Genomic DNA, 72089 nt, shown 5'->3' with positions numbered 1-72089 from the left:
AGCTTTGTATTCACCTTAAACACTGTTTCAGGGCAAGAGATTGTGTTTTAGACTAAAAGGGAATGCATTATAAGAAGAATCTTTACTTTGAAACTCTGTTCTTTACCTTTTTCACACTATGAAACAGCTTTGTATTCACCTTAAACACTGTTTCAGGGCAAGAGATTGTGTTTTAGACTAAAAGGGAATGCATTATAAGAAGAATCTTTACATAGAAAGTCTGTTCTTTACCTTTTTCACACTACGAAACAGCTTTGTATTCACCTTAAACACTGTTTCAGGGCAAGAGATTGTGTTTTAGACTAAAAGGGAATGCATTATAAGAAGAATCTTTACTTTGAAACTCTGTTTTTTACCTTTTTCACACTACGAAACAGCTTTGTATTCACCTTAAACACTGTTTCAGGGCAAGAGATTGTGTTTTTAGACTAAAAGGGAATGCATTATAAGAAGAATCTTTACTTTGAAACTCTGTTCTTTACCTTTTTCACACTATGAAACAGCTTTGTATTCACCTTAAACACTGTTTCAGGGCAAGAGATTGTGTTTTAGACTAAAAGGGAATGCATTGTAAGAAGAATCTTTACTTTGAAACTGTTCTTTAACTTTTTCACACTATGAAACAGCTTTGTGTTCACCTTAAACACTGTTTCAGGGCAAGAGATTGTGTTTTAGACTAAAAGGGAATGCATTATAAGAAGAATCTTTACTTTGAAACTCTGTTCTTTACCTTTTTCACACTACGAAACAGCTTTGTATTCACCTTAAACACTGTTTCAGGGCAAGAGATTTTGTTTTAGACTAAAAGGGAATGCATTATAAGAAGAATCTTTACTTTGAAACTCTGTTTTTTACCTTTTTCACACTACGAAACAGCTTTGTATTCACCTTAAACACTGTTTCAGGGCAAGAGATTGTGTTTTAGACTAAAAGGGAATGCATTATAAGAAGAATCTTTACTTTGAAACTCTGTTCTTTACCTTTTTCACACTATGAAACAGCTTTGTATTCACCTTAAACACTGTTTCAGGGCAAGAGATTGTGTTTTAGACTAAAAGGGAATGCATTATAAGAAGAATCTTTACTTTGAAACTCTGTTCTTTACCTTTTTCACACTATGAAACAGCTTTGTATTCACCTTAAACACTGTTTCAGGGCAAGAGATTGTGTTTTAGACTAAAAGGGAATGCATTATAAGAAGAATCTTTACATAGAAAGTCTGTTCTTTACCTTTTTCACACTACGAAACAGCTTTGTATTCAACTTAAACACTGTGTCAGGGCAAGAGATTGTGTTTTAGACTAAAAGGGAATGCATTATAAGAAGAATCTTTACTTTGAAACTCTGTTCTTTACCTTTTTCACACTATGAAACAGCTTTGTATTCAACTTAAACACTGTGTCAGGGCAAGAGATTGTGTTTTAGACTAAAAGGGAATGCATTATAAGAAGAATCTTTACTTTGAAACTCTGTTCTTTACCTTTTTCACACTATGAAACAGCTTTGTATTCACCTTAAACACTGTTTCAGGGCAAGAGATTGTGTTTTAGACTAAAAGGGAATGCATTATAAGAAGAATCTTTACATAGAAAGTCTGTTCTTTACCTTTTTCACACTACGAAACAGCTTTGTATTCACCTTAAACACTGTTTCAGAGCAAGGCATCTTGTTTTTAAACAAATTGAATAACTTACAATGTGTTAAGAAAACACATTTAAAGTGAAAAGAGTTTATACAGGGTAGAAACAAGGTGTTTGTAATATGACAATTTAAAGTAATTGCAACTCTGTTTGAACGCGTCTCACCACAACGAAACAGGGTTTCTATGCATTGTAATCGGCTTATACAGCGTTTCAGAGCAAGCAATATTGTTTTTAACCAAACTGAACAACTTACAATATCCTAAAAAAACACATATTTCAAGTGAAAAGAGTTAATACAGGGGAGAAACAAGTTGTTTTAATATGGTTCTAATGTGACCCTTGAAAGTAATTGCAACTCTGTTTTTACACCTCTAACCACAAGGAGGCAACGTTTCCACGCATTATAAATGGCTTATACATAGTTTCAGAGCAAGAAATATTGTTTTTAACCAAACTGAACAACTTAACCATTTAAAGTAATTGCAACTCTGTTTGAACGCGTCTCACCACAACGAAACAGGGTTTCTCTGCATTGTAATCAGCTTATACAGCGTTTCAGAGCAAGACATCTTGTTTTTAACCAAATTGAATAGCTTAAACACTGTTTCAGGGCAAGAGATTGTGTTTTAGACTAAAAGGGAATGCATTATAAGAAGAATCTTTACTTTGAAACTCTGTTCTTTACCTTTTCACACTACGAAACCGCTTTGTATTCACCTTAAACACTGTTTCAGGGCAAGAGATTGTGTTTTAGACTAAAAGGGAATGCATTATAAGAAGAATCTTTACTTTGAAACTCTGTTTTTTACCTTTTTCACACTAAGAAACAGCTTTGTATTCACCTTAAACACTGTTTCAGGGCAAGAGATTGTGTTTTAGACTAAAAGGGAATGCATTATAAGAAGAATCTTTACTTTGAAACTCTGTTCTTTACCATTTTCACACTATGAAACAGCTTTGTATTCACCTTAAACACTGTTTCAGGGCAAGAGATTGTGTTTTAGACTAAAAGGGAATGCATTATAAGAAGAATCTTTACTTTGAAACTCTGTTCTTTACCTTTTTCACACTACGAAACAGCTTTGTATTCACCTTAAACACTGTTTCAGGGCAAGAGATTGTGTTTTAGACTAAAAGGGAATGCATTATAAGAAGAATCTTTACTTTGAAACTCTGTTTTTTACCTTTTTCACACTACGAAACAGCTTTGTATTCACCTTAAACACTGTTTCAGGGCAAGAGATTGTGTTTTTAGACTAAAAGGGAATGCATTATAAGAAGAATCTTTACTTTGAAACTCTGTTCTTTACCTTTTTCACACTATGAAACAGCTTTGTATTCACCTTAAACACTGTTTCAGGGCAAGAGATTGTGTTTTAGACTAAAAGGGAATGCATTGTAAGAAGAATCTTTACTTTGAAACTGTTCTTTACCTTTTTCACACTATGAAACAGCTTTGTATTCACCTTAAACACTGTTTCAGGGCAAGAGATTGTGTTTTAGACTAAAAGGGAATGCATTATAAGAAGAATCTTTACTTTGAAACTCTGTTCTTTACCTTTTTCACACTACGAAACAGCTTTGTATTCACCTTAAACACTGTTTCAGGGCAAGAGATTGTGTTTTAGACTAAAAGGGAATGCATTATAAGAAGAATCTTTACTTTGAAACTCTGTTTTTTACCTTTTTCACACTACGAAACAGCTTTGTATTCACCTTAAACACTGTTTCAGGGCAAGAGATTGTGTTTTAGACTAAAAGGGAATGCATTATAAGAAGAATCTTTACTTTGAAACTCTGTTCTTTACCTTTTTCACACTATGAAACAGCTTTATATTCACCTTAAACACTGTTTCAGGGCAAGAGATTGTGTTTTAGACTAAAAGGGAATGCATTATAAGAAGAATCTTTACTTTGAAACTCTGTTCTTTACCTTTTTCACACTACGAAACAGCTTTGTATTCACGTTAAACACTGTTTCAGGGCAAGAGATTGTGTTTTAGACTAAAAGAGAATGCATTATAAGAAGAATCTTTACTTTGAAACACTGTTTTTTACCTTTTTCACACTACGAAACAGCTTTGTATTCACCTTAAACACTGTTTCAGGGCAAGAGATTGTGTTTTTAGACTAAAAGGGAATGCATTATAAGAAGAATCTTTACTTTGAAACTCTGTTCTTTACCTTTTTCACACTATGAAACAGCTTTGTATTCACCTTAAACACTGTTTCAGGGCAAGAGATTGTGTTTTAGACTAAAAGGGAATGCATTGTAAGAAGAATCTTTACTTTGAAACTGTTCTTTACCTTTTTCACACTACGAAACAGCTTTGTATTCACCTTAAACACTGTTTCAGGGCAAGAGATTGTGTTTTAGACTAAAAGGGAATGCATTATAAGAAGAATCTTTACTTTGAAACTCTGTTCTTTACCTTTTTCAAACTACGAAACAGCTTTGTATTCACCTTAAACACTGTTTCAGGGCAAGAGATTGTGTTTTAGACTAAAAGGGAATGCATTATAAGAAGAATCTTTACTTTGAAACTCTGTTTTTTACCTTTTTCACACTACGAAACAGCTTTGTATTCACCTTAAACACTGTTTCAGGGCAAGAGATTGTGTTTTAGACTAAAAGGGAATGCATTATAAGAAGAATCTTTACTTTGAAACTCTGTTCTTTACCTTTTTCACACTATGAAACAGCTTTGTATTCACCTTAAACACTGTTTCAGGGCAAGAGATTGTGTTTTAGACTAAAAGGGAATGCATTGTAAGAAGAATCTTTACTTTGAAACTGTTCTTTACCTTTTTCACACTATGAAACAGCTTTGTATTCACCTTAAACACTGTTTCAGGGCAAGAGATTGTGTTTTAGACTAAAAGGGAATGCATTATAAGAAGAATCTTTACTTTGAAACTCTGTTCTTTACCTTTTTCACACTACGAAACAGCTTTGTATTCACCTTAAACACTGTTTCAGGGCAAGAGATTGTGTTTTAGACTAAAAGGGAATGCATTATAAGAAGAATCTTTACTTTGAAACTCTGTTTTTTACCTTTTTCACACTACGAAACAGCTTTGTATTCACCTTAAACACTGTTTCAGGGCAAGAGATTGTGTTTTAGACTAAAAGGGAATGCATTATAAGAAGAATCTTTACTTTGAAACTCTGTTCTTTACCTTTTTCACACTATGAAACAGCTTTGTATTCACCTTAAACACTGTTTCAGGGCAAGAGATTGTGTTTTAGACTAAAAGGGAATGCATTGTAAGAAGAATCTTTACTTTGAAACTGTTCTTTACCTTTTTCACACTACGAAACAGCTTTGTATTCACCTTAAACACTGTTTCAGGGCAAGAGATTGTGTTTTAGACTAAAAGGGAATGCATTATAAGAAGAATCTTTACTTTGAAACTCTGTTTTTTACCTTTTTCACACTACGAAACAGCTTTGTATTCACCTTAAACACTGTTTCAGGGCAAGAGATTGTGTTTTAGACTAAAAGGGAATGCATTATAAGAAGAATCTTTACTTTGAAACTCTGTTCTTTACCTTTTTCACACTATGAAACAGCTTTGTATTCACCTTAAACACTGTTTCAGGGCAAGAGATTGTGTTTTAGACTAAAAGGGAATGCATTATAAGAAGAATCTTTACTTTGAAACTCTGTTCTTTACCTTTTTCACACTATGAAACAGCTTTGTATTCACCTTAAACACTGTTTCAGGGCAAGAGATTGTGTTTTAGACTAAAAGGGAATGCATTGTAAGAAGAATCTTTACTTTGAAACTGTTCTTTACCTTTTTCACACTATGAAACAGCTTTGTGTTCACCTTAAACACTGTTTCAGGGCAAGAGATTGTGTTTTAGACTAAAAGGGAATGCATTATAAGAAGAATCTTTACTTTGAAACTCTGTTCTTTACCTTTTTCACACTACGAAACAGCTTTGTATTCACCTTAAACACTGTTTCAGGGCAAGAGATTGTGTTTTAGACTAAAAGGGAATGCATTATAAGAAGAATCTTTACTTTGAAACTCTGTTTTTTACCTTTTTCACACTACGAAACAGCTTTGTATTCACCTTAAACACTGTTTCAGGGCAAGAGATTGTGTTTTAGACTAAAAGGGAATGCATTATAAGAAGAATCTTTACTTTGAAACTCTGTTCTTTACCTTTTTCACACTATGAAACAGCTTTGTATTCACCTTAAACACTGTTTCAGGGCAAGAGATTGTGTTTTAGACTAAAAGGGAATGCATTATAAGAAGAATCTTTACTTTGAAACTCTGTTCTTTACCTTTTTCACACTATGAAACAGCTTTGTATTCACCTTAAACACTGTTTCAGGGCAAGAGATTGTGTTTTAGACTAAAAGGGAATGCATTATAAGAAGAATCTTTACATAGAAAGTCTGTTCTTTACCTTTTTCACACTACGAAACAGCTTTGTATTCAACTTAAACACTGTGTCAGGGCAAGAGATTGTGTTTTAGACTAAAAGGGAATGCATTATAAGAAGAATCTTTACTTTGAAACTCTGTTCTTTACCTTTTTCACACTATGAAACAGCTTTGTATTCAACTTAAACACTGTGTCAGGGCAAGAGATTGTGTTTTAGACTAAAAGGGAATGCATTATAAGAAGAATCTTTACTTTGAAACTCTGTTCTTTACCTTTTTCACACTATGAAACAGCTTTGTATTCACCTTAAACACTGTTTCAGGGCAAGAGATTGTGTTTTAGACTAAAAGGGAATGCATTATAAGAAGAATCTTTACATAGAAAGTCTGTTCTTTACCTTTTTCACACTACGAAACAGCTTTGTATTCACCTTAAACACTGTTTCAGAGCAAGGCATCTTGTTTTTAAACAAATTGAATAACTTACAATGTGTTAAGAAAACACATTTAAAGTGAAAAGAGTTTATACAGGGTAGAAACAAGGTGTTTGTAATATCACAATTTAAAGTAATTGCAACTCTGTTTGAACGCGTCTCACCACAACGAAACAGGGTTTCTATGCATTGTAATCGGCTTATACAGCGTTTCAGAGCAAGCAATATTGTTTTTAACCAAACTGAACAACTTACAATATCCTAAAAAAACACATATTTCAAGTGAAAAGAGTTAATACAGGGGAGAAACAAGTTGTTTTAATATGGTTCTAATGTGACCCTTGAAAGTAATTGCAACTCTGTTTTTACACCTCTAACCACAAGGAGGCAACGTTTCCACGCATTATAAATGGCTTATACATAGTTTCAGAGCAAGAAATATTGTTTTTAACCAAACTGAACAACTTAACCATTTAAAGTAATTGCAACTCTGTTTGAACGCGTCTCACCACAACGAAACAGGGTTTCTCTGCATTGTAATCAGCTTATACAGCGTTTCAGAGCAAGACATCTTGTTTTTAACCAAATTGAATAGCTTAAACACTGTTTCAGGGCAAGAGATTGTGTTTTAGACTAAAAGGGAATGCATTATAAGAAGAATCTTTACTTTGAAACTCTGTTCTTTACCTTTTCACACTACGAAACAGCTTTGTATTCACCTTAAACACTGTTTCAGGGCAAGAGATTGTGTTTTAGACTAAAAGGGAATGCATTATAAGAAGAATCTTTACTTTGAAACTCTGTTTTTTACCTTTTTCACACTACGAAACAGCTTTGTATTCACCTTAAACACTGTTTCAGGGCAAGAGATTGTGTTTTAGACTAAAAGGGAATGCATTATAAGAAGAATCTTTACTTTGAAACTCCGTTCTTTACCTTTTTCACACTACGAAACAGCTTTGTATTCACCTTAAACACTGTTTCAGGGCAAGAGATTGTGTTTTAGACTAAAAGGGAATGCATTATAAGAAGAATCTTTACTTTGAAACTCTGTTCTTTACCTTTTTCACACTACGAAACAGCTTTGTATTCACCTTAAACACTGTTTCAGGGCAAGAGATTGTGTTTTAGACTAAAAGGGAATGCATTATAAGAAGAATCTTTACTTTGAAACTCTGTTCTTTACCTTTTTCACACTATGAAACAGCTTTGTATTCACCTTAAACACTGTTTCAGGGCAAGAGATTGTGTTTTAGACTAAAAGGGAATGCATTATAAGAAGAATCTTTACATAGAAAGTCTGTTCTTTACCTTTTTCACACTACGAAACAGCTTTGTATTCAACTTAAACACTGTGTCAGGGCAAGAGATTGTGTTTTAGACTAAAAGGGAATGCATTATAAGAAGAATCTTTACATAGAAAGTCTGTTCTTTACCTTTTTCACACTACGAAACAGCTTTGTATTCAACTTAAACACTGTTTCAGAGCAAGGCATCTTGTTTTTAAACAAATTGAATAACTTACAATGTGTTAAGAAAACACATTTAAAGTGAAAAGAGTTTATACAGGGTAGAAACAAGGTGTTTGTAATATGACAATTTAAAGTAATTGCAACTCTGTTTGAACGCGTCTCACCACAACGAAACAGGGTTTCTATGCATTGTAATCGGCTTATACAGCGTTTGAGAGCAAGCAATATTGTTTTTAACCAAACTGAACAACTTACAATATCCTAAAAAAACACATATTTCAAGTGAAAAGAGTTAATACAGGGGAGAAACAAGTTGTTTTAATATGGTTCTAATGTGACCCTTGAAAGTAATTGCAACTCTGTTTTTACACCTCTAACCACAAGGAGGCAACGTTTCCACGCATTATAAATGGCTTATACATAGTTTCAGAGCAAGAAATATTGTTTTTAACCAAACTGAACAACTTAACCATTTAAAGTAATTGCAACTCTGTTTGAACGCGTCTCACCACAACGAAACAGGGTTTCTCTGCATTGTAATCAGCTTATACAGCGTTTCAGAGCAAGACATCTTGTTTTTAACCAAATTGAATAGCTTAAACACTGTTTCAGGGCAAGAGATTGTGTTTTAGACTAAAAGGGAATGCATTATAAGAAGAATCTTTACTTTGAAACTCTGTTCTTTACCTTTTCACACTACGAAACAGCTTTGTATTCACCTTAAACACTGTTTCAGGGCAAGAGATTGTGTTTTAGACTAAAAGGGAATGCATTATAAGAAGAATCTTTACTTTGAAACTCTGTTCTTTACCTTTTTCACACTACGAAACAGCTTTGTATTCAACTTAAACACTGTTTCAGGGCAAGAGATTGTGTTTTAGACTAAAAGGGAATGCATTATAAGAAGAATCTTTACTTTGAAACTCTGTTCTTTACCTTTTCACACTACGAAACAGCTTTGTATTCACCTTAAACACTGTTTCAGGGCAAGAGATTGTGTTTTAGACTAAAAGGGAATGCATTATAAGAAGAATCTTTACTTTGAAACTCTGTTTTTTACCTTTTTCACACTACGAAACAGCTTTGTATTCACCTTAAACACTGTTTCAGGGCAAGAGATTGTGTTTTAGACTAAAAGGGAATGCATTATAAGAAGAATCTTTACTTTGAAACTCCGTTCTTTACCTTTTTCACACTACGAAACAGCTTTGTATTCACCTTAAACACTGTTTCAGGGCAAGAGATTGTGTTTTAGACTAAAAGGGAATGCATTATAAGAAGAATCTTTACTTTGAAACTCTGTTCTTTACCTTTTTCACACTACGAAACAGCTTTGTATTCACCTTAAACACTGTTTCAGGGCAAGAGATTGTGTTTTAGACTAAAAGGGAATGCATTATAAGAAGAATCTTTACTTTGAAACTCTGTTCTTTACCTTTTTCACACTATGAAACAGCTTTGTATTCACCTTAAACACTGTTTCAGGGCAAGAGATTGTGTTTTAGACTAAAAGGGAATGCATTATAAGAAGAATCTTTACATAGAAAGTCTGTTCTTTACCTTTTTCACACTACGAAACAGCTTTGTATTCAACTTAAACACTGTGTCAGGGCAAGAGATTGTGTTTTAGACTAAAAGGGAATGCATTATAAGAAGAATCTTTACATAGAAAGTCTGTTCTTTACCTTTTTCACACTACGAAACAGCTTTGTATTCACCTTAAACACTGTTTCAGAGCAAGGCATCTTGTTTTTAAACAAATTGAATAACTTACAATGTGTTAAGAAAACACATTTAAAGTGAAAAGAGTTTATACAGGGTAGAAACAAGGTGTTTGTAATATGACAATTTAAAGTAATTGCAACTCTGTTTGAACGCGTCTCACCACAACGAAACAGGGTTTCTATGCATTGTAATCGGCTTATACAGCGTTTGAGAGCAAGCAATATTGTTTTTAACCAAACTGAACAACTTACAATATCCTAAAAAAACACATATTTCAAGTGAAAAGAGTTAATACAGGGGAGAAACAAGTTGTTTTAATATGGTTCTAATGTGACCCTTGAAAGTAATTGCAACTCTGTTTTTACACCTCTAACCACAAGGAGGCAACGTTTCCACGCATTATAAATGGCTTATACATAGTTTCAGAGCAAGAAATATTGTTTTTAACCAAACTGAACAACTTAACCATTTAAAGTAATTGCAACTCTGTTTGAACGCGTCTCACCACAACGAAACAGGGTTTCTCTGCATTGTAATCAGCTTATACAGCGTTTCAGAGCAAGACATCTTGTTTTTAACCAAATTGAATAGCTTAAACACTGTTTCAGGGCAAGAGATTGTGTTTTAGACTAAAAGGGAATGCATTATAAGAAGAATCTTTACTTTGAAACTCTGTTCTTTACCTTTTCACACTACGAAACAGCTTTGTATTCACCTTAAACACTGTTTCAGGGCAAGAGATTGTGTTTTAGACTAAAAGGGAATGCATTATAAGAAGAATCTTTACTTTGAAACTCTGTTCTTTACCTTTTTCACACTACGAAACAGCTTTGTATTCAACTTAAACACTGTTTCAGGGCAAGAGATTGTGTTTTAGACTAAAAGGGAATGCATTATAAGAAGAATCTTTACTTTGAAACTCTGTTCTTTACCTTTTTCACACTATGAAACAGCTTTGTATTCACCTTAAACACTGTTTCAGGGCAAGAGATTGTGTTTTAGACTAAAAGGGAATGCATTATAAGAAGAATCTTTACATAGAAAGTCTGTTCTTTACCTTTTTCACACTACGAAACAGCTTTGTATTCAACTTAAACACTGTGTCAGGGCAAGAGATTGTGTTTTAGACTAAAAGGGAATGCATTATAAGAAGAATCTTTACTTTGAAACTCTGTTCTTTACCTTTTTCACACTATGAAACAGCTTTGTATTCAACTTAAACACTGTGTCAGGGCAAGAGATTGTGTTTTAGACTAAAAGGGAATGCATTATAAGAAGAATCTTTACTTTGAAACTCTGTTCTTTACCTTTTTCACACTATGAAACAGCTTTGTATTCACCTTAAACACTGTTTCAGGGCAAGAGATTGTGTTTTAGACTAAAAGGGAATGCATTATAAGAAGAATCTTTACATAGAAAGTCTGTTCTTTACCTTTTTCACACTACGAAACAGCTTTGTATTCACCTTAAACACTGTTTCAGAGCAAGGCATCTTGTTTTTAAACAAATTGAATAACTTACAATGTGTTAAGAAAACACATTTAAAGTGAAAAGAGTTTATACAGGGTAGAAACAAGGTGTTTGTAATATGACAATTTAAAGTAATTGCAACTCTGTTTGAACGCGTCTCACCACAACGAAACAGGGTTTCTATGCATTGTAATCGGCTTATACAGCGTTTGAGAGCAAGCAATATTGTTTTTAACCAAACTGAACAACTTACAATATCCTAAAAAAACACATATTTCAAGTGAAAAGAGTTAATACAGGGGAGAAACAAGTTGTTTTAATATGGTTCTAATGTGACCCTTGAAAGTAATTGCAACTCTGTTTTTACACCTCTAACCACAAGGAGGCAACGTTTCCACGCATTATAAATGGCTTATACATAGTTTCAGAGCAAGAAATATTGTTTTTAACCAAACTGAACAACTTAACCATTTAAAGTAATTGCAACTCTGTTTGAACGCGTCTCACCACAACGAAACAGGGTTTCTCTGCATTGTAATCAGCTTATACAGCGTTTCAGAGCAAGACATCTTGTTTTTAACCAAATTGAATAGCTTAAACACTGTTTCAGGGCAAGAGATTGTGTTTTAGACTAAAAGGGAATGCATTATAAGAAGAATCTTTACTTTGAAACTCTGTTCTTTACCTTTTCACACTACGAAACAGCTTTGTATTCACCTTAAACACTGTTTCAGGGCAAGAGATTGTGTTTTAGACTAAAAGGGAATGCATTATAAGAAGAATCTTTACTTTGAAACTCTGTTCTTTACCTTTTTCACACTATGAAACAGCTTTGTATTCACCTTAAACACTGTTTCAGGGCAAGAGATTGTGTTTTAGACTAAAAGGGAATGCATTATAAGAAGAATCTTTACTTTGAAACTCTGTTCTTTGCCTTTTTCACACTACGAAACAGCTTTGTATTCACCTTAAACACTGTTTCAGGGCAAGAGATTGTGTTTTAGACTAAAAGGGAATGCATTATAAGAAGAATCTTTACTTTGAAACTCTGTTTTTTACCTTTTTCACACTACGAAACAGCTTTGTATTCACCTTAAACACTGTTTCAGGGCAAGAGATTGTGTTTTTAGACTAAAAGGGAATGCATTATAAGAAGAATCTTTACTTTGAAACTCTGTTCTTTACCTTTTTCACACTATGAAACAGCTTTGTATTCACCTTAAACACTGTTTCAGGGCAAGAGATTGTGTTTTAGACTAAAAGGGAATGCATTGTAAGAAGAATCTTTACTTTGAAACTGTTCTTTACCTTTTTCACACTATGAAACAGCTTTGTGTTCACCTTAAACACTGTTTCAGGGCAAGAGATTGTGTTTTAGACTAAAAGGGAATGCATTATAAGAAGAATCTTTACTTTGAAACTCTGTTCTTTACCTTTTTCACACTACGAAACAGCTTTGTATTCACCTTAAACACTGTTTCAGGGCAAGAGATTGTGTTTTAGACTAAAAGGGAATGCATTATAAGAAGAATCTTTACTTTGAAACTCTGTTTTTTACCTTTTTCACACTACGAAACAGCTTTGTATTCACCTTAAACACTGTTTCAGGGCAAGAGATTGTGTTTTAGACTAAAAGGGAATGCATTATAAGAAGAATCTTTACTTTGAAACTCTGTTCTTTACCTTTTTCACACTATGAAACAGCTTTGTATTCACCTTAAACACTGTTTCAGGGCAAGAGATTGTGTTTTAGACTAAAAGGGAATGCATTATAAGAAGAATCTTTACTTTGAAACTCTGTTCTTTACCTTTTTCACACTATGAAACAGCTTTGTATTCACCTTAAACACTGTTTCAGGGCAAGAGATTGTGTTTTAGACTAAAAGGGAATGCATTATAAGAAGAATCTTTACATAGAAAGTCTGTTCTTTACCTTTTTCACACTACGAAACAGCTTTGTATTCAACTTAAACACTGTGTCAGGGCAAGAGATTGTGTTTTAGACTAAAAGGGAATGCATTATAAGAAGAATCTTTACTTTGAAACTCTGTTCTTTACCTTTTTCACACTATGAAACAGCTTTGTATTCAACTTAAACACTGTGTCAGGGCAAGAGATTGTGTTTTAGACTAAAAGGGAATGCATTATAAGAAGAATCTTTACTTTGAAACTCTGTTCTTTACCTTTTTCACACTATGAAACAGCTTTGTATTCACCTTAAACACTGTTTCAGGGCAAGAGATTGTGTTTTAGACTAAAAGGGAATGCATTATAAGAAGAATCTTTACATAGAAAGTCTGTTCTTTACCTTTTTCACACTACGAAACAGCTTTGTATTCACCTTAAACACTGTTTCAGAGCAAGGCATCTTGTTTTTAAACAAATTGAATAACTTACAATGTGTTAAGAAAACACATTTAAAGTGAAAAGAGTTTATACAGGGTAGAAACAAGGTGTTTGTAATATGACAATTTAAAGTAATTGCAACTCTGTTTGAACGCGTCTCACCACAACGAAACAGGGTTTCTATGCATTGTAATCGGCTTATACAGCGTTTCAGAGCAAGCAATATTGTTTTTAACCAAACTGAACAACTTACAATATCCTAAAAAAACACATATTTCAAGTGAAAAGAGTTAATACAGGGGAGAAACAAGTTGTTTTAATATGGTTCTAATGTGACCCTTGAAAGTAATTGCAACTCTGTTTTTACACCTCTAACCACAAGGAGGCAACGTTTCCACGCATTATAAATGGCTTATACATAGTTTCAGAGCAAGAAATATTGTTTTTAACCAAACTGAACAACTTAACCATTTAAAGTAATTGCAACTCTGTTTGAACGCGTCTCACCACAACGAAACAGGGTTTCTCTGCATTGTAATCAGCTTATACAGCGTTTCAGAGCAAGACATCTTGTTTTTAACCAAATTGAATAGCTTAAACACTGTTTCAGGGCAAGAGATTGTGTTTTAGACTAAAAGGGAATGCATTATAAGAAGAATCTTTACTTTGAAACTCTGTTCTTTACCTTTTCACACTACGAAACCGCTTTGTATTCACCTTAAACACTGTTTCAGGGCAAGAGATTGTGTTTTAGACTAAAAGGGAATGCATTATAAGAAGAATCTTTACTTTGAAACTGTTTTTTACCTTTTTCACACTAAGAAACAGCTTTGTATTCACCTTAAACACTGTTTCAGGGCAAGAGATTGTGTTTTAGACTAAAAGGGAATGCATTATAAGAAGAATCTTTACTTTGAAACTCTGTTCTTTACCTTTTTCACACTATGAAACAGCTTTGTATTCACCTTAAACACTGTTTCAGGGCAAGAGATTGTGTTTTAGACTAAAAGGGAATGCATTATAAGAAGAATCTTTACTTTGAAACTCTGTTCTTTACCTTTTTCACACTACGAAACAGCTTTGTATTCACCTTAAACACTGTTTCAGGGCAAGAGATTGTGTTTTAGACTAAAAGGGAATGCATTATAAGAAGAATCTTTACTTTGAAACTCTGTTTTTTACCTTTTTCACACTACGAAACAGCTTTGTATTCACCTTAAACACTGTTTCAGGGCAAGAGATTGTGTTTTTAGACTAAAAGGGAATGCATTATAAGAAGAATCTTTACTTTGAAACTCTGTTCTTTACCTTTTTCACACTATGAAACAGCTTTGTATTCACCTTAAACACTGTTTCAGGGCAAGAGATTGTGTTTTAGACTAAAAGGGAATGCATTATAAGAAGAATCTTTACTTTGAAACACTGTTTTTTACCTTTTTCACACTACGAAACAGCTTTGTATTCACCTTAAACACTGTTTCAGGGCAAGAGATTGTGTTTTTAGACTAAAAGGGAATGCATTATAAGAAGAATCTTTACTTTGAAACTCTGTTCTTTACCTTTTTCACACTATGAAACAGCTTTGTATTCACCTTAAACACTGTTTCAGGGCAAGAGATTGTGTTTTAGACTAAAAGGGAATGCAATGTAAGAAGAATCTTTACTTTGAAACTGTTCTTTACCTTTTTCACACTACGAAACAGCTTTGTATTCACCTTAAACACTGTTTCAGGGCAAGAGATTGTGTTTTAGACTAAAAGGGAATGCATTATAAGAAGAATCTTTACTTTGAAACTCTGTTTTTTACCTTTTTCACACTACGAAACAGCTTTGTATTCACCTTAAACACTGTTTCAGGGCAAGAGATTGTGTTTTAGACTAAAAGGGAATGCATTATAAGAAGAATCTTTACTTTGAAACTCTGTTCTTTACCTTTTTCACACTATGAAACAGCTTTGTATTCACCTTAAACACTGTTTCAGGGCAAGAGATTGTGTTTTAGACTAAAAGGGAATGCATTGTAAGAAGAATCTTTACTTTGAAACTGTTCTTTACCTTTTTCACACTATGAAATAGCTTTGTATTCACCTTAAACACTGTTTCAGGGCAAGAGATTGTGTTTTAGACTAAAAGGGAATGCATTATAAGAAGAATCTTTACTTTGAAACTCTGTTCTTTACCTTTTTCACACTACGAAACAGCTTTGTATTCACCTTAAACACTGTTTCAGGGCAAGAGATTGTGTTATAGACTAAAAGGGAATGCATTATAAGAAGAATCTTTACTTTGAAACTCTGTTTTTTACCTTTTTCACACTACGAAACAGCTTTGTATTCACCTTAAACACTGTTTCAGGGCAAGAGATTGTGTTTTAGACTAAAAGGGAATGCATTATAAGAAGAATCTTTACTTTGAAACTCTGTTCTTTACCTTTTTCACACTATGAAACAGCTTTGTATTCACCTTAAACACTGTTTCAGGGCAAGAGATTGTGTTTTAGACTAAAAGGGAATGCATTGTAAGAAGAATCTTTACTTTGAAACTGTTCTTTACCTTTTTCACACTATGAAACAGCTTTGTATTCACCTTAAACACTGTTTCAGGGCAAGAGATTGTGTTTTAGACTAAAAGGGAATGCATTATAAGAAGAATCTTTACTTTGAAACTCTGTTCTTTACCTTTTTCACACTACGAAACAGCTTTGTATTCACCTTAAACACTGTTTCAGGGCAAGAGATTGTGTTTTAGACTAAAAGGGAATGCATTATAAGAAGAATCTTTACTTTGAAACTCTGTTTTTTACCTTTTTCACACTACGAAACAGCTTTGTATTCACCTTAAACACTGTTTCAGGGCAAGAGATTGTGTTTTAGACTAAAAGGGAATGCATTATAAGAAGAATCTTTACTTTGAAACTCTATTCTTTACCTTTTTCACACTATGAAACAGCTTTGTATTCACCTTAAACACTGTTTCAGGGCAAGAGATTGTGTTTTAGACTAAAACGGAATGCATTATAAGAAGAATCTTTACTTTGAAACTCTGTTCTTTACCTTTTTCACACTATGAAACAGCTTTGTATTCACCTTAAACACTGTTTCAGGGCAAGAGATTGTGTTTTAGACTAAAAGGGAATGCATTATAAGAAGAATCTTTACATAGAAAGTCTGTTCTTTACCTTTTTCACACTACGAAACAGCTTTGTATTCAACTTAAACACTGTGTCAGGGCAAGAGATTGTGTTTTAGACTAAAAGGGAATGCATTATAAGAAGAATCTTTACTTTGAAACTCTGTTCTTTACCTTTTTCACACTATGAAACAGCTTTGTATTCAACTTAAACACTGTGTCAGGGCAAGAGATTGTGTTTTAGACTAAAAGGGAATGCATTATAAGAAGAATCTTTACTTTGAAACTCTGTTCTTTACCTTTTTCACACTATGAAACAGCTTTGTATTCACCTTAAACACTGTTTCAGGGCAAGAGATTGTGTTTTAGACTAAAAGGGAATGCATTATAAGAAGAATCTTTACATAGAAAGTCTGTTCTTTACCTTTTTCACACTACGAAACAGCTTTGTATTCACCTTAAACACTGTTTCAGAGCAAGGCATCTTGTTTTTAAACAAATTGAATAACTTACAATGTGTTAAGAAAACACATTTAAAGTGAAAAGAGTTTATACAGGGTAGAAACAAGGTGTTTGTAATATGACAATTTAAAGTAATTGCAACTCTGTTTGAACGCGTCTCACCACAACGAAACAGGGTTTCTATGCATTGTAATCGGCTTATACAGCGTTTGAGAGCAAGCAATATTGTTTTTAACCAAACTGAACAACTTACAATATCCTAAAAAAACACATATTTCAAGTGAAAAGAGTTAATACAGGGGAGAAACAAGTTGTTTTAATATGGTTCTAATGTGACCCTTGAAAGTAATTGCAACTCTGTTTTTACACCTCTAACCACAAGGAGGCAACGTTTCCACGCATTATAAATGGCTTATACATAGTTTCAGAGCAAGAAATATTGTTTTTAACCAAACTGAACAACTTAACCATTTAAAGTAATTGCAACTCTGTTTGAACGCGTCTCACCACAACGAAACAGGGTTTCTCTGCATTGTAATCAGCTTATACAGCGTTTCAGAGCAAGACATCTTGTTTTTAACCAAATTGAATAGCTTAAACACTGTTTCAGGGCAAGAGATTGTGTTTTAGACTAAAAGGGAATGCATTATAAGAAGAATCTTTACTTTGAAACTCTGTTCTTTACCTTTTCACACTACGAAACAGCTTTGTATTCACCTTAAACACTGTTTCAGGGCAAGAGATTGTGTTTTAGACTAAAAGGGAATGCATTATAAGAAGAATCTTTACTTTGAAACTCTGTTTTTTACCTTTTTCACACTACGAAACAGCTTTGTATTCACCTTAAACACTGTTTCTGGGCAAGAGATTGTGTTTTAGACTAAAAGGGAATGCATTATAAGAAGAATCTTTACTTTGAAACTCTGTTCTTTACCTTTTTCACACTATGAAACAGCTTTGTATTCACCTTAAACACTGTTTCAGGGCAAGAGATTGTGTTTTAGACTAAAAGGGAATGCATTGTAAGAAGAATCTTTACTTTGAAACTGTTCTTTACCTTTTTCACACTATGAAACAGCTTTGTATTCACCTTAAACACTGTTTCAGGGCAAGAGATTGTGTTTTAGACTAAAAGGGAATGCATTATAAGAAGAATCTTTACTTTGAAACTCTGTTCTTTACCTTTTTCACACTACGAAACAGCTTTGTATTCACCTTAAACACTGTTTCAGGGCAAGAGATTGTGTTTTAGACTAAAAGGGAATGCATTATAAGAAGAATCTTTACTTTGAAACTCTGTTTTTTACCTTTTTCACACTACGAAACAGCTTTGTATTCACCTTAAACACTGTTTCAGGGCAAGAGATTGTGTTTTAGACTAAAAGGGAATGCATTATAAGAAGAATCTTTACTTTGAAACTCTGTTCTTTACCTTTTTCACACTATGAAACAGCTTTATATTCACCTTAAACACTGTTTCAGGGCAAGAGATTGTGTTTTAGACTAAAAGGGAATGCATTATAAGAAGAATCTTTACTTTGAAACTCTGTTCTTTACCTTTTTCACACTACGAAACAGCTTTGTATTCACCTTAAACACTGTTTCAGGGCAAGAGATTGTGTTTTAGACTAAAAGGGAATGCATTATAAGAAGAATCTTTACTTTGAAACACTGTTTTTTACCTTTTTCACACTACGAAACAGCTTTGTATTCACCTTAAACACTGTTTCAGGGCAAGAGATTGTGTTTTTAGACTAAAAGGGAATGCATTATAAGAAGAATCTTTACTTTGAAACTCTGTTCTTTACCTTTTTCACACTATGAAACAGCTTTGTATTCACCTTAAACACTGTTTCAGGGCAAGAGATTGTGTTTTAGACTAAAAGGGAATGCATTGTAAGAAGAATCTTTACTTTGAAACTGTTCTTTACCTTTTTCACACTACGAAACAGCTTTGTATTCACCTTAAACACTGTTTCAGGGCAAGAGATTGTGTTTTAGACTAAAAGGGAATGCATTATAAGAAGAATCTTTACTTTGAAACTCTGTTTTTTACCTTTTTCACACTACGAAACAGCTTTGTATTCACCTTAAACACTGTTTCAGGGCAAGAGATTGTGTTTTAGACTAAAAGGGAATGCATTATAAGAAGAATCTTTACTTTGAAACTCTGTTCTTTACCTTTTTCACACTATGAAACAGCTTTGTATTCACCTTAAACACTGTTTCAGGGCAAGAGATTGTGTTTTAGACTAAAAGGGAATGCATTGTAAGAAGAATCTTTACTTTGAAACTGTTCTTTACCTTTTTCACACTATGAAACAGCTTTGTATTCACCTTAAACACTGTTTCAGGGCAAGAGATTGTGTTTTAGACTAAAAGGGAATGCATTATAAGAAGAATCTTTACTTTGAAACTCTGTTCTTTACCTTTTTCACACTACGAAACAGCTTTGTATTCACCTTAAACACTGTTTCAGGGCAAGAGATTGTGTTTTAAACTAAAAGGGAATGCATTATAAGAAGAATCTTTACTTTGAAACTCTGTTTTTTACCTTTTTCACACTACGAAACAGCTTTGTATTCACCTTAAACACTGTTTCAGGGCAAGAGATTGTGTTTTAGACTAAAAGGGAATGCATTATAAGAAGAATCTTTACTTTGAAACTCTGTTCTTTACCTTTTTAACACTATGAAACAGCTTTGTATTCACCTTAAACACTGTTTCAGGGCAAGAGATTGTGTTTTAGACTAAAAGGGAATGCATTGTAAGAAGAATCTTTACTTTGAAACTGTTCTTTACCTTTTTCACACTATGAAACAGCTTTGTATTCACCTTAAACACTGTTTCAGGGCAAGAGATTGTGTTTTAGACTAAAATGGAATGCATTATAAGAAGAATCTTTACTTTGAAACTCTGTTCTTTACCTTTTTCACACTACGAAACAGCTTTGTATTCACCTTAAACACTGTTTCAGGGCAAGAGATTGTGTTTTAGACTAAAAGGGAATGCATTATAAGAAGAATCTTTACTTTGAAACTCTGTTCTTTACCTTTTTCACACTATGAAACAGCTTTGTATTCAACTTAAACACTGTGTCAGGGCAAGAGATTGTGTTTTAGACTAAAAGGGAATGCATTATAAGAAGAATCTTTACTTTGAAACTCTGTTCTTTACCTTTTTCACACTATGAAACAGCTTTGTATTCACCTTAAACACTGTTTCAGGGCAAGAGATTGTGTTTTAGACTAAAAGGGAATGCATTATACGAAGAATCTTTACATAGAAAGTCTGTTCTTTACCTTTTTCACACTACGAAACAGCTTTGTATTCACCTTAAACACTGTTTCAGAGCAAGGCATCTTGTTTTTAAACAAATTGAATAACTTACAATGTGTTAAGAAAACACATTTAAAGTGAAAAGAGTTTATACAGGGTAGAAACAAGGTGTTTGTAATATGACAATTTAAAGTAATTGCAACTCTGTTTGAACGCGTCTCACCACAACGAAACAGGGTTTCTATGCATTGTAATCGGCTTATACAGCGTTTGAGAGCAAGCAATATTGTTTTTAACCAAACTGAACAACTTACAATATCCTAAAAAAACACATATTTCAAGTGAAAAGAGTTAATACAGGGGAGAAACAAGTTGTTTTAATATGGTTCTAATGTGACCCTTGAAAGTAATTGCAACTCTGTTTTTACACCTCTAACCACAAGGAGGCAACGTTTCCACGCATTATAAATGGCTTATACATAGTTTCAGAGCAAGAAATATTGTTTTTAACCAAACTGAACAACTTAACCATTTAAAGTAATTGCAACTCTGTTTGAACGCGTCTCACCACAACGAAACAGGGTTTCTCTGCATTGTAATCAGCTTATACAGCGTTTCAGAGCAAGACATCTTGTTTTTAACCAAATTGAATAGCTTAAACACTGTTTCAGGGCAAGAGATTGTGTTTTAGACTAAAAGGGAATGCATTATAAGAAGAATCTTTACTTTGAAACTCTGTTCTTTACCTTTTCACACTACGAAACAGCTTTGTATTCACCTTAAACACTGTTTCAGGGCAAGAGATTGTGTTTTAGACTAAAAGGGAATGCATTATAAGAAGAATCTTTACTTTGAAACTCTGTTTTTTACCTTTTTCACACTACGAAACAGCTTTGTATTCACCTTAAACACTGTTTCTGGGCAAGAGATTGTGTTTTAGACTAAAAGGGAATGCATTATAAGAAGAATCTTTACTTTGAAACTCTGTTCTTTACCTTTTTCACACTATGAAACAGCTTTGTATTCACCTTAAACACTGTTTCAGGGCAAGAGATTGTGTTTTAGACTAAAAGGGAATGCATTATAAGAAGAATCTTTACTTTGAAACTCTGTTCTTTACCTTTTTCACACTACGAAACAGCTTTGTATTCACCTTAAACACTGTTTCAGGGCAAGAGATTGTGTTTTAGACTAAAAGGGAATGCATTATAAGAAGAATCTTTACTTTGAAACTCTGTTTTTTACCTTTTTCACACTACGAAACAGCTTTGTATTCACCTTAAACACTGTTTCAGGGCAAGAGATTGTGTTTTAGACTAAAAGGGAATGCATTATAAGAAGAATCTTTACTTTGAAACTCTGTTTTTTACCTTTTTCACACTACGAAACAGCTTTGTATTCACCTTAAACACTGTTTCAGGGCAAGAGATTGTGTTTTAGACTAAAAGGGAATGCATTGTAAGAAGAATCTTTACTTTGAAACTGTTCTTTACCTTTTTCACACTATGAAACAGCTTTGTATTCACCTTAAACACTGTTTCAGGGCAAGAGATTGTGTTTTAGACTAAAAGGGAATGCATTATAAGAAGAATCTTTACTTTGAAACTCTGTTCTTTACCTTTTTCACACTACGAAACAGCTTTGTATTCACCTTAAACACTGTTTCAGGGCAAGAGATTGTGTTTTAGACTAAAAGGGAATGCATTATAAGAAGAATCTTTACTTTGAAACTCTGTTTTTTACCTTTTTCACACTACGAAACAGCTTTGTATTCACCTTAAACACTGTTTCAGGGCAAGAGATTGTGTTTTAGACTAAAAGGGAATGCATTATAAGAAGAATCTTTACTTTGAAACTCTGTTCTTTACCTTTTTCACACTACGAAACAGCTTTGTATTCACCTTAAACACTGTTTCAGGGCAAGAGATTGTGTTTTAGACTAAAAGGGAATGCATTATAAGAAGAATCTTTACTTTGAAACTCTGTTCTTTACCTTTTTCACACTATGAAACAGCTTTGTATTCACCTTAAACACTGTTTCAGGGCAAGAGATTGTGTTTTAGACTAAAAGGGAATGCATTGTAAGAAGAATCTTTACTTTGAAACTGTTCTTTACCTTTTTCACACTATGAAACAGCTTTGTATTCACCTTAAACACTGTTTCAGGGCAAGAGATTGTGTTTTAGACTAAAAGGGAATGCATTATAAGAAGAATCTTTACTTGAAACTCTGTTCTTTACCTTTTTCACACTACGAAACAGCTTTGTATTCACCTTAAACACTGTTTCAGGGCAAGAGATTGTGTTTTAGACTAAAAGGGAATGCATTATAAGAAGAATCTTTACTTTGAAACTCTGTTTTTTACCTTTTTCACACTACGAAACAGCTTTGTATTCACCTTAAACACTGTTTCAGGGCAAGAGATTGTGTTTTAGACTAAAAGGGAATGCATTATAAGAAGAATCTTTACTTTGAAACTCTGTTCTTTACCTTTTTCACACTATGAAACAGCTTTGTATTCACCTTAAACACTGTTTCAGGGCAAGAGATTGTGTTTTAGACTAAAAGGGAATGCATTGTAAGAAGAATCTTTACTTTGAAACTGTACTTTACCTTTTTCACACTATGAAACAGCTTTGTATTCACCTTAAACACTGTTTCAGGGCAAGAGATTGTGTTTTAGACTAAAAGGGAATGCATTATAAGAAGAATCTTTACTTTGAAACTCTGTTCTTTACCTTTTTCACACTATGAAACAGCTTTGTATTCACCTTAAACACTGTTTCAGGGCAAGAGATTGTGTTTTAGACTAAAAGGGAATGCATTATAAGAAGAATCTTTACTTTGAAACTCTGTTCTTTACCTTTTTCACACTACGAAACAGCTTTGTATTCACCTTAAACACTGTTTCAGGGCAAGAGATTGTGTTTTAGACTAAAAGGGAATGCATTATAAGAAGAATCTTTACTTTGAAACTCTCTTTTTTACCTTTTTCACACTACGAAACAGCTTTGTATTCACCTTAAACACTGTTTCAGGGCAAGAGATTGTGTTTTAGACTAAAAGGGAATGCATTATAAGAAGAATCTTTACATAGAAAGTCTGTTCTTTACCTTTTTCACACTATGAAACAGCTTTGTATTCACCTTAAACACTGTTTCAGGGCAAGAGATTGTGTTTTAGACTAAAAGGGAATGCATTATAAGAAGAATCTTTACTTTGAAACTCTGTTCTTTACCTTTTTCACACTATGAAACAGCTTTGTATTCACCTTAAACACTGTTTCAGGGCAAGAGATTGTGTTTTAGACTAAAAGGGAATGCATTATAAGAAGAATCTTTACATAGAAAGTCTGTTCTTTACCTTTTTCACACTACGAAACAGCTTTGTATTCAACTTAAACACTGTGTCAGGGCAAGAGATTGTGTTTTAGACTAAAAGTGAATGCATTATAAGAAGAATCTTTACTTTGAAACTCTGTTCTTTACCTTTTTCACACTATGAAACAGCTTTGTATTCAACTTAAACACTGTGTCAGGGCAAGAGATTGTGTTTTAGACTAAAAGGGAATGCATTATAAGAAGAATCTTTACTTTGAAACTCTGTTCTTTACCTTTTTCACACTATGAAACAGCTTTGTATTCACCTTAAACACTGTTTCAGGGCAAGAGATTGTGTTTTATACTAAAAGGGAATGCATTATAAGAAGAATCTTTACATAGAAAGTCTGTTCTTTACCTTTTTCACACTACGAAACAGCTTTGTATTCACCTTAAACACTGTTTCAGAGCAAGGCATCTTGTTTTTAAACAAATTGAATAACTTACAATGTGTTAAGAAAACACATTTAAAGTGAAAAGAGTTTATACAGGGTAGAAACAAGGTGTTTGTAATATGACAATTTAAAGTAATTGCAACTCTGTTTGAACGCGTCTCACCACAACGAAACAGGGTTTCTATGCATTGTAATCGGCTTATACAGCGTTTCAGAGCAAGCAATATTGTTTTTAACCAAACTGAACAACTTACAATATCCTAAAAAAACACATATTTCAAGTGAAAAGAGTTAATACAGGGGAGAAACAAGTTGTTTTAATATGGTTCTAATGTGACCCTTGAAAGTAATTGCAACTCTGTTTTTACACCTCTAACCACAAGGAGGCAACGTTTCCACGCATTATAAATGGCTTATACATAGTTTCAGAGCAAGAAATATTGTTTTTAACCAAACTGAACAACTTAACCATTTAAAGTAATTGCAACTCTATTTGAACGCGTCTCACCACAACGAAACAGGGTTTCTCTGCATTGTAATCAGCTTATACAGCGTTTCAGAGCAAGACATCTTGTTTTTAACCAAATTGAATAGCTTAAACACTGTTTCAGGGCAAGAGATTGTGTTTTAGACTAAAAGGGAATGCATTATAAGAAGAATCTTTACTTTGAAACTCTGTTCTTTACCTTTTCACACTACGAAACAGCTTTGTATTCACCTTAAACACTGTTTCAGGGCAAGAGATTGTGTTTTAGACTAAAAGGGAATGCATTATAAGAAGAATCTTTACTTTGAAACTCTGTTTTTTACCTTTTTCACACTACGAAACAGCTTTGTATTCACCTTAAACACTGTTTCAGGGCAAGAGATTGTGTTTTAGACTAAAAGGGAATGCATTATAAGAAGAATCTTTACTTTGAAACTCTGTTCTTTACCTTTTTCACACTATGAAACAGCTTTGTATTCACCTTAAACACTGTTTCAGGGCAAGAGATTGTGTTTTAGACTAAAAGGGAATGCATTATAAGAAGAATCTTTACTTTGAAACTCTGTTCTTTACCTTTTTCACACTACGAAACAGCTTTGTATTCACCTTAAACACTGTTTCAGGGCAAGAGATTGTGTTTTAGACTAAAAGGGAATGCATTATAAGAAGAATCTTTACTTTGAAACTCTGTTCTTTACCTTTTTCACACTATGAAACAGCTTTGTATTCACCTTAAACACTGTTTCAGGGCAAGAGATTGTGTTTTAGACGAAAAGGGAATGCATTGTAAGAAGAATCTTTACTTTGAAACTGTTCTTTACCTTTTTCACACTATGAAACAGCTTTGTGTTCACCTTAAACACTGTTTCAGGGCAAGAGATTGTGTTTTAGACTAAAAGGGAATGCATTATAAGAAGAATCTTTACTTTGAAACTCTGTTCTTTACCTTTTTCACACTACGAAACAGCTTTGTATTCACCTTAAACACTGTTTCAGGGCAAGAGATTGTGTTTTAGACTAAAAGGGAATGCATTATAAGAAGAATCTTTACTTTGAAACTCTCTTTTTTACCTTTTTCACACTACGAAACAGCTTTGTATTCACCTTAAACACTGTTTCAGGGCAAGAGATTGTGTTTTAGACTAAAAGGGAATGCATTATAAGAAGAATCTTTACTTTGAAACTCTGTTCTTTACCTTTTTCACACTATGAAACAGCTTTGTATTCACCTTAAACACTGTTTCAGGGCAAGAGATTGTGTTTTAGACTAAAAGGGAATGCATTATAAGAAGAATCTTTACTTTGAAACTCTGTTCTTTACCTTTTTCACACTATGAAACAGCTTTGTATTCACCTTAAACACTGTTTCAGGGCAAGAGATTGTGTTTTAGACTAAAAGTGAATGCATTATAAGAAGAATCTTTACTTTGAAACTCTGTTCTTTACCTTTTTCACACTATGAAACAGCTTTGTATTCAACTTAAACACTGTGTCAGGGCAAGAGATTGTGTTTTAGACTAAAAGGGAATGCATTATAAGAAGAATCTTTACTTTGAAACTCTGTTCTTTACCTTTTTCACACTATGAAACAGCTTTGTATTCACCTTAAACACTGTTTCAGGGCAAGAGATTGTGTTTTAGACTAAAAGGGACTGCATTATAAGAAGAATCTTTACATAGAAAGTCTGTTCTTTACCTTTTTCACACTACGAAACCGCTTTGTATTCACCTTAAACACTGTTTCAGGGCAAGAGATTGTGTTTTAGACTAAAAGGGAATGCATTATAAGAAGAATCTTTACTTTGAAACTCTGTTCTTTACCTTTTTCACACTACGAAACAGCTTTGTATTCACCTTAAACACTGTTTCAGGGCAAGAGATTGTGTTTTAGACTAAAAGGGAATGCATTATAAGAAGAATCTTTACTTTGAAACTCTGTTCTTTACCTTTTTCACACTATGAAACAGCTTTGTATTCACCTTAAACACTGTTTCAGGGCAAGAGATTGTGTTTTAGACGAAAAGGGAATGCATTGTAAGAAGAATCTTTACTTTGAAACTGTTCTTTACCTTTTTCACACTATGAAACAGCTTTGTATTCACCTTAAACACTGTTTCAGGGCAAGAGATTGTGTTTTAGACTAAAAGGGAATGCATTATAAGAAGAATCTTTACTTTGAAACTCTGTTCTTTACCTTTTTCACACTACGAAACAGCTTTGTATTCACCTTAAACACTGTTTCAGGGCAAGAGATTGTGTTTTAGACTAAAAGGGAATGCATTATAAGAAGAATCTTTACTTTGAAACTCTGTTCTTTACCTTTTTCACACTATGAAACAGCTTTGTATTCACCTTAAACACTGTTTCAGGGCAAGAGATTGTGTTTTAGACTAAAAGGGAATGCATTATAAGAAGAATCTTTACTTTGAAACTCTGTTCTTTACCTTTTTCACACTATGAAACAGCTTTGTATTCACCTTAAACACTGTTTCAGGGCAAGAGATTGTGTTTTAGACTAAAAGGGAATGCATTATAAGAAGAATCTTTACATAGAAAGTCTGTTCTTTACCGTTTTCACACTACGAAACAGCTTTGTATTCAACTTAAACACTGTGTCAGGGCAAGAGATTGTGTTTTAGACTAAAAGTGAATGCATTATAAGAAGAATCTTTACTTTGAAACTCTGTTCTTTACCTTTTTCACACTATGAAACAGCTTTGTATTCAACTTAAACACTGTGTCAGGGCAAGAGATTGTGTTTTAGACTAAAAGGGAATGCATTATAAGAAGAATCTTTACTTTGAAACTCTGTTCTTTACCTTTTTCACACTATGAAACAGCTTTGTATTCACCTTAAACACTGTTTCAGGGCAAGAGATTGTGTTTTAGACTAAAAGGGAATGCATTATAAGAAGAATCTTTACATAGAAAGTCTGTTCTTTACCTTTTTCACACTACGAAACAGCTTTGTATTCACCTTAAACACTGTTTCAGAGCAAGGCATCTTGTTTTTAAACAAATTGAATAACTTCCAATGTGTTAAGAAAACACATTTAAAGTGAAAAGAGTTTATACAGGGTAGAAACAAGGTGTTTGTAATATGACAATTTAAAGTAATTGCAACTCTGTTTGAACGCGTCTCACCACAACGAAACAGGGTTTCTATGCATTGTAATCGGCTTATACAGCGTTTCAGAGCAAGCAATATTGTTTTTAACCAAACTGAACAACTTACAATATCCTAAAAAAACACATATTTCAAGTGAAAAGAGTTAATACAGGGGAGAAACAAGTTGTTTTAATATGGTTCTAATGTGACCCTTGAAAGTAATTGCAACTCTGTTTTTACACCTCTAACCACAAGGAGGCAACGTTTCCACGCATTATAAATGGCTTATACATAGTTTCAGAGCAAGAAATATTGTTTTTAACCAAACTGAACAACTTAACCATTTAAAGTAATTGCAACTCTGTTTGAACGCGTCTCACCACAACGAAACAGGGTTTCTCTGCATTGTAATCAGCTTATACAGCGTTTCAGAGCAAGACATCTTGTTTTTAACCAAATTGAATAGCTTAAACACTGTTTCAGGGCAAGAGATTGTGTTTTAGACTAAAAGGGAATGCATTATAAGAAGAATCTTTACTTTGAAACTCTGTTCTTTACCTTTTCACACTACGAAACAGCTTTGTATTCACCTTAAACACTGTTTCAGGGCAAGAGATTGTGTTTTAGACTAAAAGGGAATGCATTATAAGAAGAATCTTTACTTTGAAACTCTGTTTTTTACCTTTTTCACACTACGAAACAGCTTTGTATTCACCTTAAACACTGTTTCAGGGCAAGAGATTGTGTTTTAGACTAAAAGGGAATGCATTATAAGAAGAATCTTTAATTTGAAACTCTGTTCTTTACCTTTTTCACACTATGAAACAGCTTTGTATTCACCTTAAACACTGTTTCAGGGCAAGAGATTGTGTTTTAGACTAAAAGGGAATGCATTATAAGAAGAATCTTTACTTTGAAACTCTGTTCTTTACCTTTTTCACACTACGAAACAGCTTTGTATTCACCTTAAACACTGTTTCAGGGCAAGAGATTGTGTTTTAGACTAAAAGGGAATGCATTATAAGAAGAATCTTTACTTTGAAACTCTGTTTTTTACCTTTTTCACACTACGAAACAGCTTTGTATTCACCTTAAACACTGTTTCAGGGCAAGAGATTGTGTTTTTAGACTAAAAGGGAATGCATTATAAGAAGAATCTTTACTTTGAAACTCTGTTCTTTACCTTTTTCACACTATGAAACAGCTTTGTATTCACCTTAAACACTGTTTCAGGGCAAGAGATTGTGTTTTAGACGAAAAGGGAATGCATTGTAAGAAGAATCTTTACTTTGAAACTGTTCTTTACCTTTTTCACACTATGAAACAGCTTTGTATTCACCTTAAACACTGTTTCAGGGCAAGAGATTGTGTTTTAGACTAAAAGGGAATGCATTATAAGAAGAATCTTTACTTTGAAACTCTGTTCTTTACCTTTTTCACACTACGAAACAGCTTTGTATTCACCTTAAACACTGTTTCAGGGCAAGAGATTGTGTTTTAGACTAAAAGGGAATGCATTATAAGAAGAATCTTTACTTTGAAACTCTGTTCTTTACCTTTTTCACACTATGAAACAGCTTTGTATTCACCTTAAACACTGTTTCAGGGCAAGAGATTGTGTTTTAGACTAAAAGGGAATGCATTATAAGAAGAATCTTTACTTTGAAACTCTGTTCTTTACCTTTTTCACACTATGAAACAGCTTTGTATTCACCTTAAACACTGTTTCAGGGCAAGAGATTGTGTTTTAGACTAAAAGGGAATGCATTATAAGAAGAATCTTTACATAGAAAGTCTGTTCTTTACCTTTTTCACACTACGAAACAGCTTTGTATTCAACTTAAACACTGTGTCAGGGCAAGAGATTGTGTTTTAGACTAAAAGTGAATGCATTATAAGAAGAATCTTTACTTTGAAACTCTGTTCTTTACCTTTTTCACACTATGAAACAGCTTTGTATTCAACTTAAACACTGTTTCAGGGCAAGAGATTGTGTTTTAGACTAAAAGGGAATGCATTATAAGAAGAATCTTTACTTTGAAACTCTGTTCTTTACCTTTTTCACACTATGAAACAGCTTTGTATTCACCTTAAACACTGTTTCAGGGCAAGAGATTGTGTTTTAGACTAAAAGGGAATGCATTATAAGAAGAATCTTTACATAGAAAGTCTGTTCTTTACCTTTTTCACACTACGAAACAGCTTTGTATTCACCTTAAACACTGTTTCAGAGCAAGGCATCTTGTTTTTAAACAAATTGAATAACTTACAATGTGTTAAGAAAACACATTTAAAGTGAAAAGAGTTTATACAGGGTAGAAACAAGGTGTTTGTAATATGACAATTTAAAGTAATTGCAACTCTGTTTGAACGCGTCTCACCACAACGAAACAGGGTTTCTATGCATTGTAATCGGCTTATACAGCGTTTCAGAGCAAGCAATATTGTTTTTAACCAAACTGAACAACTTACAATATCCTAAAAAAACACATATTTCAAGTGAAAAGAGTTAATACAGGGGAGAAACAAGTTGTTTTAATATGGTTCTAATGTGACCCTTGAAAGTAATTGCAACTCTGTTTTTACACCTCTAACCACAAGGAGGCAACGTTTCCACGCATTATAAATGGCTTATACATAGTTTCAGAGCAAGAAATATTGTTTTTAACCAAACTGAACAACTTAACCATTTAAAGTAATTGCAACTCTGTTTGAACGCGTCTCACCACAACGAAACAGGGTTTCTCTGCATTGTAATCAGCTTATACAGCGTTTCAGAGCAAGACATCTTGTTTTTAACCAAATTGAATAGCTTAAACACTGTTTCAGGGCAAGAGATTGTGTTTTAGACTAAAAGGGAATGCATTATAAGAAGAATCTTTACTTTGAAACTCTGTTCTTTACCTTTTCACACTACGAAACAGCTTTGTATTCACCTTAAACACTGTTTCAGGGCAAGAGATTGTGTTTTAGACTAAAAGGGAATGCATTATAAGAAGAATCTTTACTTTGAAACTCTGTTTTTTACCTTTTTCACACTACGAAACAGCTTTGTATTCACCTTAAACACTGTTTCAGGGCAAGAGATTGTGTTTTAGACTAAAAGGGAATGCATTATAAGAAGAATCTTTAATTTGAAACTCTGTTCTTTACCTTTTTCACACTATGAAACAGCTTTGTATTCACCTTAAACACTGTTTCAGGGCAAGAGATTGTGTTTTAGACTAAAAGGGAATGCATTATAAGAAGAATCTTTACTTTGAAACTCTGTTCTTTACCTTTTTCACACTACGAAACAGCTTTGTATTCACCTTAAACACTGTTTCAGGGCAAGAGATTGTGTTTTAGACTAAAAGGGAATGCATTATAAGAAGAATCTTTACTTTGAAACTCTGTTTTTTACCTTTTTCACACTACGAAACAGCTTTGTATTCACCTTAAACACTGTTTCAGGGCAAGAGATTGTGTTTTTAGACTAAAAGGGAATGCATTATAAGAAGAATCTTTACTTTGAAACTCTGTTCTTTACCTTTTTCACACTATGAAACAGCTTTGTATTCACCTTAAACACTGTTTCAGGGCAAGAGATTGTGTTTTAGACGAAAAGGGAATGCATTGTAAGAAGAATCTTTACTTTGAAACTGTTCTTTACCTTTTTCACACTATGAAACAGCTTTGTATTCACCTTAAACACTGTTTCAGGGCAAGAGATTGTGTTTTAGACTAAAAGGGAATGCATTATAAGAAGAATCTTTACTTTGAAACTCTGTTCTTTACCTTTTTCACACTACGAAACAGCTTTGTATTCACCTTAAACACTGTTTCAGGGCAAGAGATTGTGTTTTAGACTAAAAGGGAATGCATTATAAGAAGAATCTTTACTTTGAAACTCTGTTCTTTACCTTTTTCACACTATGAAACAGCTTTGTATTCACCTTAAACACTGTTTCAGGGCAAGAGATTGTGTTTTAGACTAAAAGGGAATGCATTATAAGAAGAATCTTTACTTTGAAACTCTGTTCTTTACCTTTTTCACACTATGAAACAGCTTTGTATTCACCTTAAACACTGTTTCAGGGCAAGAGATTGTGTTTTAGACTAAAAGGGAATGCATTATAAGAAGAATCTTTACATAGAAAGTCTGTTCTTTACCTTTTTCACACTACGAAACAGCTTTGTATTCAACTTAAACACTGTGTCAGGGCAAGAGATTGTGTTTTAGACTAAAAGTGAATGCATTATAAGAAGAATCTTTACTTTGAAACTCTGTTCTTTACCTTTTTCACACTATGAAACAGCTTTGTATTCAACTTAAACACTGTGTCAGGGCAAGAGATTGTGTTTTAGACTAAAAGGGAATGCATTATAAGAAGAATCTTTACTTTGAAACTCTGTTCTTTACCTTTTTCACACTATGAAACAGCTTTGTATTCACCTTAAACACTGTTTCAGGGCAAGAGATTGTGTTTTAGACTAAAAGGGAATGCATTATAAGAAGAATCTTTACATAGAAAGTCTGTTCTTTACCTTTTTCACACTACGAAACAGCTTTGTATTCACCTTAAACACTGTTTCAGAGCAAGGCATCTTGTTTTTAAACAAATTGAATAACTTACAATGTGTTAAGAAAACACATTTAAAGTGAAAAGAGTTTATACAGGGTAGAAACAAGGTGTTTGTAATATGACAATTTAAAGTAATTGCAACTCTGTTTGAACGCGTCTCACCACAACGAAACAGGGTTTCTATGCATTGTAATCGGCTTATACAGCGTTTCAGAGCAAGCAATATTGTTTTTAACCAAACTGAACAACTTACAATATCCTAAAAAAACACATATTTCAAGTGAAAAGAGTTAATACAGGGGAGAAACAAGTTGTTTTAATATGGTTCTAATGTGACCCTTGAAAGTAATTGCAACTCTGTTTTTACACCTCTAACCACAAGGAGGCAACGTTTCCACGCATTATAAATGGCTTATACATAGTTTCAGAGCAAGAAATATTGTTTTTAACCAAACTGAACAACTTAACCATTTAAAGTAATTGCAACTCTGTTTGAACGCGTCTCACCACAACGAAACAGGGTTTCTCTGCATTGTAATCAGCTTATACAGCGTTTCAGAGCAAGACATCTTGTTTTTAACCAAATTGAATAGCTTAAACACTGTTTCAGGGCAAGAGATTGTGTTTTAGACTAAAAGGGAATGCATTATAAGAAGAATCTTTACTTTGAAACTCTGTTCTTTACCTTTTCACACTACGAAACAGCTTTGTATTCACCTTAAACACTGTTTCAGGGCAAGAGATTGTGTTTTAGACTAAAAGGGAATGCATTATAAGAAGAATCTTTACTTTGAAACTCTGTTTTTTACCTTTTTCACACTACGAAACAGCTTTGTATTCACCTTAAACACTGTTTCAGGGCAAGAGATTGTGTTTTAGACTAAAAGGGAATGCATTATAAGAAGAATCTTTAATTTGAAACTCTGTTCTTTACCTTTTTCACACTATGAAACAGCTTTGTATTCACCTTAAACACTGTTTCAGGGCAAGAGATTGTGTTTTAGACTAAAAGGGAATGCATTATAAGAAGAATCTTTACTTTGAAACTCTGTTCTTTACCTTTTTCACACTACGAAACAGCTTTGTATTCACCTTAAACACTGTTTCAGGGCAAGAGATTGTGTTTTAGACTAAAAGGGAATGCATTATAAGAAGAATCTTTACTTTGAAACTCTGTTCTTTACCTTTTTCACACTACGAAACAGCTTTGTATTCACCTTAAACACTGTTTCAGGGCAAGAGATTGTGTTTTTAGACTAAAAGGGAATGCATTATAAGAAGAATCTTTACTTTGAAACTCTGTTCTTTACCTTTTTCACACTATGAAACAGCTTTGTATTCACATTAAACACTGTTTCAGGGCAAGAGATTGTGTTTTAGACGAAAAGGGAATGCATTGTAAGAAGAATCTTTACTTTGAAACTGTTCTTTACCTTTTTCACACTATGAAACAGCTTTGTATTCACCTTAAACACTTTTTCAGGGCAAGAGATTGTGTTTTAGACTAAAAGGGAATGCATTATAAGAAGAATCTTTACTTTGAAACTCTGTTCTTTACCTTTTTCAAACTACGAAACAGCTTTGTATTCACCTTAAACACTGTTTCAGGGCAAGAGATTGTGTTTTAGACTAAAAGGGAATGCATTATAAGAAGAATCTTTACTTTGAAACTCTGTTTTTTACCTTTTTCACACTACGAAACAGCTTTGTATTCACCTTAAACACTGTTTCAGGGCAAGAGATTGTGTTTTAGACTAAAAGGGAATGCATTATAAGAAGAATCTTTACTTTGAAACTCTGTTCTTTACCTTTTTCACACTATGAAACAGCTTTGTATTCACCTTAAACACTGTTTCAGGGCAAGAGATTGTGTTTTAGACTAAAAGGGAATGCATTGTAAGAAGAATCTTTACTTTGAAACTGTTCTTTACCTTTTTCACACTATGAAACAGCTTTGTATTCACCTTAAACACTGTTTCAGGGCAAGAGATTGTGATTTAGACTAAAAGGGAATGCATTATAAGAAGAATCTTTACTTTGAAACTCTGTTCTTTACCTTTTTCACACTACGAAACAGCTTTGTATTCACCTTAAACACTGTTTCAGGGCAAGAGATTGTGTTTTAGACTAAAAGGGAATGCATTATAAGAAGAATCTTTACTTTGAAACTGTTTTTTACCTTTTTCACACTACGAAACAGCTTTGTATTCACCTTAAACACTGTTTCAGGGCAAGAGATTGTGTTTTTAGACTAAAAGGGAATGCATTATAAGAAGAATCTTTACTTTGAAACTCTGTTCTTTACCTTTTTCACACTATGAAACAGCTTTGTATTCACCTTAAACACTGTTTCAGGGCAAGAGATTGTGTTTTAGACGAAAAGGGAATGCATTGTAAGAAGAATCTTTACTTTGAAACTGTTCTTTACCTTTTTCACACTATGAAACAGCTTTGTATTCACCTTAAACACTGTTTCAGGGCAAGAGATTGTGTTTTAGACTAAAAGGGAATGCATTATAAGAAGAATCTTTACTTTGAAACTCTGTTCTTTACCTTTTTCACACTACGAAACAGCTTTGTATTCACCTTAAACACTGTTTCAGGGCAAGAGATTGTGTTTTAGACTAAAAGGGAATGCATTATAAGAAGAATCTTTACTTTGAAACTCTGTTCTTTACCTTTTTCACACTATGAAACAGCTTTGTATTCACCTTAAACACTGTTTCAGGGCAAGAGATTGTGTTTTAGACTAAAAGGGAATGCATTATAAGAAGAATCTTTACTTTGAAACTCTGTTCTTTACCTTTTTCACACTATGAAACAGCTTTGTATTCACCTTAAACACTGTTTCAGGGCAAGAGATTGTGTTTTAGACTAAAAGGGAATGCATTATAAGAAGAATCTTTACATAGAAAGTCTGTTCTTTACCTTTTTCACACTACGAAACAGCTTTGTATTCAACTTAAACACTGTGTCAGGGCAAGAGATTGTGTTTTAGACTAAAAGTGAATGCATTATAAGAAGAATCTTTACTTTGAAACTCTGTTCTTTACCTTTTTCACACTATGAAACAGCTTTGTATTCAACTTAAACACTGTGTCAGGGCAAGAGATTGTGTTTTAGACTAAAAGGGAATGCATTATAAGAAGAATCTTTACTTTGAAACTCTGTTCTTTACCTTTTTCACACTATGAAACAGCTTTGTATTCACCTTAAACACTGTTTCAGGGCAAGAGATTGTGTTTTAGACTAAAAGGGAATGCATTATAAGAAGAATCTTTACATAGAAAGTCTGTTCTTTACCTTTTTCACACTACGAAACAGCTTTGTATTCACCTTAAACACTGTTTCAGAGCAAGGCATCTTGTTTTTAAACAAATTGAATAACTTCCAATGTGTTAAGAAAACACATTTAAAGTGAAAAGAGTTTATACAGGGTAGAAACAAGGTGTTTGTAATATGACAATTTAAAGTAATTGCAACTCTGTTTGAACGCGTCTCACCACAACGAAACAGGGTTTCTATGCATTGTAATCGGCTTATACAGCGTTTCAGAGCAAGCAATATTGTTTTTAACCAAACTGAACAACTTACAATATCCTAAAAAAACACATATTTCAAGTGAAAAGAGTTAATACAGGGGAGAAACAAGTTGTTTTAATATGGTTCTAATGTGACCCTTGAAAGTAATTGCAACTCTGTTTTTACACCTCTAACCACAAGGAGGCAACGTTTCCACGCATTATAAATGGCTTATACATAGTTTCAGAGCAAGAAATATTGTTTTTAACCAAACTGAACAACTTAACCATTTAAAGTAATTGCAACTCTGTTTGAACGCGTCTCACCACAACGAAACAGGGTTTCTCTGCATTGTAATCAGCTTATACAGCGTTTCAGAGCAAGACATCTTGTTTTTAACCAAATTGAATAGCTTAAACACTGTTTCAGGGCAAGAGATTGTGTTTTAGACTAAAAGGGAATGCATTATAAGAAGAATCTTTACTTTGAAACTCTGTTCTTTACCTTTTCACACTACGAAACAGCTTTGTATTCACCTTAAACACTGTTTCAGGGCAAGAGATTGTGTTTTAGACTAAAAGGGAATGCATTATAAGAAGAATCTTTACTTTGAAACTCTGTTTTTTACCTTTTTCACACTACGAAACAGCTTTGTATTCACCTTAAACACTGTTTCAGGGCAAGAGATTGTGTTTTAGACTAAAAGGGAATGCATTATAAGAAGAATCTTTAATTTGAAACTCTGTTCTTTACCTTTTTCACACTATGAAACAGCTTTGTATTCACCTTAAACACTGTTTCAGGGCAAGAGATTGTGTTTTAGACTAAAAGGGAATGCATTATAAGAAGAATCTTTACTTTGAAACTCTGTTCTTTACCTTTTTCACACTACGAAACAGCTTTGTATTCACCTTAAACACTGTTTCAGGGCAAGAGATTGTGTTTTAGACTAAAAGGGAATGCATTATAAGAAGAATCTTTACTTTGAAACTCTGTTTTTTACCTTTTTCACACTACGAAACAGCTTTGTATTCACCTTAAACACTGTTTCAGGGCAAGAGATTGTGTTTTTAGACTAAAAGGGAATGCATTATAAGAAGAATCTTTACTTTGAAACTCTGTTCTTTACCTTTTTCACACTATGAAACAGCTTTGTATTCACCTTAAACACTGTTTCAGGGCAAGAGATTGTGTTTTAGACGAAAAGGGAATGCATTGTAAGAAGAATCTTTACTTTGAAACTGTTCTTTACCTTTTTCACACTATGAAACAGCTTTGTATTCACCTTAAACACTGTTTCAGGGCAAGAGATTGTGTTTTAGACTAAAAGGGAATGCATTATAAGAAGAATCTTTACTTTGAAACTCTGTTCTTTACCTTTTTCACACTACGAAACAGCTTTGTATTCACCTTAAACACTGTTTCAGGGCAAGAGATTGTGTTTTAGACTAAAAGGGAATGCATTATAAGAAGAATCTTTACTTTGAAACTCTGTTCTTTACCTTTTTCACACTATGAAACAGCTTTGTATTCACCTTAAACACTGTTTCAGGGCAAGAGATTGTGTTTTAGACTAAAAGGGAATGCATTATAAGAAGAATCTTTACTTTGAAACTCTGTTCTTTACCTTTTTCACACTATGAAACAGCTTTGTATTCACCTTAAACACTGTTTCAGGGCAAGAGATTGTGTTTTAGACTAAAAGGGAATGCATTATAAGAAGAATCTTTACATAGAAAGTCTGTTCTTTACCTTTTTCACACTACGAAACAGCTTTGTATTCAACTTAAACACTGTGTCAGGGCAAGAGATTGTGTTTTAGACTAAAAGTGAATGCATTATAAGAAGAATCTTTACTTTGAAACTCTGTTCTTTACCTTTTTCACACTATGAAACAGCTTTGTATTCAACTTAAACACTGTGTCAGGGCAAGAGATTGTGTTTTAGACTAAAAGGGAATGCATTATAAGAAGAATCTTTACTTTGAAACTCTGTTCTTTACCTTTTTCACACTATGAAACAGCTTTGTATTCACCTTAAACACTGTTTCAGGGCAAGAGATTGTGTTTTAGACTAAAAGGGAATGCATTATAAGAAGAATCTTTACATAGAAAGTCTGTTCTTTACCTTTTTCACACTACGAAACAGCTTTGTATTCACCTTAAACACTGTTTCAGAGCAAGGCATCTTGTTTTTAAACAAATTGAATAACTTACAATGTGTTAAGAAAACACATTTAAAGTGAAAAGAGTTTATACAGGGTAGAAACAAGGTGTTTGTAATATGACAATTTAAAGTAATTGCAACTCTGTTTGAACGCGTCTCACCACAACGAAACAGGGTTTCTATGCATTGTAATCGGCTTATACAGCGTTTCAGAGCAAGCAATATTGTTTTTAACCAAACTGAACAACTTACAATATCCTAAAAAAACACATATTTCAAGTGAAAAGAGTTAATACAGGGGAGAAACAAGTTGTTTTAATATGGTTCTAATGTGACCCTTGAAAGTAATTGCAACTCTGTTTTTACACCTCTAACCACAAGGAGGCAACGTTTCCACGCATTATAAATGGCTTATACATAGTTTCAGAGCAAGAAATATTGTTTTTAACCAAACTGAACAACTTAACCATTTAAAGTAATTGCAACTCTGTTTGAACGCGTCTCACCACAACGAAACAGGGTTTCTCTGCATTGTAATCAGCTTATACAGCGTTTCAGAGCAAGACATCTTGTTTTTAACCAAATTGAATAGCTTAAACACTGTTTCAGGGCAAGAGATTGTGTTTTAGACTAAAAGGGAATGCATTATAAGAAGAATCTTTACTTTGAAACTCTGTTCTTTACCTTTTCACACTACGAAACAGCTTTGTATTCACCTTAAACACTGTTTCAGGGCAAGAGATTGTGTTTTAGACTAAAAGGGAATGCATTATAAGAAGAATCTTTACTTTGAAACTCTGTTTTTTACCTTTTTCACACTACGAAACAGCTTTGTATTCACCTTAAACACTGTTTCAGGGCAAGAGATTGTGTTTTAGACTAAAAGGGAATGCATTATAAGAAGAATCTTTAATTTGAAACTCTGTTCTTTACCTTTTTCACACTATGAAACAGCTTTGTATTCACCTTAAACACTGTTTCAGGGCAAGAGATTGTGTTTTAGACTAAAAGGGAATGCATTATAAGAAGAATCTTTACTTTGAAACTCTGTTCTTTACCTTTTTCACACTACGAAACAGCTTTGTATTCACCTTAAACACTGTTTCAGGGCAAGAGATTGTGTTTTAGACTAAAAGGGAATGCATTATAAGAAGAATCTTTACTTTGAAACTCTGTTTTTTACCTTTTTCACACTACGAAACAGCTTTGTATTCACCTTAAACACTGTTTCAGGGCAAGAGATTGTGTTTTTAGACTAAAAGGGAATGCATTATAAGAAGAATCTTTACTTTGAAACTCTGTTCTTTACCTTTTTCACACTATGAAACAGCTTTGTATTCACCTTAAACACTGTTTCAGTGCAAGAGATTGTGTTTTAGACGAAAAGGGAATGCATTGTAAGAAGAATCTTTACTTTGAAACTGTTCTTTACCTTTTTCACACTATGAAACAGCTTTGTATTCACCTTAAACACTGTTTCAGGGCAAGAGATTGTGTTTTAGACTAAAAGGGAATGCATTATAAGAAGAATCTTTACTTTGAAACTCTGTTCTTTACCTTTTTCACACTACGAAACAGCTTTGTATTCACCTTAAACACTGTTTCAGGGCAAGAGATTGTGTTTTTAGACTAAAAGGGAATGCATTATAAGAAGAATCTTTACTTTGAAACTCTGTTCTTTACCTTTTTCACACTATGAAACAGCTTTGTATTCACATTAAACACTGTTTCAGGGCAAGAGATTGTGTTTTAGACGAAAAGGGAATGCATTGTAAGAAGAATCTTTACTTTGAAACTGTTCTTTACCTTTTTCACACTATGAAACAGCTTTGTATTCACCTTAAACACTTTTTCAGGGCAAGAGATTGTGTTTTAGACTAAAAGGGAATGCATTATAAGAAGAATCTTTACTTTGAAACTCTGTTCTTTACCTTTTTCAAACTACGAAACAGCTTTGTATTCACCTTAAACACTGTTTCAGGGCAAGAGATTGTGTTTTAGACTAAAAGGGAATGCATTATAAGAAGAATCTTTACTTTGAAACTCTGTTTTTTACATTTTTCACACTACGAAACAGCTTTGTATTCACCTTAAACACTGTTTCAGGGCAAGAGATTGTGTTTTAGACTAAAAGGGAATGCATTATAAGAAGAATCTTTACTTTGAAACTCTGTTCTTTACCTTTTTCACACTATGAAACAGCTTTGTATTCACCTTAAACACTGTTTCAGGGCAAGAGATTGTGTTTTAGACTAAAAGGGAATGCATTGTAAGAAGAATCTTTACTTTGAAACTGTTCTTTACCTTTTTCACACTATGAAACAGCTTTGTATTCACCTTAAACACTGTTTCAGGGCAAGAGATTGTGATTTAGACTAAAAGGGAATGCATTATAAGAAGAATCTTTACTTTGAAACTCTGTTCTTTACCTTTTTCACACTACGAAACAGCTTTGTATTCACCTTAAACACTGTTTCAGGGCAAGAGATTGTGTTTTAGACTAAAAGGGAATGCATTATAAGAAGAATCTTTACTTTGAAACTGTTTTTTACCTTTTTCACACTACGAAACAGCTTTGTATTCACCTTAAACACTGTTTCAGGGCAAGAGATTGTGTTTTAGACTAAAAGGGAATGCATTATAAGAAGAATCTTTACTTTGAAACTCTGTTCTTTACCTTTTTCACACTATGAAACAGCTTTGTATTCACCTTAAACACTGTTTCAGGGCAAGAGATTGTGTTTTAGACTAAAAGGGAATGCATTGTAAGAAGAATCTTTACTTTGAAACTGTTCTTTACCTTTTTCACACTATGAAACAGCTTTGTATTCACCTTAAACACTGTTTCAGGGCAAGAGATTGTGTTTTAGACTAAAAGGGAATGCATTATAAGAAGAATCTTTACTTTGAAACTTTGTTCTTTACCTTTTTCACACTACGAAACAGCTTTGTATTCACCTTAAACACTGTTTCAGGGCAAGAGATTGTGTTTTAGACTAAAAGGGAATGCATTATAAGAAGAATCTTTACTTTGAAACTCTGTTTTTTACCTTTTTCACACTACGAAACAGCTTTGTATTCACCTGAAACACTGTTTCAGGGCAAGAGATTGTGTTTTAGACTAAAAGGGAATGCATTATAAGAAGAATCTTTACTTTGAAACTCTGTTCTTTACCTTTTTCACACTATGAAACAGCTTTGTATTCAACTTAAACACTGTTTCAGGGCAAGAGATTGTGTTTTAGACTAAAAGGGAATGCATTATAAGAAGAATCTTTACTTTGAAACTCTGTTCTTTACCTTTTTCACACTATGAAACAGCTTTGTATTCACCTTAAACACTGTTTCAGGGCAAGAGATTGTGTTTTAGACTAAAAGGGAATGCATTATAAGAAGAATCTTTACATAGAAAGTCTGTTCTTTACCTTTTTCACACTACGAAACAGCTTTGTATTCACCTTAAACACTGTTTCAGAGCAAGGCATCTTGTTTTTAAACAAATTGAATAACTTCCAATGTGTTAAGAAAACACATTTAAAGTGAAAAGAGTTTATACAGGGTAGAAAAAAGGTGTTTGTAATATGACAATTTAAAGTAATTGCAACTCTGTTTGAACGCGTCTCACCACAACGAAACAGGGTTTCTATGCATTGTAATCGGCTTATACAGCGTTTCAGAGCAAGCAATATTGTTTTTAACCAAACTGAACAACTTACAATATCCTAAAAAAACACATATTTCAAGTGAAAAGAGTTAATACAGGGGAGAAACAAGTTGTTTTAATATGGTTCTAATGTGACCCTTGAAAGTAATTGCAACTCTGTTTTTACACCTCTAACCACAAGGAGGCAACGTTTCCACGCATTATAAATGGCTTATACATAGTTTCAGAGGAAGAAATATTGTTTTTAACCAAACTGAACAACTTAACCATTTAAAGTAATTGCAACTCTGTTTGTACACCTCTAACCAGAACTAAACAGGGTTTCTCTGCATTGTAATCAGCTTATACAGCGTTTCAGAGCAAGACATCTTGTTTTTAACCAAATTGAATAGCTTAAACACTGTTTCAGGGCAAGAGATTGTGTTTTAGACTAAAAGGGAATGCATTATAAGAAGAATCTTTACTTTGAAACTCTGTTCTTTACCTTTTTCACACTATGAAACAGCTTTGTATTCACCTTAAACACTGTTTCAGGGCAAGAGATTGTGTTTTAGACTAAAAGGGAATGCATTGTAAGAAGAATCTTTACTTTGAAACTGTTCTTTACCTTTTTCACACTATGAAACAGCTTTGTATTCACCTTAAAGACTGTTTCAGGGCAAGAGATTGTGTTTTAGACTAAAAGGGAATGCATTATAAGAAGAATCTTTACTTTGAAACTCTGTTCTTTACCTTTTTCACACTACGAAACAGCTTTGTATTCACCTTAAACACTGTTTCAGGGCAAGAGATTGTGTTTTAGACTAAAAGGGAATGCATTATAAGAAGAATCTTTACATAGAAAGTCTGTTCTTTACCTTTTTCACACTACGAAACAGCTTTGTATTCACCTTAAACACTGTTTCAGAGCAAGGCATCTTGTTTTTAAACAAATTGAATAACTTACAATGTGTTAAGAAAACACATTTAAAGTGAAAAGAGTTTATACAGGGTAGAAACAAGGTGTTTGTAATATGACAATTTAAAGTAATTGCAACTCTGTTTGAACGCGTCTCACCACAACGAAACAGGGTTTCTATGCATTGTAATCGGCTTATACAGCGTTTCAGAGCAAGCAATATTGTTTTTAACCAAACTGAACAACTTACAATATCCTAAAAAAACACATATTTCAAGTGAAAAGAGTTAATACAGGGGAGAAACAAGTTGTTTTAATATGGTTCTAATGTGACCCTTGAAAGTAATTGCAACTCTGTTTTTACACCTCTAACCACAAGGAGGCAACGTTTCCACGCATTATAAATGGCTTATACATAGTTTCAGAGCAAGAAATATTGTTTTTAACCAAACTGAACAACTTAACCATTTAAAGTAATTGCAACTCTGTTTGAACGCGTCTCACCACAACTAAACAGGGTTTCTCTGCATTGTAATCAGCTTATACAGCGTTTCAGAGCAAGACATCTTGTTTTTAACCAAAGTGAATAGCTTAAACACTGTTTCAGGGCAAGAGATTGTGTTTTAGACTAAAAGGGAATGCATTATAAGAAGAATCTTTACTTTGAAACTCTGTTCTTTACCTTTTCACACTACGAAACAGCTTTGTATTCACCTTAAACACTGTTTCAGGGCAAGAGATTGTGTTTTAGACTAAAAGGGAATGCATTATAAGAAGAATCTTTACTTTGAAACTCTGTTTTTTACCTTTTTCACACTACGAAACAGCTTTGTATTCACCTTAAACACTGTTTCAGGGCAAGAGATTGTGTTTTAGACTAAAAGGGAATGCATTATAAGAAGAATCTTTAATTTGAAACTCTGTTCTTTACCTTTTTCACACTATGAAACAGCTTTGTATTCACCTTAAACACTGTTTCAGGGCAAGAGATTGTGTTTTAGACTAAAAGGGAATGCATTATAAGAAGAATCTTTACTTTGAAACTCTGTTCTTTACCTTTTTCACACTACGAAACAGCTTTGTATTCACCTTAAACACTGTTTCAGGGCAAGAGATTGTGTTTTAGACTAAAAGGGAATGCATTATAAGAAGAATCTTTACTTTGAAACTCTGTTTTTTACCTTTTTCACACTACGAAACAGCTTTGTATTCACCTTAAACACTGTTTCAGGGCAAGAGATTGTGTTTTTAGACTAAAAGGGAATGCATTATAAGAAGAATCTTTACTTTGAAACTCTGTTCTTTACCTTTTTCACACTATGAAACAGCTTTGTATTCACCTTAAACACTGTTTCAGGGCAAGAGATTGTGTTTTAGACGAAAAGGGAATGCATTGTAAGAAGAATCTTTACTTTGAAACTGTTCTTTACCTTTTTCACACTATGAAACAGCTTTGTATTCACCTTAAACACTGTTTCAGGGCAAGAGATTGTGTTTTAGACTAAAAGGGAATGCATTATAAGAAGAATCTTTACTTTGAAACTCTGTTCTTTACCTTTTTCACACTACGAAACAGCTTTGTATTCACCTTAAACACTGTTTCAGGGCAAGAGATTGTGTTTTAGACTAAAAGGGAATGCATTATAAGAAGAATCTTTACTTTGAAACTCTGTTTTTTACCTTTTTCACACTACGAAACAGCTTTGTATTCACCTTAAACACTGTTTCAGGGCAAGAGATTGTGTTTTAGACTAAAAGGGAATGCATTATAAGAAGAATCTTTACTTTGAAACTCTGTTCTTTACCTTTTTCACACTATGAAACAGCTTTGTATTCACCTTAAACACTGTTTCAGGGCAAGAGATTGTGTTTTAGACTAAAAGGGAATGCATTGTAAGAAGAATCTTTACTTTGAAACTGTTCTTTACCTTTTTCACACTATGAAACAGCTTTGTATTCACCTTAAACACTGTTTCAGGGCAAGAGATTGTGTTTTAGACTAAAAGGGAATGCATTATAAGAAGAATCTTTACTTTGAAACTGTTCTTTACCTTTTTCACACTACGAAACAGCTTTGTATTCACCTTAAACACTGTTTCAGGGCAAGAGATTGTGTTTTAGACTAAAAGGGAATGCATTATAAGAAGAATCTTTACTTTGAAACTGTTTTTTACCTTTTTCACACTATGAAACAGCTTTGTATTCAACTTAAACACTGTTTCAGGGCAAGAGATTGTGTTTTAGACTAAAAGGGAATGCATTATAAGAAGAATCTTTACTTTGAAACTCTGTTCTTTACCTTTTTCACACTACGAAACAGCTTTGTATTCACCTTAAACACTGTTTCAGGGCAAGAGATTGTGTTTTAGACTAAAAGGGAATGCATTATAAGAAGAATCTTTACTTTGAAACTCTGTTCTTTACCTTTTTCACACTATGAAACAGCTTTGTATTCACCTTAAACACTGTTTCAGGGCAAGAGATTGTGTTTTAGACTAAAAGGGAATGCATTATAAGAAGAATCTTTACTTTGAAACTCTGTTCTTTACCTTTTTCACACTACGAAACAGCTTTGTATTCACCTTAAACACTGTTTCAGGGCAAGAGATTGTGTTTTAGACTAAAAGGGAATGCATTATAAGAAGAATCTTTACTTTGAAACTCTGTTTTTTACCTTTTTCACACTACGAAACAGCTTTGTATTCACCTGAAACACTGTTTCAGGGCAAGAGATTGTGTTTTAGACTAAAAGGGAATGCATTATAAGAAGAATCTTTACTTTGAAACTCTGTTCTTTACCTTTTTCACACTATGAAACAGCTTTTTATTCAACTTAAACACTGTTTCAGGGCAAGAGATTGTGTTTTAGACTAAAAGGGAATGCATTATAAGAAGAATCTTTACTTTGAAACTCTGTTCTTTACCTTTTTCACACTATGAAACAGCTTTGTATTCACCTTAAACACTGTTTCAGGGCAAGAGATTGTGTTTTAGACTAAAAGGGAATGCATTATAAGAAGAATCTTTACATAGAAAGTCTGTTCTTTACCTTTTTCACACTACGAAACAGCTTTGTATTCACCTTAAACACTGTTTCAGAGCAAGGCATCTTGTTTTTAAACAAATTGAATAACTTACAATGTGTTAAGAAAACACATTTAAAGTGAAAAGAGTTTATACAGGGTAGAAACAAGGTGTTTGTAATATGACAATTTAAAGTAATTGCAACTCTGTTTGAACGCGTCTCACCACAACGAAACAGGGTTTCTATGCATTGTAATCGGCTTATACAGCGTTTCAGAGCAAGCAATATTGTTTTTAACCAAACTGAACAACTTACAATATCCTAAAAAAACACATATTTCAAGTGAAAAGAGTTAATACAGGGGAGAAACAAGTTGTTTTAATATGGTTCTAATGTGACCCTTGAAAGTAATTGCAACTCTGTTTTTACACCTCTAACCACAAGGAGGCAACGTTTCCACGCATTATAAATGGCTTATACATAGTTTCAGAGCAAGAAATATTGTTTTTAACCAAACTGAACAACTTAACCATTTAAAGTAATTGCAACTCTGTTTGTACACCTCTAACCAGAACGAAACAGGGTTTCTCTGCATTGTAATCAGCTTATACAGCGTTTCAGAGCAAGACATCTTGTTTTTAACCAAATTGAATAGCTTAAACACTGTTTCAGGGCAAGAGATTGTGTTTTAGACTAAAAGGGAATGCATTATAAGAAGAATCTTTACTTTGAAACTCTGTTCTTTACCTTTTTCACACTACGAAACAGCTTTGTATTCACCTTAAACACTGTTTCAGGGCAAGAGATTGTGTTTTAGACGAAAAGGGAATGCATTGTAAGAAGAATCTTTACTTTGAAACTGTTCTTTACCTTTTTCACACTATGAAACAGCTTTGTATTCACCTTAAACACTGTTTCAGGGCAAGAGATTGTGTTTTAGACTAAAAGGGAATGCATTATAAGAAGAATCTTTACTTTGAAACTCTGTTCTTTACCTTTTTCAAACTACGAAACAGCTTTGTATTCACCTTAAACACTGTTTCAGGGCAAGAGATTGTGTTTTAGACTAAAAGGGAATGCATTATAAGAAGAATCTTTACTTTGAAACTCTGTTTTTTACCTTTTTCACACTACGAAACAGCTTTGTATTCACCTTAAACACTGTTTCAGGGCAAGAGATTGTGTTTTAGACTAAAAGGGAATGCATTATAAGAAGAATCTTTACTTTGAAACTCTGTTCTTTACCTTTTTCACACTATGAAACAGCTTTGTATTCACCTTAAACACTGTTTCAGTGCAAGAGATTGTGTTTTAGACTAAAAGGGAATGCATTGTAAGAAGAATCTTTACTTTGAAACTGTTCTTTACCTTTTTCACACTATGAAACAGCTTTGTATTCACCTTAAACACTGTTTCAGGGCAAGAGATTGTGTTTTAGACTAAAAGGGAATGCATTATAAGAAGAATCTTTACTTTGAAACTCTGTTCTTTACCTTTTTCACACTACGAAACAGCTTTGTATTCACCTTAAACACTGTTTCAGGGCAAGAGATTGTGTTTTAGACTAAAAGGGAATGCATTATAAGAAGAATCTTTACTTTGAAACTGTTTTTTACCTTTTTCACACTACGAAACAGCTTTGTATTCACCTTAAACACTGTTTCAGGGCAAGAGATTGTGTTTTAGACTAAAAGGGAATGCATTATAAGAAGAATCTTTACTTTGAAACTCTGTTCTTTACCTTTTTCACACTATGAAACAGCTTTGTATTCACCTTAAACACTGTTTCAGGGCAAGAGATTGTGTTTTAGACTAAAAGGGAATGCATTATAAGAAGAATCTTTACTTTGAAACTCTGTTCTTTACCTTTTTCACACTACGAAACAGCTTTGTATTCACCTTAAACACTGTTTCAGGGCAAGAGATTGTGTTTTAGACTAAAAGGGAATGCATTATAAGAAGAATCTTTACTTTGAAACTCTGTTTTTTACCTTTTTCACACTACGAAACAGCTTTGTATTCACCTGAAACACTGTTTCAGGGCAAGAGATTGTGTTTTAGACTAAAAGGGAATGCATTATAAGAAGAATCTTTACTTTGAAACTCTGTTCTTTACCTTTTTCACACTATGAAACAGCTTTGTATTCAACTTAAACACTGTTTCAGGGCAAGAGATTGTGTTTTAGACTAAAAGGGAATGCATTATAAGAAGAATCTTTACTTTGAAACTCTGTTCTTTACCTTTTTCACACTATGAAACAGCTTTGTATTCACCTTAAACACTGTTTCAGGGCAAGAGATTGTGTTTTAGACTAAAAGGGAATGCATTATAAGAAGAATCTTTACATAGAAAGTCTGTTCTTTACCTTTTTCACACTACGAAACAGCTTTGTATTCACCTTAAACACTGTTTCAGAGCAAGGCATCTTGTTTTTAAACAAATTGAATAACTTACAATGTGTTAAGAAAACACATTTAAAGTGAAAAGAGTTTATACAGGGTAGAAACAAGGTGTTTGTAATATGACAATTTAAAGTAATTGCAACTCTGTTTGAACGCGTCTCACCACAACGAAACAGGGTTTCTATGCATTGTAATCGGCTTATACAGCGTTTCAGAGCAAGCAATATTGTTTTTAACCAAACTGAACAACTTACAATATCCTAAAAAAACACATATTTCAAGTGAAAAGAGTTAATACAGGGGAGAAACAAGTTGTTTTAATATGGTTCTAATGTGACCCTTGAAAGTAATTGCAACTCTGTTTTTACACCTCTAACCACAAGGAGGCAACGTTTCCACGCATTATAAATGGCTTATACATAGTTTCAGAGCAAGAAATATTGTTTTTAACCAAACTGAACAACTTAACCATTTAAAGTAATTGCAACTCTGTTTGTACACCTCTAACCAGAACGAAACAGGGTTTCTCTGCATTGTAATCAGCTTATACAGCGTTTCAGAGCAAGACATCTTGTTTTTAACCAAATTGAATAGCTTAAACACTGTTTCAGGGCAAGAGATTGTGTTTTAGACTAAAAGGGAATGCATTATAAGAAGAATCTTTACTTTGAAACTCTGTTTTTTACCTTTTTCACACTACGAAACAGCTTTGTATTCACCTTAAACACTGTTTCAGGGCAAGAGATTGTGTTTTAGACTAAAAGGGAATGCATTATAAGAAGAATCTTTACTTTGAAACTCTGTTCTTTACCTTTTTCACACTACGAAACAGCTTTGTATTCACCTTAAACACTGTTTCAGGGCAAGAGATTGTGTTTTAGACTAAAAGGGAATGCATTATAAGAAGAATCTTTACTTTGAAACTCTGTTTTTTACCTTTTTCACACTACGAAACAGCTTTGTATTCACCTTAAACACTGTTTCAGGGCAAGAGATTGTGTTTTTAGACTAAAAGGGAATGCATTATAAGAAGAATCTTTACTTTGAAACTCTGTTCTTTACCTTTTTCACACTATGAAACAGCTTTGTATTCACCTTAAACACTGTTTCAGGGCAAGAGATTGTGTTTTAGACGAAAAGGGAATGCATTGTAAGAAGAATCTTTACTTTGAAACTGTTCTTTACCTTTTTCACACTATGAAACAGCTTTGTATTCACCTTAAACACTGTTTCAGGGCAAGAGATTGTGTTTTAGACTAAAAGGGAATGCATTATAAGAAGAATCTTTACTTTGAAACTCTGTTCTTTACCTTTTTCACACTACGAAACAGCTTTGTATTCACCTTAAACACTGTTTCAGGGCAAGAGATTGTGTTTTAGACTAAAAGGGAATGCATTATAAGAAGAATCTTTACTTTGAAACTGTTTTTTACCTTTTTCACACTACGAAACAGCTTTGTATTCACCTTAAACACTGTTTCAGGGCAAGAGATTGTGTTTTAGACTAAAAGGGAATGCATTATAAGAAGAATCTTTACTTTGAAACTCTGTTCTTTACCTTTTTCACACTATGAAACAGCTTTGTATTCACCTTAAACACTGTTTCAGGGCAAGAGATTGTGTTTTAGACTAAAAGGGAATGCATTATAAGAAGAATCTTTACTTTGAAACTTTGTTCTTTACCTTTTTCACACTACGAAACAGCTTTGTATTCACCTTAAACACTGTTTCAGGGCAAGAGATTGTGTTTTAGACTAAAAGGGAATGCATTATAAGAAGAATCTTTACTTTGAAACTCTGTTTTTTACCTTTTTCACACTACGAAACAGCTTTGTATTCACCTGAAACACTGTTTCAGGGCAAGAGATTGTGTTTTAGACTAAAAGGGAATGCATTATAAGAAGAATCTTTACTTTGAAACTCTGTTCTTTACCTTTTTCACACTATGAAACAGCTTTGTATTCAACTTAAACACTGTTTCAGGGCAAGAGATTGTGTTTTAGACTAAAAGGGAATGCATTATAAGAAGAATCTTTACTTTGAAACTCTGTTCTTTACCTTTTTCACACTATGAAACAGCTTTGTATTCAACTTAAACACTGTGTCAGGGCAAGAGATTGTGTTTTAGACTAAAAGGGAATGCATTATAAGAAGAATCTTTACTTTGAAACTCTGTTCTTTACCTTTTTCACACTACGAAACAGCTTTGTATTCACCTTAAACACTGTTTCAGAGCAAGGCATCTTGTTTTTAAACAAATTGAATAACTTACAATGTGTTAAGAAAACACATTTAAAGTGAAAAGAGTTTATACAGGGTAGAAACAAGGTGTTTGTAATATGACAATTTAAAGTAATTGCAACTCTGTTTGAACGCGTCTCACCACAACGAAACAGGGTTTCTATGCATTGTAATCGGCTTATACAGCGTTTCAGAGCAAGCAATATTGTTTTTAACCAAACTGAACAACTTACAATATCCTAAAAAAACACATATTTCAAGTGAAAAGAGTTAATACAGGGGAGAAACAAGTTGTTTTAATATGGTTCTAATGTGACCCTTGAAAGTAATTGCAACTCTGTTTTTACACCTCTAACCACAAGGAGGCAACGTTTCCACGCATTATAAATGGCTTATACATAGTTTCAGAGCAAGAAATATTGTTTTTAACCAAACTGAACAACTTAACCATTTAAAGTAATTGCAACTCTGTTTGTACACCTCTAACCAGAACGAAACAGGGTTTCTCTGCATTGTAATCAGCTTATACAGCGTTTCAGAGCAAGACATCTTGTTTTTAACCAAATTGAATAGCTTAAACACTGTTTCAGGGCAAGAGATTGTGTTTTAGACTAAAAGGGAATGCATTATAAGAAGAATCTTTACTTTGAAACTCTGTTCTTTACCTTTTTCACACTACGAAACAGCTTTGTATTCACCTTAAACACTGTTTCAGGGCAAGAGATTGTGTTTTAGACTAAAAGGGAATGCATTATAAGAAGAATCTTTACTTTGAAACTCTGTTTTTTACCTTTTTCACACTACGAAACAGCTTTGTATTCACCTTAAACACTGTTTCAGGGCAAGAGATTGTGTTTTAGACTAAAAGGGAATGCATTATAAGAAGAATCTTTACTTTGAAACTCTGTTCTTTACCTTTTTCACACTACGAAACAGCTTTGTATTCACCTTAAACACTGTTTCAGGGCAAGAGATTGTGTTTTAGACTAAAAGGGAATGCATTATAAGAAGAATCTTTACTTTGAAACTGTTTTTTACCTTTTTCACACTACGAAACAGCTTTGTATTCACCTTAAACACTGTTTCAGGGCAAGAGATTGTGTTTTAGACTAAAAGGGAATGCATTATAAGAAGAATCTTTACTTTGAAACTCTGTTCTTTACCTTTTTCACACTATGAAACAGCTTTGTATTCACCTTAAACACTGTTTCAGGGCAAGAGATTGTGTTTTAGACTAAAAGGGAATGCATTGTAAGAAGAATCTTTACTTTGAAACTGTTCTTTACCTTTTTCACACTATGAAACAGCTTTGTATTCACCTTAAACACTGTTTCAGGGCAAGAGATTGTGTTTTAGACTAAAAGTGAATGCATTATAAGAAGAATCTTTACTTTGAAACTTTGTTCTTTACCTTTTTCACACTACGAAACAGCTTTGTATTCACCTTAAACACTGTTTCAGGGCAAGAGATTGTGTTTTAGACTAAAAGGGAATGCATTATAAGAAGAATCTTTACTTTGAAACTCTGTTTTTTACCTTTTTCACACTACGAAACAGCTTTGTATTCACCTGAAACACTGTTTCAGGGCAAGAGATTGTGTTTTAGACTAAAAGGGAATGCATTATAAGAAGAATCTTTACTTTGAAACTCTGTTCTTTACCTTTTTCACACTATGAAACAGCTTTGTATTCAACTTAAACACTGTTTCAGGGCAAGAGATTGTGTTTTAGACTAAAAGGGAATGCATTATAAGAAGAATCTTTACTTTGAAACTCTGTTCTTTACCTTTTTCACACTATGAAACAGCTTTGTATTCACCTTAAACACTGTTTCAGGGCAAGAGATTGTGTTTTAGACTAAAAGGGAATGCATTATAAGAAGAATCTTTACATAGAAAGTCTGTTCTTTACCTTTTTCACACTACGAAACAGCTTTGTATTCACCTTAAACACTGTTTCAGAGCAAGGCATCTTGTTTTTAAACAAATTGAATAACTTACAATGTGTTAAGAAAACACATTTAAAGTGAAAAGAGTTTATACAGGGTAGAAACAAGGTGTTTGTAATATGACAATTTAAAGTAATTGCAACTCTGTTTGAACGCGTCTCACCACAACGAAACAGGGCTTCTATGCATTGTAATCGGCTTATACAGCGTTTCAGAGCAAGCAATATTGTTTTTAACCAAACTGAACAACTTACAATATCCTAAAAAAACACATATTTCAAGTGAAAAGAGTTAATACAGGGGAGAAACAAGTTGTTTTAATATGGTTCTAATGTGACCCTTGAAAGTAATTGCAACTCTGTTTTTACACCTCTAACCACAAGGAGGCAACGTTTCCACGCATTATAAATGGCTTATACATAGTTTCAGAGCAAGAAATATTGTTTTTAACCAAACTGAACAACTTAACCATTTAAAGTAATTGCAACTCTGTTTGTACACCTCTAACCAGAACGAAACAGGGTTTCTCTGCATTGTAATCAGCTTATACAGCGTTTCAGAGCAAGACATCTTGTTTTTAACCAAATTGAATAGCTTAAACACTGTTTCAGGGCAAGAGATTGTGTTTTAGACTAAAAGGGAATGCATTATAAGAAGAATCTTTACTTTGAAACTCTGTTCTTTACCTTTTTCACACTACGAAACAGCTTTGTATTCACCTTAAACACTGTTTCAGGGCAAGAGATTGTGTTTTAGACTAAAAGGGAATGCATTATAAGAAGAATCTTTACTTTGAAACTCTGTTCTTTACCTTTTTCACACTACGAAACAGCTTTGTATTCACCTTAAACACTGTTTCAGGGCAAGAGATTGTGTTTTAGACTAAAAGGGAATGCATTATAAGAAGAATCTTTACTTTGAAACTCTGTTTTTTACCTTTTTCACACTACGAAACAGCTTTGTATTCACCTTAAACACTGTTTCAGGGCAAGAGATTGTGTTTTAGACTAAAAGGGAATGCATTATAAGAAGAATCTTTACTTTGAAACTCTGTTCTTTACCTTTTTCACACTACGAAACAGCTTTGTATTCACCTTAAACACTGTTTCAGGGCAAGAGATTGTGTTTTAGACTAAAAGGGAATGCATTATAAGAAGAATCTTTACTTTGAAACTCTGTTCTTTACCTTTTTCACACTACGAAACAGCTTTGTATTCACCTTAAACACTGTTTCAGGGCAAGAGATTGTGTTTTAGACTAAAAGGGAATGCATTATAAGAAGAATCTTTACTTTGAAACTCTGTTTTTTACCTTTTTCACACTACGAAACAGCTTTGTATTCACCTTAAACACTGTTTCAGGGCAAGAGATTGTGTTTTTAGACTAAAAGGGAATGCATTATAAGAAGAATCTTTACTTTGAAACTCTGTTCTTTACCTTTTTCACACTATGAAACAGCTTTGTATTCAACTTAAACACTGTTTCAGGGCAAGAGATTGTGTTTTAGACGAAAAGGGAATTCATTGTAAGAAGAATCTTTACTTTGAAACTGTTCTTTACCTTTTTCACACTATGAAACAGCTTTGTATTCACCTTAAACACTGTTTCAGGGCAAGAGATTGTGTTTTAGACTAAAAGGGAATGCATTATAAGAAGAATCTTTACTTTGAAACTCTGTTTTTTACCTTTTTCACACTACGAAACAGCTTTGTATTCACCTTAAACACTGTTTCAGGGCAAGAGATTGTGTTTTAGACTAAAAGGGAATGCATTATAAGAAGAATCTTTACTTTGAAACTCTGTTCTTTACCTTTTTCACACTATGAAACAGCTTTGTATTCACCTTAAACACTGTTTCAGGGCAAGAGATTGTGTTTTAGACTAAAAGGGAATGCATTGTAAGAAGAATCTTTACTTTGAAACTGTTCTTTACCTTTTTCACACTATGAAACAGCTTTGTATTCACCTTAAACACTGTTTCAGGGCAAGAGATTGTGTTTTAGACTAAAAGGGAATGCATTATAAGAAGAATCTTTACTTTGAAACTCTGTTCTTTACCTTTTTCACACTACGAAACAGCTTTGTATTCACCTTAAACACTGTTTCAGGGCAAGAGATTGTGTTTTAGACTAAAAGGGAATGCATTATAAGAAGAATCTTTACTTTGAAACTGTTTTTTACCTTTTTCACACTACGAAACAGCTTTGTATTCACCTTAAACACTGTTTCAGGGCAAGAGATTGTGTTTTAGACTAAAAGGGAATGCATTATAAGAAGAATCTTTACTTTGAAACTCTGTTCTTTACCTTTTTCACACTATGAAACAGCTTTGTATTCACCTTAAACACTGTTTCAGGGCAAGAGATTGTGTTTTAGACTAAAAGGGAATGCATTATAAGAAGAATCTTTACTTTGAAACTTTGTTCTTTACCTTTTTCACACTACGAAACAGCTTTGTATTCACCTTAAACACTGTTTCAGGGCAAGAGATTGTGTTTTAGACTAAAAGGGAATGCATTATAAGAAGAATCTTTACTTTGAAACTCTGTTTTTTACCTTTTTCACACTACGAAACAGCTTTGTATTCACCTGAAACACTGTTTCAGGGCAAGAGATTGTGTTTTAGACTAAAAGGGAATGCATTATAAGAAGAATCTTTACTTTGAAACTCTGTTCTTTACCTTTTTCACACTATGAAACAGCTTTGTATTCAACTTAAACACTGTTTCAGGGCAAGAGATTGTGTTTTAGACTAAAAGGGAATGCATTATAAGAAGAATCTTTACTTTGAAACTCTGTTCTTTACCTTTTTCACACTATGAAACAGCTTTGTATTCACCTTAAACACTGTTTCAGGGCAAGAGATTGTGTTTTAGACTAAAAGGGAATGCATTATAAGAAGAATCTTTACATAGAAAGTCTGTTCTTTACCTTTTTCACACTACGAAACAGCTTTGTATTCACCTTAAACACTGTTTCAGAGCAAGGCATCTTGTTTTTAAACAAATTGAATAACTTACAATGTGTTAAGAAAACACATTTAAAGTGAAAAGAGTTTATACAGGGTAGAAACAAGGTGTTTGTAATATGACAATTTAAAGTAATTGCAACTCTGTTTGAACGCGTCTCACCACAACGAAACAGGGTTTCTATGCATTGTAATCGGCTTATACAGCGTTTCAGAGCAAGCAATATTGTTTTTAACCAAACTGAACAACTTACAATATCCTAAAAAAACACATATTTCAAGTGAAAAGAGTTAATACAGGGGAGAAACAAGTTGTTTTAATATGGTTCTAATGTGACCCTTGAAAGTAATTGCAACTCTGTTTTTACACCTCTAACCACAAGGAGGCAACGTTTCCACGCATTATAAATGGCTTATACATAGTTTCAGAGCAAGAAATATTGTTTTTAACCAAACTGAACAACTTAACCATTTAAAGTAATTGCAACTCTGTTTGTACACCTCTAACCAGAACGAAACAGGGTTTCTCTGCATTGTAATCAGCTTATACAGCGTTTCAGAGCAAGACATCTTGTTTTTAACCAAATTGAATAGCTTAAACACTGTTTCAGGGCAAGAGATTGTGTTTTAGACTAAAAGGGAATGCATTATAAGAAGAATCTTTACTTTGAAACTCTGTTCTTTACCTTTTTCACACTACGAAACAGCTTTGTATTCACCTTAAACACTGTTTCAGGGCAAGAGATTGTGTTTTAGACTAAAAGGGAATGCATTATAAGAAGAATCTTTACTTTGAAACTCTGTTTTTTACCTTTTTCACACTACGAAACAGCTTTGTATTCACCTTAAACACTGTTTCAGGGCAAGAGATTGTGTTTTAGACTAAAAGGGAATGCATTATAAGAAGAATCTTTACTTTGAAACTCTGTTCTTTACCTTTTTCACACTACGAAACAGCTTTGTATTCACCTTAAACACTGTTTCAGGGCAAGAGATTGTGTTTTAGACTAAAAGGGAATGCATTATAAGAAGAATCTTTACTTTGAAACTGTTTTTTACCTTTTTCACACTACGAAACAGCTTTGTATTCACCTTAAACACTGTTTCAGGGCAAGAGATTGTGTTTTAGACTAAAAGGGAATGCATTATAAGAAGAATCTTTACTTTGAAACTCTGTTCTTTACCTTTTTCACACTATGAAACAGCTTTGTATTCACCTTAAACACTGTTTCAGGGCAAGAGATTGTGTTTTAGACTAAAAGGGAATGCATTGTAAGAAGAATCTTTACTTTGAAACTGTTCTTTACCTTTTTCACACTATGAAACAGCTTTGTATTCACCTTAAACACTGTTTCAGGGCAAGAGATTGTGTTTTAGACTAAAAGTGAATGCATTATAAGAAGAATCTTTACTTTGAAACTTTGTTCTTTACCTTTTTCACACTACGAAACAGCTTTGTATTCACCTTAAACACTGTTTCAGGGCAAGAGATTGTGTTTTAGACTAAAAGGGAATGCATTATAAGAAGAATCTTTACTTTGAAACTCTGTTTTTTACCTTTTTCACACTACGAAACAGCTTTGTATTCACCTGAAACACTGTTTCAGGGCAAGAGATTGTGTTTTAGACTAAAAGGGAATGCATTATAAGAAGAATCTTTACTTTGAAACTCTGTTCTTTACCTTTTTCACACTATGAAACAGCTTTGTATTCAACTTAAACACTGTTTCAGGGCAAGAGATTGTGTTTTAGACTAAAAGGGAATGCATTATAAGAAGAATCTTTACTTTGAAACTCTGTTCTTTACCTTTTTCACACTATGAAACAGCTTTGTATTCACCTTAAACACTGTTTCAGGGCAAGAGATTGTGTTTTAGACTAAAAGGGAATGCATTATAAGAAGAATCTTTACATAGAAAGTCTGTTCTTTACCTTTTTCACACTACGAAACAGCTTTGTATTCACCTTAAACACTGTTTCAGAGCAAGGCATCTTGTTTTTAAACAAATTGAATAACTTACAATGTGTTAAGAAAACACATTTAAAGTGAAAAGAGTTTATACAGGGTAGAAACAAGGTGTTTGTAATATGACAATTTAAAGTAATTGCAACTCTGTTTGAACGCGTCTCACCACAACGAAACAGGGCTTCTATGCATTGTAATCGGCTTATACAGCGTTTCAGAGCAAGCAATATTGTTTTTAACCAAACTGAACAACTTACAATATCCTAAAAAAACACATATTTCAAGTGAAAAGAGTTAATACAGGGGAGAAACAAGTTGTTTTAATATGGTTCTAATGTGACCCTTGAAAGTAATTGCAACTCTGTTTTTACACCTCTAACCACAAGGAGGCAACGTTTCCACGCATTATAAATGGCTTATACATAGTTTCAGAGCAAGAAATATTGTTTTTAACCAAACTGAACAACTTAACCATTTAAAGTAATTGCAACTCTGTTTGTACACCTCTAACCAGAACGAAACAGGGTTTCTCTGCATTGTAATCAGCTTATACAGCGTTTCAGAGCAAGACATCTTGTTTTTAACCAAATTGAATAGCTTAAACACTGTTTCAGGGCAAGAGATTGTGTTTTAGACTAAAAGGGAATGCATTATAAGAAGAATCTTTACTTTGAAACTCTGTTCTTTACCTTTTTCACACTACGAAACAGCTTTGTATTCACCTTAAACACTGTTTCAGGGCAAGAGATTGTGTTTTAGACTAAAAGGGAATGCATTATAAGAAGAATCTTTACTTTGAAACTCTGTTCTTTACCTTTTTCACACTACGAAACAGCTTTGTATTCACCTTAAACACTGTTTCAGGGCAAGAGATTGTGTTTTAGACTAAAAGGGAATGCATTATAAGAAGAATCTTTACTTTGAAACTCTGTTTTTTACCTTTTTCACACTACGAAACAGCTTTGTATTCACCTTAAACACTGTTTCAGGGCAAGAGATTGTGTTTTAGACTAAAAGGGAATGCATTATAAGAAGAATCTTTACTTTGAAACTCTGTTCTTTACCTTTTTCACACTACGAAACAGCTTTGTATTCACCTTAAACACTGTTTCAGGGCAAGAGATTGTGTTTTAGACTAAAAGGGAATGCATTATAAGAAGAATCTTTACTTTGAAACTCTGTTCTTTACCTTTTTCACACTACGAAACAGCTTTGTATTCACCTTAAACACTGTTTCAGGGCAAGAGATTGTGTTTTAGACTAAAAGGGAATGCATTATAAGAAGAATCTTTACTTTGAAACTCTGTTTTTTACCTTTTTCACACTACGAAACAGCTTTGTATTCACCTTAAACACTGTTTCAGGGCAAGAGATTGTGTTTTTAGACTAAAAGGGAATGCATTATAAGAAGAATCTTTACTTTGAAACTCTGTTCTTTACCTTTTTCACACTATGAAACAGCTTTGTATTCAACTTAAACACTGTTTCAGGGCAAGAGATTGTGTTTTAGACGAAAAGGGAATTCATTGTAAGAAGAATCTTTACTTTGAAACTGTTCTTTACCTTTTTCACACTATGAAACAGCTTTGTATTCACCTTAAACACTGTTTCAGGGCAAGAGATTGTGTTTTAGACTAAAAGGGAATGCATTATAAGAAGAATCTTTACTTTGAAACTCTGTTTTTTACCTTTTTCACACTACGAAACAGCTTTGTATTCACCTTAAACACTGTTTCAGGGCAAGAGATTGTGTTTTAGACTAAAAGGGAATGCATTATAAGAAGAATCTTTACTTTGAAACTCTGTTCTTTACCTTTTTCACACTATGAAACAGCTTTGTATTCACCTTAAACACTGTTTCAGGGCAAGAGATTGTGTTTTAGACTAAAAGGGAATGCATTGTAAGAAGAATCTTTACTTTGAAACTGTTCTTTACCTTTTTCACACTATGAAACAGCTTTGTATTCACCTTAAACACTGTTTCAGGGCAAGAGATTGTGTTTTAGACTAAAAGGGAATGCATTATAAGAAGAATCTTTACTTTGAAACTCTGTTCTTTACCTTTTTCACACTACGAAACAGCTTTGTATTCACCTTAAACACTGTTTCAGGGCAAGAGATTGTGTTTTAGACTAAAAGGGAATGCATTATAAGAAGAATCTTTACTTTGAAACTGTTTTTTACCTTTTTCACACTACGAAACAGCTTTGTATTCACCTTAAACACTGTTTCAGGGCAAGAGATTGTGTTTTAGACTAAAAGGGAATGCATTATAAGAAGAATCTTTACTTTGAAACTCTGTTCTTTACCTTTTTCACACTATGAAACAGCTTTGTATTCACCTTAAACACTGTTTCAGGGCAAGAGATTGTGTTTTAGACTAAAAGGGAATGCATTATAAGAAGAATCTTTACTTTGAAACTTTGTTCTTTACCTTTTTCACACTACGAAACAGCTTTGTATTCACCTTAAACACTGTTTCAGGGCAAGAGATTGTGTTTTAGACTAAAAGGGAATGCATTATAAGAAGAATCTTTACTTTGAAACTCTGTTTTTTACCTTTTTCACACTACGAAACAGCTTTGTATTCACCTGAAACACTGTTTCAGGGCAAGAGATTGTGTTTTAGACTAAAAGGGAATGCATTATAAGAAGAATCTTTACTTTGAAACTCTGTTCTTTACCTTTTTCACACTATGAAACAGCTTTGTATTCAACTTAAACACTGTTTCAGGGCAAGAGATTGTGTTTTAGACTAAAAGGGAATGCATTATAAGAAGAATCTTTACTTTGAAACTCTGTTCTTTACCTTTTTCACACTATGAAACAGCTTTGTATTCACCTTAAACACTGTTTCAGGGCAAGAGATTGTGTTTTAGACTAAAAGGGAATGCATTATAAGAAGAATCTTTACATAGAAAGTCTGTTCTTTACCTTTTTCACACTACGAAACAGCTTTGTATTCACCTTAAACACTGTTTCAGAGCAAGGCATCTTGTTTTTAAACAAATTGAATAACTTACAATGTGTTAAGAAAACACATTTAAAGTGAAAAGAGTTTATACAGGGTAGAAACAAGGTGTTTGTAATATGACAATTTAAAGTAATTGCAACTCTGTTTGAACGCGTCTCACCACAACGAAACAGGGTTTCTATGCATTGTAATCGGCTTATACAGCGTTTCAGAGCAAGCAATATTGTTTTTAACCAAACTGAACAACTTACAATATCCTAAAAAAACACATATTTCAAGTGAAAAGAGTTAATACAGGGGAGAAACAAGTTGTTTTAATATGGTTCTAATGTGACCCTTGAAAGTAATTGCAACTCTGTTTTTACACCTCTAACCACAAGGAGGCAACGTTTCCACGCATTATAAATGGCTTATACATAGTTTCAGAGCAAGAAATATTGTTTTTAACCAAACTGAACAACTTAACCATTTAAAGTAATTGCAACTCTGTTTGTACACCTCTAACCAGAACGAAACAGGGTTTCTCTGCATTGTAATCAGCTTATACAGCGTTTCAGAGCAAGACATCTTGTTTTTAACCAAATTGAATAGCTTAAACACTGTTTCAGGGCAAGAGATTGTGTTTTAGACTAAAAGGGAATGCATTATAAGAAGAATCTTTACTTTGAAACTCTGTTCTTTACCTTTTTCACACTACGAAACAGCTTTGTATTCACCTTAAACACTGTTTCAGGGCAAGAGATTGTGTTTTAGACTAAAAGGGAATGCATTATAAGAAGAATCTTTACTTTGAAACTCTGTTTTTTACCTTTTTCACACTACGAAACAGCTTTGTATTCACCTTAAACACTGTTTCAGGGCAAGAGATTGTGTTTTAGACTAAAAGGGAATGCATTATAAGAAGAATCTTTACTTTGAAACTCTGTTCTTTACCTTTTTCACACTACGAAACAGCTTTGTATTCACCTTAAACACTGTTTCAGGGCAAGAGATTGTGTTTTAGACTAAAAGGGAATGCATTATAAGAAGAATCTTTACTTTGAAACTCTGTTTTTTACCTTTTTCACACTACGAAACAGCTTTGTATTCACCTTAAACACTGTTTCAGGGCAAGAGATTGTGTTTTAGACTAAAAGGGAATGCATTATAAGAAGAATCTTTACTTTGAAACTCTGTTCTTTACCTTTTTCACACTATGAAACAGCTTTGTATTCACCTTAAACACTGTTTCAGGGCAAGAGATTGTGTTTTAGACTAAAAGGGAATGCATTATAAGAAGAATCTTTACTTTGAAACTCTGTTCTTTACCTTTTTCACACTACGAAACAGCTTTGTATTCACCTTAAAGACTGTTTCAGGGCAAGAGATTGTGTTTTAGACTAAAAGGGAATGCATTATAAGAAGAATCTTTACTTTGAAACTCTGTTTTTTACTTTTTCACACTACGAAACAGCTTTGTATTCAACTTAAACACTGTGTCAGGGCAAGAGATTGTGTTTTAGACTAAAAGGGAATGCATTATAAGAAGAATCTTTACTTTGAAACTCTGTTCTTTACCTTTTTCACACTATGAAACAGCTTTGTATTCACCTTAAACACTGTTTCAGAGCAAGGCATCTTGTTTTTAAACAAATTGAATAACTTACAATGTGTTAAGAAAACACATTTAAAGTGAAAAGAGTTTATACAGGGTAGAAACAAGGTGTTTGTAATATGACAATTTAAAGTAATTGCAACTCTGTTTGAACGCGTCTCACCACAACGAAACAGGGTTTCTATGCATTGTAATCGGCTTATACAGCGTTTCAGAGCAAGCAATATTGTTTTTAACCAAACTGAACAACTTACAATATCCTAAAAAAACACATATTTCAAGTGAAAAGAGTTAATACAGGGGAGAAACAAGTTGTTTTAATATGGTTCTAATGTGACCCTTGAAAGTAATTGCAACTCTGTTTTTACACCTCTAACCACAAGGAGGCAACGTTTCCACGCATTATAAATGGCTTATACATAGTTTCAGAGCAAGAAATATTGTTTTTAACCAAACTGAACAACTTAACCATTTAAAGTAATTGCAACTCTGTTTGTACACCTCTAACCAGAACGAAACAGGGTTTCTCTGCATTGTAATCAGCTTATACAGCGTTTCAGAGCAAGACATCTTGTTTTTAACCAAATTGAATAGCTTAAACACTGTTTCAGGGCAAGAGATTGTGTTTTAGACTAAAAGGGAATGCATTATAAGAAGAATCTTTACTTTGAAACTCTGTTCTTTACCTTTTTCACACTACGAAACAGCTTTGTATTCACCTTAAACACTGTTTCAGGGCAAGAGATTGTGTTTTAGACTAAAAGGGAATGCATTATAAGAAGAATCTTTACTTTGAAACTCTGTTTTTTACCTTTTTCACACTACGAAACAGCTTTGTATTCACCTTAAACACTGTTTCAGGGCAAGAGATTGTGTTTTAGACTAAAAGGGAATGCATTATAAGAAGAATCTTTACTTTGAAACTCTGTTCTTTACCTTTTTCACACTACGAAACAGCTTTGTATTCACCTTAAACACTGTTTCAGGGCAAGAGATTGTGTTTTAGACTAAAAGGGAATGCATTATAAGAAGAATCTTTACTTTGAAACTGTTTTTTACCTTTTTCACACTACGAAACAGCTTTGTATTCACCTTAAACACTGTTTCAGGGCAAGAGATTGTGTTTTAGACTAAAAGGGAATGCATTATAAGAAGAATCTTTACTTTGAAACTCTGTTCTTTACCTTTTTCACACTATGAAACAGCTTTGTATTCACCTTAAACACTGTTTCAGGGCAAGAGATTGTGTTTTAGACTAAAAGGGAATGCATTGTAAGAAGAATCTTTACTTTGAAACTGTTCTTTACCTTTTTCACACTATGAAACAGCTTTGTATTCACCTTAAACACTGTTTCAGGGCAAGAGATTGTGTTTTAGACTAAAAGGGAATGCATTATAAGAAGAATCTTTACTTTGAAACTTTGTTCTTTACCTTTTTCACACTACGAAACAGCTTTGTATTCACCTTAAACACTGTTTCAGGGCAAGAGATTGTGTTTTAGACTAAAAGGGAATGCATTATAAGAAGAATCTTTACTTTGAAACTCTGTTTTTTACCTTTTTCACACTACGAAACAGCTTTGTATTCACCTGAAACACTGTTTCAGGGCAAGAGATTGTGTTTTAGACTAAAAGGGAATGCATTATAAGAAGAATCTTTACTTTGAAACTCTGTTCTTTACCTTTTTCACACTATGAAACAGCTTTGTATTCAACTTAAACACTGTTTCAGGGCAAGAGATTGTGTTTTAGACTAAAAGGGAATGCATTATAAGAAGAATCTTTACTTTGAAACTCTGTTCTTTACCTTTTTCACACTATGAAACAGCTTTGTATTCACCTTAAACACTGTTTCAGGGCAAGAGATTGTGTTTTAGACTAAAAGGGAATGCATTATAAGAAGAATCTTTACATAGAAAGTCTGTTCTTTACCTTTTTCACACTACGAAACAGCTTTGTATTCACCTTAAACACTGTTTCAGAGCAAGGCATCTTGTTTTTAAACAAATTGAATAACTTACAATGTGTTAAGAAAACACATTTAAAGTGAAAAGAGTTTATACAGGGTAGAAACAAGGTGTTTGTAATATGACAATTTAAAGTAATTGCAACTCTGTTTGAACGCGTCTCACCACAACGAAACAGGGTTTCTATGCATTGTAATCGGCTTATACAGCGTTTCAGAGCAAGCAATATTGTTTTTAACCAAACTGAACAACTTACAATATCCTAAAAAAACACATATTTCAAGTGAAAAGAGTTAATACAGGGGAGAAACAAGTTGTTTTAATATGGTTCTAATGTGACCCTTGAAAGTAATTGCAACTCTGTTTTTACACCTCTAACCACAAGGAGGCAACGTTTCCACGCATTATAAATGGCTTATACATAGTTTCAGAGCAAGAAATATTGTTTTTAACCAAACTGAACAACTTAACCATTTAAAGTAATTGCAACTCTGTTTGTACACCTCTAACCAGAACGAAACAGGGTTTCTCTGCATTGTAATCAGCTTATACAGCGTTTCAGAGCAAGACATCTTGTTTTTAACCAAATTGAATAGCTTAAACACTGTTTCAGGGCAAGAGATTGTGTTTTAGACTAAAAGGGAATGCATTATAAGAAGAATCTTTACTTTGAAACTCTGTTCTTTACCTTTTTCACACTACGAAACAGCTTTGTATTCACCTTAAACACTGTTTCAGGGCAAGAGATTGTGTTTTAGACTAAAAGGGAATGCATTATAAGAAGAATCTTTACTTTGAAACTCTGTTCTTTACCTTTTTCACACTACGAAACAGCTTTGTATTCACCTTAAACACTGTTTCAGGGCAAGAGATTGTGTTTTAGACTAAAAGGGAATGCATTATAAGAAGAATCTTTACTTTGAAACTCTGTTTTTTACCTTTTTCACACTACGAAACAGCTTTGTATTCACCTTAAACACTGTTTCAGGGCAAGAGATTGTGTTTTAGACTAAAAGGGAATGCATTATAAGAAGAATCTTTACTTTGAAACTCTGTTCTTTACCTTTTTCACACTACGAAACAGCTTTGTATTCACCTTAAACACTGTTTCAGGGCAAGAGATTGTGTTTTAGACTAAAAGGGAATGCATTATAAGAAGAATCTTTACTTTGAAACTCTGTTCTTTACCTTTTTCACACTACGAAACAGCTTTGTATTCACCTTAAACACTGTTTCAGGGCAAGAGATTGTGTTTTAGACTAAAAGGGAATGCATTATAAGAAGAATCTTTACTTTGAAACTCTGTTTTTTACCTTTTTCACACTACGAAACAGCTTTGTATTCACCTTAAACACTGTTTCAGGGCAAGAGATTGTGTTTTTAGACTAAAAGGGAATGCATTATAAGAAGAATCTTTACTTTGAAACTCTGTTCTTTACCTTTTTCACACTATGAAACAGCTTTGTATTCAACTTAAACACTGTTTCAGGGCAAGAGATTGTGTTTTAGACGAAAAGGGAATGCATTGTAAGAAGAATCTTTACTTTGAAACTGTTCTTTACCTTTTTCACACTATGAAACAGCTTTGTATTCACCTTAAACACTGTTTCAGGGCAAGAGATTGTGTTTTAGACTAAAAGGGAATGCATTATAAGAAGAATCTTTACTTTGAAACTCTGTTCTTTACCTTTTTCAAACTACGAAACAGCTTTGTATTCACCTTAAACACTGTTTCAGGGCAAGAGATTGTGTTTTAGACTAAAAGGGAATGCATTATAAGAAGAATCTTTACTTTGAAACTCTGTTTTTTACCTTTTTCACACTACGAAACAGCTTTGTATTCACCTTAAACACTGTTTCAGGGCAAGAGATTGTGTTTTAGACTAAAAGGGAATGCATTATAAGAAGAATCTTTACTTTGAAACTCTGTTCTTTACCTTTTTCACACTATGAAACAGCTTTGTATTCACCTTAAACACTGTTTCAGGGCAAGAGATTGTGTTTTAGACTAAAAGGGAATGCATTGTAAGAAGAATCTTTACTTTGAAACTGTTCTTTACCTTTTTCACACTATGAAACAGCTTTGTATTCACCTTAAACACTGTTTCAGGGCAAGAGATTGTGTTTTAGACTAAAAGGGAATGCATTATAAGAAGAATCTTTACTTTGAAACTCTGTTCTTTACCTTTTTCACACTACGAAACAGCTTTGTATTCACCTTAAACACTGTTTCAGGGCAAGAGATTGTGTTTTAGACTAAAAGGGAATGCATTATAAGAAGAATCTTTACTTTGAAACTGTTTTTTACCTTTTTCACACTACGAAACAGCTTTGTATTCACCTTAAACACTGTTTCAGGGCAAGAGATTGTGTTTTAGACTAAAAGGGAATGCATTATAAGAAGAATCTTTACTTTGAAACTCTGTTCTTTACCTTTTTCACACTATGAAACAGCTTTGTATTCACCTTAAACACTGTTTCAGGGCAAGAGATTGTGGTTTAGACTAAAAGGGAATGCATTATAAGAAGAATCTTTACTTTGAAACTTTGTTCTTTACCTTTTTCACACTACGAAACAGCTTTGTATTCACCTTAAACACTGTTTCAGGGCAAGAGATTGTGTTTTAGACTAAAAGGGAATGCATTATAAGAAGAATCTTTACTTTGAAACTCTGTTTTTTACCTTTTTCACACTACGAAACAGCTTTGTATTCACCTGAAACACTGTTTCAGGGCAAGAGATTGTGTTTTAGACTAAAAGGGAATGCATTATAAGAAGAATCTTTACTTTGAAACTCTGTTCTTTACCTTTTTCACACTATGAAACAGCTTTGTATTCAACTTAAACACTGTTTCAGGGCAAGAGATTGTGTTTTAGACTAAAAGGGAATGCATTATAAGAAGAATCTTTACTTTGAAACTCTGTTCTTTACCTTTTTCACACTATGAAACAGCTTTGTATTCACCTTAAACACTGTTTCAGGGCAAGAGATTGTGTTTTAGACTAAAAGGGAATGCATTATAAGAAGAATCTTTACATAGAAAGTCTGTTCTTTACCTTTTTCACACTACGAAACAGCTTTGTATTCACCTTAAACACTGTTTCAGAGCAAGGCATCTTGTTTTTAAACAAATTGAATAACTTACAATGTGTTAAGAAAACACATTTAAAGTGAAAAGAGTTTATACAGGGTAGAAACAAGGTGTTTGTAATATGACAATTTAAAGTAATTGCAACTCTGTTTGAACGCGTCTCACCACAACGAAACAGGGTTTCTATGCATTGTAATCGGCTTATACAGCGTTTCAGAGCAAGCAATATTGTTTTTAACCAAACTGAACAACTTACAATATCCTAAAAAAACACATATTTCAAGTGAAAAGAGTTAATACAGGGGAGAAACAAGTTGTTTTAATATGGTTCTAATGTGACCCTTGAAAGTAATTGCAACTCTGTTTTTACACCTCTAACCACAAGGAGGCAACGTTTCCACGCATTATAAATGGCTTATACATAGTTTCAGAGCAAGAAATATTGTTTTTAACCAAACTGAACAACTTAACCATTTAAAGTAATTGCAACTCTGTTTGTACACCTCTAACCAGAACGAAACAGGGTTTCTCTGCATTGTAATCAGCTTATACAGCGTTTCAGAGCAAGACATCTTGTTTTTAACCAAATTGAATAGCTTAAACACTGTTTCAGGGCAAGAGATTGTGTTTTAGACTAAAAGGGAATGCATTATAAGAAGAATCTTTACTTTGAAACTCTGTTCTTTACCTTTTTCACACTACGAAACAGCTTTGTATTCACCTTAAACACTGTTTCAGGGCAAGAGATTGTGTTTTAGACTAAAAGGGAATGCATTATAAGAAGAATCTTTACTTTGAAACTCTGTTTTTTACCTTTTTCACACTACGAAACAGCTTTGTATTCACCTTAAACACTGTTTCAGGGCAAGAGATTGTGTTTTAGACTAAAAGGGAATGCATTATAAGAAGAATCTTTACTTTGAAACTCTGTTCTTTACCTTTTTCACACTACGAAACAGCTTTGTATTCACCTTAAACACTGTTTCAGGGCAAGAGATTGTGTTTTAGACTAAAAGGGAATGCATTATAAGAAGAATCTTTACTTTGAAACTCTGTTTTTTACCTTTTTCACACTACGAAACAGCTTTGTATTCACCTTAAACACTGTTTCAGGGCAAGAGATTGTGTTTTAGACTAAAAGGGAATGCATTATAAGAAGAATCTTTACTTTGAAACTCTGTTCTTTACCTTTTTCACACTATGAAACAGCTTTGTATTCACCTTAAACACTGTTTCAGGGCAAGAGATTGTGTTTTAGACTAAAAGGGAATGCATTATAAGAAGAATCTTTACTTTGAAACTCTGTTCTTTACCTTTTTCACACTACGAAACAGCTTTGTATTCACCTTAAAGACTGTTTCAGGGCAAGAGATTGTGTTTTAGACTAAAAGGGAATGCATTATAAGAAGAATCTTTACTTTGAAACTCTGTTTTTTACTTTTTCACACTACGAAACAGCTTTGTATTCACCTTAAACACTGTTTCAGGGCAAGAGATTGTGTTTTTAGACTAAAAGGGAATGCATTATAAGAAGAATCTTTACTTTGAAACTCTGTTCTTTACCTTTTTCACACTATGAAACAGCTTTGTATTCACCTTAAACACTGTTTCAGGGCAAGAGATTGTGTTTTAGACGAAAAGGGAATGCATTGTAAGAAGAATCTTTACTTTGAAACTGTTCTTTACCTTTTTCACACTATGAAACAGCTTTGTATTCACCTTAAACACTGTTTCAGGGCAAGAGATTGTGTTTTAGACTAAAAGGGAATGCATTATAAGAAGAATCTTTACTTTGAAACTCTGTTCTTTACCTTTTTCAAACTACGAAACAGCTTTGTATTCACCTTAAACACTGTTTCAGGGCAAGAGATTGTGTTTTAGACTAAAAGGGAATGCATTATAAGAAGAATCTTTACTTTGAAACTCTGTTTTTAACCTTTTTCACACTACGAAACAGCTTTGTATTCACCTTAAACACTGTTTCAGGGCAAGAGATTGTGTTTTAGACTAAAAGGGAATGCATTATAAGAAGAATCTTTACTTTGAAACTCTGTTCTTTACCTTTTTCACACTATGAAACAGCTTTGTATTCACCTTAAACACTGTTTCAGGGCAAGAGATTGTGTTTTAGACTAAAAGGGAATGCATTGTAAGAAGAATCTTTACTTTGAAACTGTTCTTTACCTTTTTCACACTATGAAACAGCTTTGTATTCACCTTAAACACTGTTTCAGGGCAAGAGATTGTGTTTTAGACTAAAAGGGAATGCATTATAAGAAGAATCTTTACTTTGAAACTCTGTTCTTTACCTTTTTCACACTACGAAACAGCTTTGTATTCACCTTAAACACTGTTTCAGGGCAAGAGATTGTGTTTTAGACTAAAAGGGAATGCATTATAAGAAGAATCTTTACTTTGAAACTGTTTTTTACCTTTTTCACACTACGAAACAGCTTTGTATTCACCTTAAACACTGTTTCAGGGCAAGAGATTGTGTTTTAGACTAAAAGGGAATGCATTATAAGAAGAATCTTTACTTTGAAACTCTGTTCTTTACCTTTTTCACACTATGAAACAGCTTTGTATTCACCTTAAACACTGTTTCAGGGCAAGAGATTGTGTTTTAGACTAAAAGGGAATGCATTGTAAGAAGAATCTTTACTTTGAAACTGTTCTTTACCTTTTTCACACTATGAAACAGCTTTGTATTCACCTTAAACACTGTTTCAGGGCAAGAGATTGTGTTTTAGACTAAAAGGGAATGCATTATAAGAAGAATCTTTACTTTGAAACTTTGTTCTTTACCTTTTTCACACTACGAAACAGCTTTGTATTCACCTTAAACACTGTTTCAGAGCAAGGCATCTTGTTTTTAAACAAATTGAATAACTTACAATGTGTTAAGAAAACACATTTAAAGTGAAAAGAGTTTATACAGGGTAGAAACAAGGTGTTTGTAATATGACAATTTAAAGTAATTGCAACTCTGTTTGAACGCGTCTCACCACAACGAAACAGGGTTTCTATGCATTGTAATCGGCTTATACAGCGTTTCAGAGCAAGCAATATTGTTTTTAACCAAACTGAACAACTTACAATATCCTAAAAAAACACATATTTCAAGTGAAAAGAGTTAATACAGGGGAGAAACAAGTTGTTTTAATATGGTTCTAATGTGACCCTTGAAAGTAATTGCAACTCTGTTTTTACACCTCTAACCACAAGGAGGCAACGTTTCCACGCATTATAAATGGCTTATACATAGTTTCAGAGCAAGAAATATTGTTTTTAACCAAACTGAACAACTTAACCATTTAAAGTAATTGCAACTCTGTTTGTACACCTCTAACCAGAACGAAACAGGGTTTCTCTGCATTGTAATCAGCTTATACAGCGTTTCAGAGCAAGACATCTTGTTTTTAACCAAATTGAATAGCTTAAACACTGTTTCAGGGCAAGAGATTGTGTTTTAGACTAAAAGGGAATGCATTATAAGAAGAATCTTTACTTTGAAACTCTGTTCTTTACCTTTTTCACACTACGAAACAGCTTTGTATTCACCTTAAACACTGTTTCAGGGCAAGAGATTGTGTTTTAGACTAAAAGGGAATGCATTATAAGAAGAATCTTTACTTTGAAACTCTGTTTTTTACCTTTTTCACACTACGAAACAGCTTTGTATTCACCTTAAACACTGTTTCAGGGCAAGAGATTGTGTTTTAGACTAAAAGGGAATGCATTATAAGAAGAATCTTTACTTTGAAACTCTGTTCTTTACCTTTTTCACACTATGAAACAGCTTTGTATTCACCTTAAACACTGTTTCAGGGCAAGAGATTGTGGTTTAGACTAAAAGGGAATGCATTGTAAGAAGAATCTTTACTTTGAAACTGTTCTTTACCTTTTTCACACTACGAAACAGCTTTGTATTCACCTTAAACACTGTTTCAGGGCAAGAGATTGTGTTTTAGACTAAAAGGGAATGCATTATAAGAAGAATCTTTACTTTGAAACTCTGTTCTTTACCTTTTTCACACTACGAAACAGCTTTGTATTCACCTTAAACACTGTTTCAGGGCAAGAGATTGTGTTTTAGACTAAAAGGGAATGCATTATAAGAAGAATCTTTACTTTGAAACTCTGTTTTTTACCTTTTTCACACTACGAAACAGCTTTGTATTCACCTTAAACACTGTTTCAGGGCAAGAGATTGTGTTTTAGACTAAAAGGGAATGCATTATAAGAAGAATCTTTACTTTGAAACTCTGTTTTTTACCTTTTTCACACTACGAAACAGCTTTGTATTCACCTTAAACACTGTTTCAGGGTAAGAGATTGTGTTTTAGACTAAAAGGGAATGCATTATAAGAAGAATCTTTACTTTGAAACTCTGTTCTTTACCTTTTTCACACTATGAAACAGCTTTGTATTCACCTTAAACACTGTTTCAGGGCAAGAGATTGTGTTTTAGACTAAAAGGGAATGCATTGTAAGAAGAATCTTTACTTTGAAACTGTTCTTTACCTTTTTCACACTATGAAACAGCTTTGTATTCACCTTAAACACTGTTTCAGGGCAAGAGATTGTGTTTTAGACTAAAAGGGAATGCATTATAAGAAGAATCTTTACTTTGAAACTCTGTTCTTTACCTTTTTCACACTACGAAACAGCTTTGTATTCACCTTAAACACTGTTTCAGGGCAAGAGATTGTGTTTTAGACTAAACGGGAATGCATTATAAGAAGAATCTTTACTTTGAAACTGTTTTTTACCTTTTTCACACTACGAAACAGCTTTGTATTCACCTTAAACACTGTTTCAGGGCAAGAGATTGTGTTTTAGACTAAAAGGGAATGCATTATAAGAAGAATCTTTACTTTGAAACTCTGTTCTTTACCTTTTTCACACTATGAAACAGCTTTGTATTCACCTTAAACACTGTTTCAGGGCAAGAGATTGTGTTTTAGACTAAAAGGGAATGCATTGTAAGAAGAATCTTTACTTTGAAACTGTTCTTTACCTTTTTCACACTACGAAACAGCTTTGTATTCACCTTAAACACTGTTTCAGGGCAAGAGATTGTGTTTTAGACTAAAACGGAATGCATTATAAGAAGAATCTTTACTTTGAAACTCTGTTTTTTACCTTTTTCACACTACGAAACAGCTTTGTATTCACCTGAAACACTGTTTCAGGGCAAGAGATTGTGTTTTAGACTAAAAGGGAATGCATTATAAGAAGAATCTTTACTTTGAAACTCTGTTCTTTACCTTTTTCACACTATGAAACAGCTTTGTATTCAACTTAAACACTGTTTCAGGGCAAGAGATTGTGTTTTAGACTAAAAGGGAATGCATTATA

The sequence above is a fragment of the Electrophorus electricus genome, chromosome 17, assembly GCF_041902795.1.
Source record: "Electrophorus electricus isolate QZ-2024a chromosome 17, ASM4190279v1, whole genome shotgun sequence".
NCBI lineage: Eukaryota > Metazoa > Chordata > Actinopteri > Gymnotiformes > Gymnotidae > Electrophorus > Electrophorus electricus.
Note: the sequence above shows the minus strand (reverse complement) of the source record.